Source organism: Mytilus galloprovincialis, chromosome 8, assembly GCF_965363235.1.
Source record: "Mytilus galloprovincialis chromosome 8, xbMytGall1.hap1.1, whole genome shotgun sequence".
NCBI lineage: Eukaryota > Metazoa > Mollusca > Bivalvia > Mytilida > Mytilidae > Mytilus > Mytilus galloprovincialis.
In genome coordinates this window covers 64,107,478-64,179,566 of record NC_134845.1, presented here as the reverse complement: position 1 = coordinate 64,179,566, position 72,089 = coordinate 64,107,478, and the positions used below count along the sequence as shown (strand labels likewise).

Sequence of the window (72,089 nt, the reverse complement as noted above, 5' to 3'; positions counted from 1 at the left end):
ATGCAATGTGATAGTAGTAGGACAAAGTAAAACTCTAAAATCAGAGAGACACAGTCATCAAACCAAATAAACTCATCATAGATACCAGGACTAAATTTTGTATATATGCTAAATGCGTGTTTCGTCTACAAAAGAATCATCAGTGACGCTCGAATCCAAAAAAGTTAAAAAGGCCAAATAAAGTACAAAGTTGAAGAGCATTAAAGACCAAAATTCCTAAAAGTTATGCCAAATACAGCTAAGGTAATCTATGCCTGAGGTAGAAAAGCCTTAGTTTTTCAAAAATTCTAAATTTTGTAAACAGTTAATTTCAAATTTAAGTATGAACTGTAAATCAGAAATATCATTTATTGTGCAATATGTCCCACTTGTAATGAAAACTACATTGTTCAAAACAATACAGTGGTGGATCTAGATCTTAGGCCCACTGACTGCCTAAGAGGAGGCTAGCTCCAGTCATGCTTCAGTGATTCCTTAAATAATCAATGCCCCCTTTAAATCCGCCTCTGCAATAGACTATTGAGTATTGTTTAAAGTCAGAATCCATAAACAGCAAATAAAGGACCCCTCAAATAGGAATTCTCCATATTCTTAACATTTTGATGAATGTAGAAAGAAGATGCATTAAAATCTTTCTGTTTTAGGTGTGGACTAAAATTAAATTACGTTACACTGCTTGCAGCAAAGAAACAATTCTTTTTTCAACTGTTCAATCCATACTTGAAAAGGAAGTGCACTTTGGCATGCAATTTATCATTCATTATTCTAATTTATGACTACTGCAAGATATTAGACTATTAGTAATGTCACAAGTTAATACTATAAACGAAGTCAATACTGTCTGATGAACCATAGGAGATGAAGAGAAAGTGCTCACATATTAAAATGACGTTTGATTTATAACAATGTGATGTGAAGTGTTTTTTATTCTTAAATCACATTTTAAAGGACTTTTTATTGTATCAAAAATAATTGTATATATATACGTTTTAATGATTCTTATACCATAAAGCCAAAAATTGTAGTTGAACTTAAGTTCTCTGAGAGCTGCACACAAATGCAACCAACTGCAAGTTTATATATAAATTCAATATAAAACAACCTATCAATCTATTTGAAATTATAATTAATGACCTATATTTTATGTGTGCATGTCCCAATTCAAGAGCTTATAGTTCAGTGGTTTTATTGGATTTTGCGTCTGTCTGTCATACTTGTTTTTCTTAAATTGTTTTGTTATAAATTAGGCTGTTGTTTTCTAAATCAATTATTGAAGGCAATATGGTTGTCTTTAACTGCTTACATCCTGTCTTTCATGGAATTATTGTCTCATTGGAAATCATACGGCATCTCCCTTATACTGTATATATTTTAAACATTGCATCATCATGCTGTTTGCACATACATGTGTCTGAATATTTCTTGTACCAAAGTTTTAGACAGTAGAAGGCTAATCTTTTATACTTTAAAGCTTTTATTTGCATATACATGTATAGTCAGAGATTACTCTGACATCCAACATAACCTCGGACTAATTCATGTATAGTACGAATTTGTCTCAATTGGTGTACAAAGGGAGATAATTCAACTTTTGCTAAAGTTTTTTTTACTGTTTTCTGACAACTTTTCTCTCCTCTGTTTCAATTGTTTTTGTTTTTTCATCTTCTTGTTTTGTCATTCATTAATGCTTATCATGTGATTTAAAACTCAGCAAAAATAATTAAATTAGTTGCACATTTAGACTGATTAACCTGCTGTAATTCCTTTTGGGGTTCTGAATCTGGAGTGATTTTATGAAATAGCAACCTTTAAGAGGTAAAAAATCACTCCAGACTCAGAATCCAAAAAGGGATTTAAAGTAACCTTTACAGTAACCTTTATGTTAATCTGATTTAACTCCAAGCCTTTTAAGCTAGTGTATGTAGGTAAATCTTTAAATTGATGGATTGCTTTAAATGTTGTGTCTGTGTGAAACATGCTATATATATACAACTATATCATATGGAGATCCAGCTTATATTACTTAATTTAACCATATTATGTTTGATTTTGTTCTAATAAGTTTTAACACTTCCCTATGCTTAGATGTGATAAATAGGTTATCTCCCTTATGCTTGGATATAATAAGTTATCTCTCTTATGCTTGGTTGAGCTGTAATAAGTTATTTCGCTTATATGCTTGTTTGAGCTATAAGTTATCTCCCTTATGCTTGGTTGAGCTATAATAATAATCTCCCTTATATATGCTTAGATGAGCTATAATAAGTTATCTCCCTTATGCTTAGTTGAGCTATACTATTTTATCTCCCTTAAAGTAGGAAGAGACCATAGATCAGATAAAGAGAACAACAACCACACTAATAAAGCATAATCATTTTGTTCCAAGTATTTTCCTCTGTTCTACTTAGGCTACGAATAATCCATTAAGAAAACTAAAACAAGAGGATTTTATCTATGCACATTCCGGATGAGACCAATTCGACAATTAGTTCTGTAATGGGGTTCAATTTGGAAAAAGGTCAGGAATATGCAATGTCACTGAAAAAAACAGGGTAAATTGTCACAGGCAAAAGGGTGTGTGTATTTCATCCATGCTTGTAATGTACCCTAGTCCGAGATTACTCTGACGTCCAACGGCTGTTTTGCCAGACAAGCTGGGGCCGTGGGACGTCAGAGCTCGTCCCATATCAAAAAGTGGATATTTGCCCACCCAAAATAGATGCGCTGCTTCGTCGCTTCTGTTGCCGACTGACGGCCTTGGAATTATATAAATCGGGCATCAATCTGTTCATTTTTCATTTATCTTTTCATTTATGTAAGTTTCAACTACCTGCCAACTTTTATTTATTCCATATTTTAACAGTTTTCACAGAGACCCATCGATTTCTGCATTTTGACTTTCACTTTCAAATGGACGTCAAGTTACGAGAGAGTTCGTGGCCTTGAGACTCAAATATGCAAATTTTGTAGGAGATCGATGTTTAACATTTAGTAGCCAACCACGATTTTTCACCACCTTTACAGGAGATCGGTATTAAGCATTTAGTAGCCAACCACGATTTTTCACCACCTTTACAGGAGATCGGTATTAAGCATTTAGTTCCGACCACGAGAACAATCGGAAGCTCTTGGACATTTAGATAACTTGCATCGTAAATGAACGAGGTGTTACATTATGGTCATTTGCATAAATCATCACTGTTTTCTCGTGGTCACGTGATAATCTTTGAAAATGAAAGGCAAAATGCAGAAATCGATGGGTCTCTGTGAAAACTGTTGAAATATGGAAAAATAAAGGTTGGCAGGTAGGTGAAACATCCATAAATGAAAAGATAAATGAAAAATGAAAAGATTGGTGCCCGATTTATATAATTCCAAGGCCATCAGTCGGCACCAGAAGCGATGAAGCAGCGCATCTATTTTGGGTGGGCAAATATCCACTTTTTTATATGGGACAAGCTCTGACGTCCCACGGCCCAGCTTGTCTGGCAAAACAGCCGTTGGACGTCAGAGTAATCTCGGACTAAATGTACCCCTATTGACAGAAACATTAATGAGGGGGAGGACAGGGGTAAGGGAGACAGGGAGAAAGGGGGTAGGAGAAAGGAGAAAGGGGGTGGGAGAAAGGGGGTAGGAGAAAGGAGAGGAAGGCTGGGAGAAAGGAGAAAAAGTTGGAAAAAGGAGAAAAAATAAAATATCTCTCCTTTTTAAAAATTTTCTAATATTTCAAGAAAAAATATCTCAAAAGGAGATGTTTTATTCTAATGGGAGAAAGGAGAACGGGGGTAGGAGAAAGGAGAAGAGGGGTGGGAGAAGGGAGAAGGGTACCCCCCTGTCCTCCCCCTCATTAATCTGCAAATGCGTATGCAAATTTTACAGGGGCAGAATTTAGCTTAGGTATTTAGAATTGCAACAGACCATCTACAGGTTAGAGTTGTTGCAGGATCTTACACGTTACATGCAGACAATATCTAACCTATTTACGATTTGATAGAAAATCCCCAAAACTATCATAATCAGATTATGAAAAATCAGGGTTTATGATAATGATTTGCTATTAATAACATATATTGAACCTTGAGTTGTTCACGAAAGATCTCTTACATTCAGTTACATGGTTGTTATAAAACATTTACTGTTGTCTCTTGTGGACCTTCACCTTGTCACGACTTGTGCAACAGTTGTCAGTCATTTTGATTCATGAGTCATGTGATCATATACCGTCAGCAAAAGGTACACTCGACTTTGCAACACTGACCCCCTACCCCTCTTAACGTAATTTGGGAAAAATTGATTGAGTGACCAATAAGGGTATACATAAAATCGATGTCAATTAAACAAAATTTGCAGCAATCTTCCCCCTCCCCCTCAAACTATTTGAATTAAGTTTGTTATCCTTCGTTGATTTTTTGATGTCGTCCCTTGCTCCCTTATTGTAACAGTAAAAACAAAAATAAAAATTTAAAAATCATTTAAATATTTTTGTAATAAAATGGGGGTGTCCAAGCAATTGCATAATCACAATTTTTTTGCCAATAAAATCACATAATAATTAATTATTTTTTAAACAAAATAATCAATCAAAAATACAGTCTTACATTATCATATATTTTCCCGGACAAAGCGGCATAACTCGTGACGATACACACTGTCACAGGCATAAAAATTCAAACACAAAATGAAAATTATGTGATCATTTCTGTTTTAATGCAGCTATCTATGAACCCTGTATTTAAGACCATTTGGAATTATGGGAGGCACTTAAGTCATCAATTAATAGATACATTGAACAAAGCTCCATATATAATACTTAAAAATGCAATATAAATATATACAAGATATCATAATTATTAAAATTATTTTGGGATAACTTATCCCTGAGAAATACTTTATCTGGAAAATCATACTAAACTGTATAAATGGAAATGTATGGGAAAGTATCCTCCCGTTGTCTTACTTACTTTATTGATCGATTTTATTCCAATATATTTAGTTTTATGCTTTAGTTGGCATTTTAGGGAAGTACCATTCATTGTCTGGCATATCAAAATTGCAGAAAGGGGAGTAAAATTGATTATTTTATTAATTCATTTGTTTAATATTATCTGATACAAAGACTTATGTAAATATATCTATATATATTTATGATACTAGTACATGTATATGTTCGATTGCAGATCTTCATTGTTTCACCGATGCATTGTATATTCAACTTTGTTAAACTATTCTGTGTTACGACTGAAACTATTATACTAATAACTTAATGCCACCAATCATAAAATCCTTTTACCATGGAATTCAGTTCAAGAGCTTTCCACTCTTATCGTTTTTACGGTTTCAGAGTTTCAGAGTTACAATGACAATGTTTCATTTCAAAATGATAATATTCGTTAACGATGATCTATGATTTTTATAGGCTAACTTTTTGATAGTATTTTAGGATGTTTGGACGGACCTATTAACTCTTTTTCGCTTTCCTAATCTAAGATGCTATAGCTCGTCAAAAAAGTAAATGACACAAATATCGAATTCCAAAACGGAAAGTCTTTAATCAATTTTACCTCAACAGCACGTCAGGTCGTGTCTTGATTGTGTTTACTTTCTCATGTTTCTCATTTACTACTGCACCAGAGTTTTTACATGTAACGAGCTATTTTTAATAGGTATTGGAAACATTACCTAAAGATGTAAATCAACATATATAATAAGAAAAGTTTGTTTGATTACCAATGAGAAAACTCTCCTCTATAGACCAAATGACATAGAAGTTAACAACTATAGTTCTCCGTACGACCTCCAATAATGAGCAATGCCAAAACCATTACCAGAGTCAGATATAAAAGATCTCAAAATGATAAATGTAAAACAATTTAAACGATAAAACTAACGGCCTATTGTACACATTATTATTCGAAACAAACTTACACTGATCACAAGACAAGCCCTTAAAAGATAAGAATCAAGTCGTGTCAAATTATTATTCACGAGTGAAAAAGTGCACATATTGCAATGATTCTCTTGTTGATATATTTTCTCTGTGTAAGGGGAAACATTGTTTATACTGAAGATAAGAGGCTATTGCTCAATGACCCAGATGTACTAGTGAATCGATTGAACCGACTTGAAAGTGTCGTGACTGTTCTAAATAGTACGGTTGTCCAACTTAAAACAGAAAACCAACAACAGGCGTCAACTATCATACAACAGGAAAAAACTATTCAACAACTACAAAGTTCATTGAACAGTGTCCAAAGTAAGACCATTATATCATAATTATTATTGTACTTTCTTCTTTAAATATGCACGACATACCTGCGTATGTATACATTCTATACAGCTAGGTATGGAGATTTTGAGTTTGTTTTCATCCTTGTCCTTGGCCTCTAGTACATATATATTGTTGTCTTATTGGCAATCATAGCATATATGTCATCGACTTATATTTTAAAGTGAGATGTAGCTTTTCGACTAGTTAATTCATTCAATTTATTGGCAATCATACCATACGCCATCTCCATGATTTTTCTTTTGCCATGAAGCTTCTCAAATGTTTATTTATACGGAATATGTACAAGGATATTTCATTTCAGTGTATACTTGTCTGTACCTATATGGGTATTAGAAACTGGTCATAATAAAAGTCGTGTCTACTTTTTAGATTCTGGAGCAACGTACATTATATGGGGAAGAAAACAGTGCCCACATAATAATACAGAACTTGTTTATTCAGGTATACTATAGATTTGCTATGCAACTTATCTTTTAGTCAAAGGAAAGATACCTCTTGCGAGTCCCATTTAAAAAGCGCACATAAAAAGTTTATATCCAAAAGAGAGAAGTGAAATATACCAATGGAACATTCATACTCATAAGTCGAAAATAAACTGAGTACGCCATGTCTAAAAAAGAAAGAAAAAAACACCAATAGACATACAAAAGTACATGAAACACAACAAAGAAAATAACTCAAGACTGAGCAACAAGAAACCCCTTAATGACTGGGGTGATCTCCGGATCTCCAGAAGGGTAAGCATATACTTCCCCACAAGTGGCACCCATCGAGTTTCTCATCAAACCCGATGATAAGTCTTATTTGGTAGGTCACATTCTGGGACATGAGGACGGGATTTCGATGGAATAGATGCGTTCAGTCTAATCACCAATTTTTAAATTTTTTTTAGAGAGAGATAACATAAATTATATATAGCGGAAATTAATGTTAAAGGATACTGATTACTTCCTTTCTTTCTTCTCAATATGTTTCCGTATGAAGTCAGACTGATATGACTGAAGGACCAAGTTGACACAAGGGGCACAGTTGGTTCCCATGGGTATGCCGATTATTTGTTGAAAAACACGTTCTCTAAACGTATTACATATGTTGTCAATAAAAAAATCAAGCATTCTGATAATGACGGTTTCTCAGAAAAAAATTTCTTCTGATTTTTTGAAATTTAAAACATTTGCCAAAATATGTAAGTTTGATTAAACTTGTAAAATATGATGCACAAAACCAGAGTTGAGCTGAATGGTAAATGTACAATGCATATTTGAATAGCAAATATTTTGTCTGTTTCCTTTAGGTTATGCAGGTGGGGGACATTACAACGAAATAGGTGCGGCTGTCGAACACGTATGTCTACCACCAGACCCAAACTACGTTAAGACTAGTGGCGAGGATCATGGCCGAATGTACGGAGCAGAATTTTACACTAATTTCTTTGCTGATGACGCTGCAAATGAAGACGTCCCTTGTGCTCTTTGTCGTACAAATCATGCTAACACAGCTATAATGATCCCAGGGAAGAACACGTGTTACAGTGGATGGAAGGTTGAATACCATGGATATTTGGCGTCAGGAGCTATTGGTAATCAAGCTGCTTCAACGTACGCATGCGTTGATATAAAACCAGAGTATATTATAGGAGGCGTGGATCGACATTTTGGTAAACTTCTTTTTGGAGTTCTTACCAAATGCGGTTCTTTGAAGTGTCCACCATACAAGAACAACTACCCTCTGACTTGCGTAGTTTGTTCTAAGTAAACATAAAACTAAGAAAAAAATAAGATTATGTTTTTGTGTTACTTATTTATTTCAACTTTCCTCTTCACTACCGAATGCACAGAAATAAAATTTAGCAAGAAAAGACTTCATCTCAAATTTCACGAATACAAAAAAGCAAAATGTCATAAAACAACAGAAAAATGTGTCTACGGAAACGAATGCCCTCGCTCAAGCTTTCAATTTTTCTACTTAAAAGTCGAACTCTGTCTGCATGTTGCAGTTTTCAGATTTGGACGAGGAAAACTTTATTGAGAGTGGGAAAGCAAATATGTGACGGACATGCGGAAATGTGGATGTCAAATGTAACACTTTATGCTCCATTTCCTTAAGACGAGGGCATCACTCATTTTTCAATAATGACGACTTTGGAATGTACACTAAAGAGATTTATCCTGCCGAATTGACTTTAAATAAAGCATATACTAACAATGAACACTGCCCTTTCCTGGATCTTGATATCTATATCTTAAACGGGTAGCTTAATACTAAAATATATGATAAAAGAGACGACTTTTCATTTCTTATATTGTTAATTATCTATTTTTAGATGGTGACGTTCCGTTCCCATCTTATTAACGTCTCCTCCGACATCGACAGGAAATAATTAATTACAGCAGAAGTCAACTTTAAAAGTTTTAAATAAATTAAACTTGAATAAATACAGAATAATCATAGAAAAAAAGTGAAATTTGACATGTCTGTCTTTTAGACCTCAACCCCATTATCAATTTGGATCCGTGGACAGTGTTTTCGCAGTTTGCTCTCATGTTTTATTGCATGGTAGAGCACTCAAAATCAGTTTTTACTCGCAAGATCCTATATTAATATATAGTATGCAAGTGCCTGTTCCAAGTCTGGAGCTGGTTATTTTTTTTTATTGTCTTTGGTTGATGTCGGACGTCCGTCATAAATATTTTCTTTTTATGCCCCGCCTAGTGGCATTATGTTTTTCAGTCTCTGCATCCGTTCGTTCGTTGCTCTTTCCGCCCGTCCGTGTGTCCGATCATTCGTCCGTTTGTCCCGCTTTAGGTTAACGTTTTTGGTCATGGTAGTTTTTAATAAAGTCGAATCAACTTAAAGGGAAACTTCGCAAAAAAAATAAAAAAATGATATGTTGTTCTTTAAGCATAAAAAATCCCATTCTCATAAATATAAAAGTTTGTGCATTAGAAAGAACCTCTGGAGCTCGTCCTCAATGGCGCTTATACCTCGGGAAAAGTATACAAGTAAACATTGTTTCAATGTGTCGAACTGGTCTTATGTTTGGTGTCATTGTCAGCAATACATTACTCATCTAGGCTTTGAAGTACTACAATTACTATATTTGGAATTAATAACAGCTATCCTTTAGTTTAGAGTATTAAATTATATTAGAATATAGAAATTATTTCCTTTCATTTTCATGTGTTTAAACACGACAATTCAAGACCTCATACAAGAGATAAATCAAAAGAAAACTATTTATAGTGAGTAAGAAGTGATTGTGAGTTGTATTAAATTATGTAAAAGAAGATAAAATAAAAAGCAGGCATTGTGCTATTATATTTTTTCAATAAAAACTTTAAAATAAGTTTTGCGATTGTTTGCAGTTGTTAGCATTTATACATCGGCAGATTCAATACAAATAAAATAATTTCGGTAAAGTAAATTAAACACATGTGCAATGGTATCTCCTTAATAATTATAAATTTAACAATATTTTTTAAGATTAAAAGTACTATAATTATTTGACTGTTTATTTGAATCTTTACGAATATTGCCGCATAAAACGTTATCAAAAATTGTTTCAATTTAAATTCTGTAAACTTTCCGAATTTATAATACGAATCTGAATTTTATTTTCAATTAGTTCATACATTTTAATTGTCATCGCGTATTAAATCTTAATGTATTAGATATGGCACACACTCTCTGTTCATCCATCCCAAATAACAACACTCATACCTGTGTACGCTTGAATTCACACCTGCGGCTAAATTGCTACAAGGTAAACGAATTGACATGAAGCCGAGAAATATACAGTGACCGTTACAAAATAATTAACACACTCTGCTCACACATAAGTTGCATTGAAATGATTACCAAAATAATAACGGTAAATAGAACGGAAATATTTTCAGTTCAATATAAGTAGATATTTTATGAATAAAAACTCAACAATAATTAATGAAATTTATTCGAAAATATTTACTAGAGATAGTTTTATATAGGAAGTTTAATTCAATAAATACAAAACGGTATACGCATATTCATTTTCGTCCATTCTTATATTGTGGTTAATAACTACGACCATTCGTCAGATGTGCGCTTTTAATTACGTAAATTGTCGATAAGCTATAAGAATTAAAAAGATTTTATTTTTTCCCAGAATTCAACAAATCGGGCTGATACGTCACGACCCACTCGAGATTTTCAACCAAAAAAGTTACAAATACTTGATTTTCTCCGTTATTAGAAGGAATATTAATTTAAAACTTTGCAAATGTGTTTTTTATGTTGAGATGAACATAATAAGATGATAAATAAAAAATCGCGGAATTTCCCCTTAAACCTTAGTGGGGCATTTTTTGGTTGGTGTTTTCATTTGAATTATTTTTCCTCTAAGTTGGATTTACGGTATGTATTTTACTCATTGTTGATGGTCATACGGCGACTCATAGTTAACGGATTCCACGTCATTTGAACAATGCTGATCAATATAAAATCGTTCTGTCCGAGGCTCTATTATTTGTTGTTATAATTCAAAGAAGTTTTCATACAGCAACGTACAAAAAAATCGGGATTTTTTTTTAAGTGTACCGCAAAAGATTACGAGTGAACAACATCAATAGAATAATGATAATCTTTATTAAGTTGATTGAGCAAAAGGGAATCATTTGAAGGACAGTTCAAAATATTGCCAGTCATTTGGCATCTATTTGTTAACGACACACCTAGTTATCATAATAGTTAACTATTTAAAAGACTGGATAGTGTCTAATTTTCAGTACGGAAATGGAACATCTAAAACCATCATTACGGTTGATTTCTGTTCGATTCTTTGTTGATCTGTATTTAAGGCCGCTAAAAATGGATTCTAAGTCTCGGATTTGTAGCGAAAATTACCATTTCATTTTATGTTGAAAATCAAATTTCCGTTCTTAAAGCTGAGTTTTGCCAAACAAAATTCGAAATACGCTTTCTCCCTACAATCTCTCCACCACAAAAAACAGCTAATAACCGATAACGAATGCTTGAAAACATCATTCGACAAAAAAAAATGAAATTTAAATTTCACCTTATAAAACATTTTAACCCGATGCATTTGTTTGTATCTATCTAAGTCAGGAATCTGATGTTCAGTAGTTGTCGTTTGTTGATGTGGTTCATAAGTGTTAGTTGTTTCTCGTTTTTTATATATATTAAATCGTTGGTATTCCCGTTTGAATGGTTTAACACTAGTCTTTTTTAGTATCCTTTTATATCTTGCTGTTCGATGTGAACAAAGGCTCCGTTCTGCAGACCGTACTTTGACTACACAGGTAAAATTTGCTCACGTGAGTTTCACATAAATCTCACAAGAAATTCACGTGAAAAATTTCATGTGAGATTCACCTCAAACGAGCTTATACATGAAACTCACTTGAAAATTCATGTGATTTTTATGTGAAATTCACGTGAGATTAATGTGAAACTTACATAAACTGATTTCACGTGAGTTTCACGTATAAGCTCGTTTGAGGTGAAATTCACGTGAATTTCACGTGAGATTCACATGAATTTAAATTCACGTGAAATTAATGTGAATGAAATTTGCCTGTGTATTTATAATTATGGTTTACTTTTACAAATTGTGACTAGGATAGAGAGTTGTCTCATTAGCTCTCATAACACATCTATATCATGTAACTCTTTTCGATTGTGAGAATCAACATTTTCTATAAGTGTTTTACAAATACAAAGAAATATGTTTAACATTCCAACCAAACCGAATCTGACTTAATTACTCGTGAAGTTGTAGAACGAACGATTAACAGATTACAATATTGCACCTTTTGCATCTCAATATTTGCTAACATTATGGCCTAAGTAATTTATACCCAGTGGATATTGAACAGCAACGAAATTGTTATCTTTTTATCCTCTAACATAACTGTCATATATATATATTTCCAAAAACCATATAAATTGCAAATCGTCCTAGATGTTGAACAACACAACACATTAAGAACAAGTCTTTGAAGTAAATTAAAACTGAATGAAGGAAAGATTTAAACTACCATTTCATCCTCTTTTGAAATACTTGAAACAACAAGAATGTGTCCATAATACACAAATGTCCCACTCGCACTATCATTTTCTATTTCCGGCGGCCATGAAACTGGGATCAATTGGGAAATTTGCAATTCAAACTAAAAATATCATAACATGTGTACTAAGTTTCAAGTTGATTGGACTTCAACTTCATCGAAAACTACATTGTCAAAAAACAAAAACTCTAACAGGAAGTGGGACAGACGGACGAACGGAAGAACAGACCAAAAAACTTACTGCCCCTAAGTGGGACATAAATATTAACCATTTTCAATTCAGTATTCACCAGCATTAACAGTATAAAAACTGTCAAAATGTGTCTGACTCAATAATTATTTTTATTTTTGAATACTTTGTTATATTTGTATTGAAAACGTCAATAAGTAACTGTTATTCAGGGTGTTGTTTATTAAAGAGTCCTTATTTGATTGTATTGTTCCTATGTAGAAATAGTAATAATTACATTTCGACGGCGGTTACCGTTTCTTCTTGTTTATTTATTTTCATTCCCCTTTTTACACCTTTTTCATTAAATTTATGATTACAATCAGTCGTTAATACTATTCATCAACATAGATAAAAGCAAAACTACAATTTTCTTAAAAATATGTCATATGCACATGGCAATATTAACACATTCTTATATCATTAAATGTAAACCTACTGATATCCTTTATGACCTTTTCTAGCTCTAGAATGATAAGGATCAATGTGTGTCACTTTATTTCCTCAAAGCTGATAATAGACATCTTACAATGATTGCATGGTTTATATTTTTTCTTTGTTTAAAGGTCAGTTTGGTCACCACAGAAGAGAAGCGGCTACTGCTGAATGACCCAGATGTACTGATTAATCGGTTGAATCGACTAGAAAGTGTCGTGGCGGTACTCAATAGCACAGTACAACAACAGTCAATAACAATTCAGAAACAGGAAAAGACTATTAAACAGTTACAAGATTATGTTAGCACTACTCAAAGTAAGACTTTTATGTTGTTTATAATTCATTCTTTTAACTTACTATTTATTAAAAATCGCTTTATTTGACAACTAGATTATAAAAAAAAATCCCAACTCTAAAAGACAAACAGATATGGTTTTTATCTTCTCTTTTAAAGATTGCAAGGTACCGTCTTTAGCTAAAAATTCGAGATTTCAAAAGTGAAAGATATTGAAAATTGTATCAGTTAAGGAATATTGTTCATACATTGGTAATTTGAAAAGGTGTCTTCACCTGTTGCTCCATGAAAAGAAGCTTTCATTTAATAAACCCGTGTATTACGATATTAATCAATTTAAAATTAAAAAGGAGTAGGTTCAGTAAGACCCCTTTTTGGCCCCAAAATATAGCAGTTTTACAAAATTGTTAAAATGTAAACATCATTGTTACATTTGGTTGATACATTCAAAAATACCTACCGTTATCTGGATGATATTTTTTCGTTGAATAATCCAGAGTTCTCTAAATATACTTCAGAAATTTACCCAAACGAACTTACTTTAACTAAATCTAACATAAACAGCAACAGTTGTCCTTTTCTAGATTTAGACATTTCAATTTCAAACGGGAAACTTCACACTAAAATTTACGACAAAAGAGACGATTTTTCATTTCCTATTGTTAATTTTCCTTTTTTAGACGGCGATGTGCCTTTGGCTCCATCATACGGTGTTTATATATCGCAACTCGTTCGGTTTGCCCGTGTGTGTTCTGATGTCATAGATTTTAACGAACGTAATCAATGCATCACTGGTAAATTGTTGTGTCAGGGATTTCGATACCATAAATTACTTAAAACTTTTACTAAATTCTTTCATAGATACAAAGATTTGATTAGTAAATTTGGCTATACCTGTAGAAAGCTTATTAAAAATGGTATTTCACATCCTAAATTTTATGGTAATATTGTACTTAAAGCGAGGAAATCACTATGTGATCCTTGTAAACTCATCGAACCTTTAAACAAACTTATAAGTAAGGGTTATCGTACCGATATTGTAATAAGATCTCTGAATATAGTTCACATTGGCACTAATATTGATATTGTCACTAGCAAATTAAAACATAACTAAATTTCATTATCTTTTGAGGCGAGATGTATAGAGACACAGACACGTTAACTTTTATTTCTATAGAAGTCGCTCTTCACTATACTACTACCTGTCGATACATTTATTTTTGGCATTGCACAAGTCATGTCTTCTTTGACTATTAATGACGTTAAAATACTAAATCCCTGTGATGTGTTTTAGTCGATTTTAGTCTCTGATGCATGATTTTTTATTATTAATTGGTTTTGGCTTTTAACTAGCTGTCAGTAACTGCGAGTACTCTCAAATCGTATTTTCTTGTTAATTCGAACTGTTGATACTGTTTATAATGCTTTTTTGTCATGTTTTATTTATACGGATCTTGTCTGTACACCAGCTTTGATTATTTGTAATATCTTCACTTATTCTTACAACATTTGTATAAACTTCAAGATTATAAAAAAACCGGTTTTTTTCTAAAGTGAACATTGATTGGTTAAATATTTCTCAGTCATGTCCTGTTTTTGAATTTGTTTGTTAGCTTTTTGGTCATGAATGTTTGTCTCTAATATTTAATTAACTGTGCATTTGTATTCAGATATCGCAGATCAAATTTATTCGTTCATTGTTTAATCATACGTTTTTTGATTGAGTTAAGTCTGCCAATTGATATTTTATCGTATGTTTTTCTTTGTTGTGATGTTATGCTATTGTTTCAGAAAAAGGGAGAAGGTTTGGATCCATTAAAACGTTTAATCCCGCTGCAAATGTTTGCACCTGTCCTAAGTCAGGAATCTGATGTACAGTAGTTGTCGTTTGTTTATGTAATATATACGTGTTTCTCGTTTCTCGTTTTGTTTATATAGATTAGACCGTTGGTTTTCCCGTTTGAATGGTTTTACACTAGTAATTTTGGGGCCCTTTATAGCTTGTTGTTCGGTGTGAGCTAAGGCTCCGTGTTGAAGGCCGTACTTTAACCTATAATGGTTTACTTTTTAAATTGTTATTTGTATGGAGAGTTGTCTCATTGGCACTCACACCACATCTTCCTATATCTCTTTAGTTATTTATTGGACAGTAGAATGCTTCTGCTACATAAATATGGGCTGTTTTTGACAATACAATGCACATATATCCGGTACTAGCACCATGAAGTCATGCTAAATTACTGAAATCCTCATAATTCTAGCATTTTAGTTAAATTTTAGACGGTTTTCGTGTAAAACGAAAGTGGCCGCATTCGTGTTCATCCTTAATATTGCAATGTAAGTTGTATTTTATGATAATACATAACATATATAAAGGTTGAGGATGAACACGGATGCGGCCACTTTCATTTTTACCAAAAACCATCTGAAAAGTGACATTTTTCGGCATATTAGGTAGATTTTTCATATTTGAGCTTGAATCAGATCGTTTTTAATGACTAAATCTGTTAAAATCTTTCACATAAACTAATTAATTCAAATGAAATAGACACTTAAGTGTTTAAAAAGTGGTCAAAATCTTTCGTCAGATGAACCTGAAATTTGAGGCCATAATCGGTCCTTACCGGACCTAGTCCTTTACACTGCATCTAACTATTTAGATATAATGATATTATATACACTATTTCTCCGTTTTATCTTTTTAACATCAGCCCTTTGTATTGTGGTGTCATGCATATTACCACAGAAAAGGCATTTAACGTTTCTCTTCACAGTTAATATAATAGGGATTTAAACCATACACGTGTTATATTAAAACTTTGTCTGTGGTAATTCATAATTTCACTATAACAACGAGTTGTTTGGATTTTCGTTTATTCAGCGAATTTGTGTATTTTACACTTAACTCATGTTGAATTGCAGAATGCCATAATTGTTTATGTGCTTACAATGTCCGAATTAAAAAATATATTCCAGGCATTGGAACAACGTATATTAGATGGGGGAGAAAGCAATGTCCAATTAATAGCACAGAACTAGTTTACTCAGGTAAGAATGTGACTTAAATACATAATACAAAATTAATTAAAATCAGAATCAAATAACTCCAACGAGATCTCTTGTCTTATATTCAATCCGAACAGCTGCACGTGTATTCTGTCATTGAAGGTTTCTAGTGACAATTGTATATCTTTGTCTTGCTATTCCCCTTTATGCTTATGTTAGATTGAATTGTGAATTTCCGTTTCAAGACCTCAATATTCAGATATGGTTGTAACATGTGTTAGGTAAGCCTCATCGGTTTCACTATCAATACTTTAGATAATACTACCTTATGGTTGAGTGTGTTGATGGCGGTCATTATTCCTGTATTCTTTAATTTCATTTGCCCATTATTCTCTATTCTATAAATTGTAGCCCCCTTATTTTCTTTTGAATTTTACTATTTAGTTCTATATAATTTTTAAAGCGCCCGAGATCTGTATTCCGTTATCCCAATCCAGACCGTAATGTATGTCTTTGTGTGTCAATACGAGGAATGATCGTATAAATATACAATTCCTTGATTAATACAACTTAGCAGTGATGTTTCTAATCTTTGTTGTTACTTGAATGACAGCATTCAACAAAAACTGTAGCCACATTAGCTCGTTACTGTTGTAGCGCAGATATTTTATCCTTGCTTCCTAAGTAATGTGCCAGTCATAATTTCCTTGTTCATATCTTATCAGAGTATATCGGTATATTTAATGTGTAGGGTTTGTTTTCCATCCTTTTGAATTGTTAAAAATGCTCTTAAACTTTACTATTGATTTCACCTGTAAACTACTTTGAATAGAGACCCACTGATTTATTTAGTATCATGTAGACGAAATGCGAATCGGTCGTTCTAAATAATATGCTGTTTATCTTTGATCATATTTGATATGGAAAATCTTATTTTACTTGAATTTACACGTGTGAAAGTATAATCAGTCTACGATACGAAACAGCATAATATACATATAAACATATCATATTTAATTATCACAGTTTTTCTTTCTTTTAATCACAGGATTTGCAGGTGGTGGTCAATATAGCGATCCAGGTTCGCCTGCTGAATATGTATGCTTACCACCAGATCCAAATTATTTAAAGACTAGTGGGTCAGATTATGGTCGTATGTTTGGTGGAGAATTTGACTCAAACTTTTTTGCTTCCAATTCTGATAACCAGGACGTCCCATGTGCTCTTTGTAGAACTCTTCGTGCTTCATCTGTGATCATGATTCCTGGGAAGAATACATGTTACAGCGGATGGAAAGAGGAATACCATGGATATTTGGCCTCTGGACATCACGTTGAAAACGTTGCTTCTGCTTTCGTCTGCGTTGACATACAACCTGAATACATTATGGGAGGCGTTGATCAACATTACGGTAAACTGTTTTATGAAGTTCTTTCCAAATGCGGATCTTTGAAATGTCCACCGTACATTAACGATTATCCATTGACATGTGTAGTCTGTTCTAAGTAATAAAATAAAAGATATCAAAATACAGATTCACATTTTTAATATATAATGCTCAAATAAGGTAAAGGATTTGTAGGAATCGATATTCGAAAACACTTGTATTTCTATGAAAAAAAAACATTCTTAGACTTTAGTCACTGACATTTTAAATTGGTTGTTGCTACATGAAGTTATTAAATGAAAAAGTAAAAGAACTACATTTAGAGTCTAAAAAAAAAGATAACAACATTGTCAGAAAAACCCCCAAGAAAGACAAACACCTTGAGCCTCAAACTCAACTACAAAGAAAACCTAAATATGACAAAGATACGTTTCCAAAAAACAATAAAAAAAACCGATTGAGATAAATAATACGAACAAACAAATTGAAGTGTAGCCCAAGCACACTACAGTTTTAAAGATCATTTGATAATGCTAAAAGAGGGGCGGAAAATATCAGAGAAACATTCAAACTCACAAGTCAAAAATAACTTGACAAAGCCATGATTAAAAAGGAAAAAGACCAACAAACAAACAATAGCACACAAGCATAACATAGATAATTAAATTTAAGGCTGAATGAGCAACCTGAACCCAAACCAAAAACTGGGGATTATCTCAGGTGCTACGAAAGAGTAAGCAGATCCTGCTCCACATTTGACACCCGTTGCGTTGCTCATGTTAGTACAAACCTAGTAATTGGTCTAATTTGGAAGGACATATTCGGGAACATGGGACCAAAGTGTAGATACGACATAAGGAACACGTTATTAAGTGGTTGTCGTTTGTTGCTCTGTTACATATTTGTTTTTCGTTAATTTTGTACCTAAATTAGGCCGTTAATTTTCTTGTTTGAATTGTTTTACATTTCTCATTTCTGGACATTTTTTAGCTGACTTTGCGGAATGGGTTTGCTCATTGTTGAAAAAACGGGTGACCTGTGTCATTTGGTCTCTTGAAAAGAATTGTCTCGTTTGCAATCATTCAACATATTTGGTTTTTTTTTTTACATATATCTGCAATCTTCTGTAAAACAGGTATTTCATAATGGTCAACCAACTCGTGATGGCGTCCGTAAAATTTACGAAGACATGATTTCAACTTCTCCACGTGGAACTCTTGGTTTATAGCTTCCTTATTAGCCACAAATATAAACCATTCGAACAGCGGTATAGTACTGTTGCCCTTATATATTGTATACACTTGGAGACTTAACTGTATCTGTTGTATACTTATCTCTAGTTCGATGGGATAGATGTGTTCAACATAGTGAAATTGTTTTTAAATATTTAGTGATAGAAAATTTTATATAGGAAAGTTTTTAGAACGAGTCTGCTCATTTCTTGTCTTTATTCCTAAGAAATTGTTGTATGAAAGCAAACTCATATGAATAGAGGAACCAGTCGACAAAAAGAGGAGCACAGTTGGTTCAAAATGAAATACCGATTGTTTGTTGAAAAATACAAAACAATAGATACAAGAAACGATTGTTGAAACTTAAAAGTAAACAACAATTTTATATATATAAGAGTGAAGGTTCTATGTGAATAATTCAGTTAAGTTGGTCAGAGAGAAACTAGTGTCCTTTTAAATGTATGTATTGTGAACAAAATTCGTCACTGTATTTGACCGAAATAACCAAAATGGGATATATTTTGTAGGTTGCTTTATATCATGACACATCACCCTTACACTTATTGCATACAACCATAAGCAACGAATGTGCAGCTTTATAATGTTCTTTATCCATAAAACTAAAAGACAAATCGAGAGAGTTGGTTTTGCTTTGTTTTATAAAAAGGAATGGCCAACGTAGATCCAAATAACTTGTCGTAGGAAGGGATAAATACTACTTTGTAAAAAATCACTCTGATTTTAACGAATAAATTCTCTGAAACTGACATTATCAAGATGCTTGACTTCTTGATTGACAATATATTTGTTACGTTTGGAGGACGTGTTTTTCAACAAACTGTTGGCATTCCAATGGAAACCTTTTATGCCCCTCTTCTTGCCGACCTGTTCTTCTATTATTATGAGGCTGACTTCATACAGGAATTTCTAAGAAGAAAGATGAGAAGTTAGCAATACTGGGATTTCATTATTATTCGTTGGATATCAAAGAGGGACGAAAGATACCAGAGGCACAGTCAAGGTCATAAATCTAAAATAAACTGACAATGCCATGGCTAAAACTGAAAAAGACAAACAGTCAAACAATAGTACACATGACACAGCATAGAAAACCAAAGAAATAAGCAACACGACCCCCACCAAAAACTAGGGTTGATCTCAGGTGCTCCGGAAGGGTAATTGTCGTGGATTTCGTGGATACAGTTCAACCATGAATTTAAATGTTCAATGGATAATACACTTTCGACAGATTTGTATGCAGACATTAGCAAAACCACGAAATTAAAAATCTACGAACATGTTAGTTTTCCTAAGTCCACGAAAATTTGTACCCATGAACATAAATGAATCCACAGTATCCTTTAACTTAACTTTCTGCTATAATAAATGATGTTCTCTCGCTACATAATTCAAAATTTGGTGACTATGTTGAACCATCAAACTAGAAATAAAGGATATAACAGATACAGCTAGGTCTGCCTCATATCTTGACGTACATCTAGAAATTCACAATGAGGGTCGGTTGTAAACAAAACTTTACAACAAAAGAGATGATTTCGGCTTCCCAATTGTGAACTTTTATTTTCTATCTTGCAACATTCCATCACCGCCTGCATACGGAGTATCTATTTTCCAATTAAAACGATATTCCCTGGCTTGTATTTCCTTGATAGAGGGTTACTGCTCACAAGAAGCTATTGAACTAAGAGTCCAAAATAGAGAAGTTGAAATCATGCCATCGTACATTTTACGGATGCCATCACGGGTTGGTTGAACATTATGAAATAACCGTATAACAGATTATATCGGATATGTTTCTTACGTCGAAACTACAATCGCCTTCTCTTTTTAAGAATGTGACGTACCGAATAAAACTATTTACCGGATTTGTAATAACATGAGCAACTCGACGGGTGCCATATTTGAAGCAGAATCTGCTTACCCTTCCAGAGCACCATAAATCATCCCCAGTTTTTGGTGGGGTTCGTGTTGCTTTGTTTTTAGTTTTTATTTTGTGTGATGTGTACTATTATTTGTCTGTTTGACTTTTTCCTTTATAGCCATGACGTTGTCAGTTTGTTTTCGAGTTTGACTGTCCCTCTGGTATCTTTCGCCTTTTCCCTTTTAACAAATATTGAACATTTGAATTAGTCATTTGTAAATTTGTCTAGTTGTTTCACTTGAAACTTATTTTCACCTATTTGATCAGATTGATGGGGAATTTTGTAAAACCTGGATTTTTGGATTATTCATGGCACTTGTCTGAAAAATTAACAGTGGCGCTACCCTTCCACAACAAAATTCGTACAGTCAGTAAAAACCAATGATTAGAAAAGGACATTGATTTATTTTTGTATATATGACAGTTGTTTTTCATCCGTGAGATATGCTGTTATTTTTACCATTTCATAAATGATTTTCCGTTTTGAGTTTCTCTTGCAGGTTGGTGTATCTTGTTATTCTATTATTTAGTTCAGTATACGTTATAGTCATAATTCGGCCTTCAAATTAGAGCTAAAGCTAAAACATCACTACTGCAAGTTGACGTCCATCTCTTTTCTATTGTTCTTAAACCACAAATTCAATAGAATGCATAGTACGAATCTCATTTGCGGATTTATTAATTAAGAAAAATGGGTCTATATGATTCAACTAAGCAAAAATAAATGTGTCTTAGCAAAATGCGTTTCATGTTTACGGAATTTCGAAAAATGTATTCCACAAAGAAAAGAATGCCACCCCACACTCCTTTCACTATGGATCTTCAATTTGAACAGTTGCAGGTCAGAAAAGGCTACTGGTATTATGGACTAATTTTCAAATCCCATACTCTATAACTCTATATTGTGTGATGATTTTTAACGTTTCAAATTTTACAAATTTGTATACATAGTTGTATGCAAACTTCTTTTGTTTTTTTTGTAGTTTGTTCTAAGTAATAAAATAAAAATACCAACTATATATTCAAGTTTTCTAATATGTTTAGATATACATTGTTCCAGTGAATGTTGAAGGATTTGTACCAATCGATGGTTTGAAACACTTGTATTTACATGGACAACGATTTAATCATTCTTATACTTTTGTCACTTTTATTACTAAATGGTTGTTTCTACATTAAATAATAGAACAACAAAGGGATCAAAACAACATTTAAAGGATATAAAAAAGACACAAACATTACTAAAAAGAAATATCAAAAAAATACAAACATATAGCAGCCCACAACTCAATTATACACACACATATGACATACAGAAGGATATAGAATAAATGGTTGAGAAATATGCTACTATACAAAATTGTGTCTTAACACACCTCAGTATTAAAAACCATTCTCAATGAAGAATTAAGAGAGAAATCCGTCTTGTGAAATATAAAATATTGTAAAAAAATTCGCCACTGTTTTTTTTTTTTAGTAAAATAAGGGATAAAATTAGTCTGTTGTTTTATTTCGTGGCACAACTTCCTTTCGCATGCTGCGTACAACCATGTGCAACGAATGGGCAGTTTTCCAACGTTCTTAGTTTAAAATATTTCACAGAACTTAAAAGTAGAACACAAACTCACAATTGTTGTATTAATCGTTTTGTGGTTGGTCATATTAGTGAGCTCTATTATGTTTTGTTGTGTGCATGTTTTATTAAATAGTTTGTATCTCAGAGATACAATACAATGAACATCACCAATCCCCCCATAATACCGAGGTGATTGTGGGTGCTCTGGAAGGGTAAGCAGCTCAAGCTCCACCCTTAGTATCCGTAGTGATGCTCAAGGAAGCCAGCATTTTTCAATTAGTCTGATAAGTTTTTTACATAGGCGGATCCAGGGGGCACTGGGGTCCCGGTCCCCCTTTGGTGGGAACAATTTGATTGATTATATTGGAATCCCTGAATGATGACAGGAGCGGCCCCCATATATCAGTCAGCGGACTCCCCCTTACGAAAGGTTCTGGATCCGCAACAGGGTTATGTCACAAATCCATTGAAAGTATCGAAGAAAAAGGGACAGGATGTTAAATAAGGTTATAGTTCCTTACTTGGTAATCTGTGACATAGATGTTTAATAACGATCAAACAAATTATGACTGCGTCTATACAACGATGACTAAACATTTACTAACAAGAAGCTTGTAATTAGCAAACTCCACACGAAAAATGATGATAGGAAACGCACACGTTCAATACTTTATCAAATTGGAGAGATGTATTCCATATGCTATGCGAATGTTATATTATAAATGTTAAAATAACAATAAAAAAGAAAAAAATCCTCTTTTGTCGTAAAGTTATGATCTCATTCAAACCGGATTGTAAGGTTCTTAATGTACCTCAATATTATTAGTAACATTGTGTGCTAGTGACCTTATATGATATATACGGGTTCAGTCAATTCCATATGGGTTAAATAAAGGCAATAGTAGTATAACGCTGTTCAAAATTCATAAATCGATTGGGAAAATACAAATCCGGGTAACAAACTAAAAGCGAAGCTCGAATCCCTATAAGGAATTTACTGACCCCATATATATCGTATTAGGTTACTTTTACACTATGTTACGAATTTGTCTTACCGACTTTCCGAACATATTTAGGTGGGGTCATTGGACACATCTTATAATACTAAATACACAAAAACGATTGTGGCCAAGTTTGGTTAAATTCGAACAAGTAGTTTCAGAGGAGAAGATCTTTGTAGCTGTTTACGAACGCCGACGATGGACGACAACGCGACTGACGTGGTAGGCAAATGATAAGATTTGCCCGCTTAGCCCAATAGTTAATGTCAGCTTTATGAGGGTTTTTAACAAAAACAAATTTACGGGATTTGGAAAAAATATTTCTCAATGAAATTCCACCCACAGTCCCCATATTATGAATGGGACATCGGGTTAGTTGCAGGCTAAGAATACAACAGTCGAATGTTTCAATCACATTCATTAAGACTTGACAGTTAATTTGTGTCAACGGTAACATGTCAACGAATCTATCTCTTGGAAGAAAATATTCTGTGAAAATTGTTACCTTTTATGTTTTGCAAAGTAAATAAAGTTTTATGCAAACTTCTTAACTTTTTTTAATAGAACGGCTGTTTCTTTTTTTATTGTATTTGTGTTTTGAAATATAAAGGTCATACTTATTTCTTTATATATTATATACCTAAAATTCCAATTTAGTATTATGTTGAAAGGAAGATGTCCTTGTAGTAATGACCATGTCCCGATCGTGATTTTCAAATGCACCGTTTGGCATATGTGCATGTAAACTTGATGATAATCTTTGTCTATTTAACCTTTCTTAACACAAGATTGATAAGAAACAATTTGCGTCAAATCGTTCATTCAAAGCACATGAGATACGTTCAAGTATGATTTTGTGGTTGATATATTTTCTTTGTTTTAAGGTTGACCTGGTTACCACAGAAGAAAAGAGATTATTGCTCAATGACCTAGATGTTATGAATAATCGGCTCAACCGAATGGAAGGTGTCGTGGCGATACTAAATGCTACAGTTAGGCAGCTAACTTCTGAAAACCACCAACAGCTATTAACAAATCAACAACAAGATATAATCATTCAGCAACAGGAGACTTCAATCCAACAACAGGAACAGACAATAAAACTACTTCAAAGCTCGTTTAACAGCATTAAAAGTAAGACTGTATTGTATATATTTGATATTCTTAAACTGATCATTATGGGTCTTTTTAATGATCATATGACTTGATTTAGTTCACTTGACTTGACATGGTTTAAACGGTTCGCTTATTTAGGAAAAGTCTATAGACAGGTGTTTCGGGATAAAATCGTCAATGAAGTGTCAAGTTACTATATTCGGCTTATATCATACACTCAGTTTACTGTATATCCGTTCGGTTACACTGATAGGTGATTAGAAATCAATTATAATTATAATTTTAACGGCCATCATCTTTATCACACACATCTTCTTATAGATTGTCGTTATGCAAATTAAAACGTAAGCCCCGCCCGAACATTGGTAATGCGGTTTAATCCCCTTCATTGGGTTCAACATGTCTTGTCTCAGCATGTACATCCTTCAATATGTGTTAAATTTGTGTGCATTCTCTCTAAAAGATTTTGATTCACCCTATCATTTAATCAAAACTTTAACGCGGTCAAATGTCGAGCTAACACTTATCGCTACGTGATGATATTTTCATTCGATAATCAAGAATTATTTTAATATACTGCCGAAATTTATTAAAAGGAACTCACTTAAGGTGAATCAAATATAAACGGGAATAGCTGTCCTTTCATCGACTTCGACACATCAGCTTTACACGGGAAACTGTACACTATGATATTCTATAATACGTATCAAATTGGATTATTTCGTACGGTGTTTATATAATTGAACTCTTTCGCTTTGCCCGTGTCTGTTGTGACATTTTGAATTTCGATTACCGTAATGTATATGAAAATTGTATAGTATTTAGTCAAGGAGTTCGATACCACAAACTACTTAAAACATTTACCAAATTCTGCATTAGATCTAAAGATTTCGTTTGGAAGTTGGTTGTATTTATAGAGGGATATCGTATCGTAATTGATAGGTGATTAGAAATCAATTATAATTATAATTATAACGGCCATCATCTTTATCACACACATCTCTTTATAGATTGTCCTTATGCAAATTAAAACGTAAGCTCCGCCAGAACATTGGTAATGCGGTTTAATCCCCTTCATTGGGTTCAACATGTCTTGTCTCAGCATGTACATCCTTTAATATGTGTTAAATTTGTGTGCATTCTCTCTAAAAGATTTTGATTCACCCTATCATTTAATCAAAACTTTAACGCGGTCAAATGTCGAGCTAACACTTATCGTTACGTGATGATATTTGCAATCGATAATCAAGAATTTTTTTAATATACTGCCGAAATTTATTGAAAGGAACCCACTTAAGGTGAATCAAATATAAACGGGAATAGCTGTCCTTTCCTCGACTTCGACACATCAGCTTTACACGGGAAACTGTACACTATGATATTCTATAATACGTATCAAATTGGATTATTTCGTACGGTGTTTATATAATTGAACTCTTTCGCTTTGCCCGTGTCTGTTGTGACATTTTGAATTTCGATTACCGTAATGTATATGAAAATTGTATAGTATTTAGCCAAGGAGTTCGATACCACAAATTACTTAAAACCTTTACCAAATTCTGCATTAGATCTAAAGATTTCTTTTGGAAGTTGGTTGTACTTATAAAGGGATATCGTATCGTAATTTTAATGGAGATGTTGTTTACAGAGCTTTGAAATTTAGATACAATCTGGGTAAATTTATCGATCCTTTAATGAAACTTATTCTGAAAGGTTACAAATTCAACACTTTAATTAGGTCTTTAAATATTGTTTTATTGGTATTGATATTGATTAGATAATAAGTAAATTAGAAATTAAACTAAAAATTACCGTTATACATGTACATATGAACATTCATGTCTCTAAAATCTGTCGATACCACTATATTTCTCATACTGGTAATACACTAAATCCATTGGATGTTGGATGTGAACTGATCGATATTTCAGTTTAGATATACGATTTTTTTATTAGTTGTTGTTGGCTTTGAACTAGGTGTAAGTAACTGCGAGTACTCTCAGATATGTACTTAGTGTATTTTTGCTGAGAGGGGGTAGAGGTATCTTGTCACGTCCACTCTGGCTTTTTTTTGTTAGATGTGCTTCTGCTCTGTATCAATCTTACCAGTTAAGCACATTTCATCTGATTTTTATAGTCTGTTCTTATGTACTACTATTACACAACTGTCCATGATGTTTGACTAATTTTACTCCGCCACATTCTGAATATACATGTCCCAAGTCAGAAGCCTGTTATTCAATGGTTGTCGTTTGATTACACGCGTGCGCAAAGTTGAAACATGGATTTACACAAACGCCCCTTTTGAAGTTCATGATATTCTTTCAAAGTTTGTTTGTTAGCTTACTTTATTTCTCCTATGCAGTATATAATAATTGAACATTAATTAAGTATAATGTAGACGTAATCTATCAATATTTCCGTAAGTCGTGTATTTGACATTGCACGAGTAATATATAATATATATATATTGTTTTTCAGGTATTGGAACGACATAATAAGATGGGGAAGAAAGCAGTGTCCAAATAATAATACAGAATTGGTTTATGCAGGTAAATATTTAAAAAAAATAATAATGATATCGCTGTTAAAAATTGTAAGAATATGATTTTATAAAGTTTTTCTCCTGCTGTGCAATATTCAAAATACTAAGGTGCTTCTTTTTTTGGCATCGATGATTAAAGTTCTATCCAAACATGGAAGTCTGTCTTTAATTTCTACATGATATATTTGAAGGTTGATTTTTGTCATATTGTTGTTATTTTTTAAATTGGTATATAAAAGGTAAATAACAAATATACTACGCACTGGGAAAAACTCAAAAAAGAAAGTCCCTAATCAAATGGCAAAATCAAAAGCTCAAACACATCGCATGAATGGAGATCAACTGTCATGTTTTGACTTAAATCTTGTTTTATAGTTAGCTAAATCTCTCATTTGTATGACAGTCGCATAAAATCGCATTATATTGACAACAAAGTGTATCAAAAGAAACAAACATGATAGGTACAAATTAAAAAAAAAATGGTACAGTAGGCAACATTGTGTTATATTCTTTTAACTACTATAAAACAAACAGATTTATTTAATCCGATTGTTTTAGTGTATCCTTTGCATTTTAAGTTTTCTCTCCTAGTTTAACACAGGAGTACTGGCATTACATTTCTGTCAAATGGCAGTTCATGAAACATTAAAATCAATCTAAATTAAAAACCATTTTTCCTACCCTAAACAAAGATAGCCTTACAAAGATTTTCAATCTTAATCAAGAGTTTGATTTACACACTCTTCGATTATTTATTGATTTTGTTTTGCAACTGTCTTCATTCGAATGCATATGATAATGTCGACTCTTGTGAGTGAAAATTATAAAAAAAAATTGCATCAGAATGATGCAACATTCCGGAGAAAACTGACCATAAAGTCATAGATATGTCAAACCCTCTTGGAATTTAAGAATGAATATTGAACTTTTTTAAACGACTCAATTTTTTTTTTATTAAATTATACTTTTCCTGAGTCATTCATTCGTGTTATGATTTGGTGTATATGTTTGTTTTCACAGGGTATGCCGCTGGTGGTAACTATGGTGAAACAGGCTCGGCTGCTGAATATGTATGTTTACCACCAGATCCAAATTATGTAAAGACAAGCGGATCCGACTATGGGCATATGTATGGGGCTGAATTTTACGGCAACTTTTTTGCTTCGAATGCACATGCCCAGGACGTCCCTTGCGCTTCTTGCAGAACTACTTTTTCGACATCTGTTATAATGATTCCTGGTAAGAATACATGTTACAATGGCTGGAGGGAAGAATATCATGGATACTTGTCTTCAGGAGCAAATTATCATGCAGCTGCTTCTGCTTACGTATGCGTTGACATCAATCCAGAGTATATTATCGGAGGTGTGAATAAGCATCTGGGTAAAATGTTTTTTGATGTTCTTACCAAATGTGGATCTTTAAAATGTCCACCCTACATCAACAATTATCCATTGACGTGTGTAGTTTGTTCTAAATAATACAATAAAAGGAATCAATTATTGGTTCAGATGTTTTGATATATCTATATATATTTTGTGTTGCTCCAGTGAATGGTGAAGGGTTCGTTTGTATCGAAAATCGCCAAAACTTCTGTTCCTCTAGTCGAGTAAAGTGCCGATCATTTTTAGTTTCATTTCCTTCCATTTTCAATTCAATGGTGTTACCTGAAATGATAAAAGTTGACAAACTGTGAGAAGATAACAAAAGGGAAATTAGAATAATATTTAAATTTTAATGAAATACCCTCCATTGCTTGAAAAGACAAAAATACATGCAGTCCACAACACAACAAACTGTAATTCTTATATGACCACTTATTCTCGCCATCCAGTATAATCACAATATATATACCTTTAGCGCAAACGCAGTAATACACAAAAACGGCTGTTCCGCGTTACGACCAACTTATTTATACTGCCGCATATTCTCAATTTTCGACATCAAAATCCACAGTTTACGTTAGCCTAGATTCAGATACAGTAAACGTATCTCTATTCTACAGCAAAATAATCAAATCAGTTTTTATTTCAATCTATTTTTATGGTAAATTTTCATAAAACGAAAATCCTCGAAATGATGTTATTGTCTTGGCATGGCAACGAAACAAGGTGACGTCATAAGTATGTTTCCGTAAACAAAAAATCAAATGTAAATACCGGGCGTTTTAAAGTTACTTGTACGCCTCAGGACGAATAAAATGTCATTGGAAGAAAATATATTAGTGAAAAATGCGATGAAAAAAAATCATCATTGAATTATATAATGTTACTAATATTATCAAAATTGGGTAAAACGGAACAGCCAAAAACAGTATCGTATGTATAGGGCTTTCACGGTTATCAAGTTTAACAAAATTGTCCTATTAGAAACGAAATAATTCACTTACGCTCAGGGTAAAATAATCGAATATAAATACCCAACCTAAGGTTAAATGAAAACAAATCTACGGCTGCCATGATTTATTTCTTAAATAACACATGGTACACATAAGTATATCGAATAAATTATTGATGTATATTATAGGAACAACGTAAAAATGGAATTATTAAACTCACCTCAGTACGAGAGAGGATTGTAAAATGCTAAAAAGACTTTTGAAATTTAAATAAAAACAAAAATAATGTATAATAGTGGAGGTCTTCATCTTCAATTCAGTTATGCATAGTGTAACCATTATCATGAAATGTTTGTATTGTTAAGAAAAATTTCCTGCTCTCCTGTTGTAAGTTATTGAAAGAATTGATACGCTGTACTAATACATCATGTTTATGACAAAAACTCTTAACATATTCTTCTTTAAACACTAAACATGTAAAGATTAGTTTTATCCCAAAATGTTGACTGAGAAATAATATAAATCCCATGCTCACCGCAAGTGAGGAGCTTTTGTAACAACACATTTAGAGGTCCACGGGTGGCCTGTTACAAGGCAAAATCTCTCTAATTATCTCATTTTTCAATGGCAGTCGATCGCCAACGGCCTCTATTACTTTACCCACATATTGGTATATTGTTCATTGGCTTTAATACTTTACACGCATAAAATATATGACACTTGGCACCAAGCTAATACAAAACAATGATTCAAATCGTACTTCAAAATATGTATGAGGCCTTCTACAAGTAACGATAACTCACAATTTAGTTTTGAATCCTTTTTGTTGTTTTCATTTTAGTGTGCTTGTTTTGTTGGATCTAGTTTATCTTGTGAATGTGACAGACTAATGATTATGATTTTTCTTATGATTTTGTACGAAAAGAGTAAACAACAATCTAAATAACACAAATAAAAAACTAAAATATGAGAAAACAAACCTCAATAAATACAGAGTTATCAATAGTAATCTTATGTGCTCTGGAACGGTAATCAAATCCAGAAACTAGTATTGTAAGTAATCATTATGAAATGTCACAATCGTCGGTGATAAAATAGCGTACTAACATTATTAACATTTATTTGTATTGAATAATCATTCAAATTTAGACTTACATTTGATTTGATTTTTTTTTATTGTTATATCTTTTAAAATTCATCTGTGATTGGATTTCTGTCTTATTTCCACATCCTCAATTCTTCTATGATTCGTTTAACCCACCCCATAAAGATAATCGACTGCGAACGTTCCTGATGAGGATGAATCCCGAAAATTTTCTCCGTTTTGTAAAATAAACTCCGCCTTTATGATCGAAGATGACAGTTTCGAAGTCAGTATACGATATATGGGAAGGTTGACACGTCTTCACGCAGGCTTTCACCTTTTGAACAACCAACTATAAAAGAGGGTATGGATGGTGTTTACAAAATAGAAAATTATTGGGTAAATATACAATAAAAAGCAACCCCAACAACGATGAAGAAGAGTGATAATGGGGTACTAGTACTAGAATATGAAAAATAGAGTATTGAAAATATAAAGAATAGAAAAAATTAACCATAATAATTCAAAATACGGAGAGACCTTCCAGACCCTCATATAAACTGCGTTTGTTGGTTTTGAAGCTTCTTTCGATTTGTTATTCCAACAATGAAGTTAAAATTAAAATAGTTCATTGAAATAACACAAAATCACCAGCAGGCCCTTTAAACGTTAACCTGAAGGTTATCTTTTTATACAGCCCGTAAACGTGAAGAAATGATTTAAAAGTTTAATTTCGTGGATAAATAAGTTGGCAGTACGGTTTCTAATAGAAATGCAAAGAAGTGGAAGACATGGAATTCACGAGTTCACCGTCTATTGAAGAATCTCTGTTGCAAACTGGTTTCAATTTTCATTTTGACTTCGATACTGAACACATACATTTTTCGGTATAGCTATTTTGGTAGTTAAACATTAAAATGAACCTTGTAAACAAAATCGAAATGAAGATCATGAAACAACTATTGACCGATGACCGCGTTGGACAAGTGACCGCTGGTTTGAGTTAAACAAAACAATGATACAAAACAGAAAAGGTTATATCTGAACAGCAAAAATTGCATTATGCAAATTGTGCCTGAGACAGTTCATATGGTTCAATAAGCCTGCAAATTTGAGGTTAAGCTTAAATATCACTACTTCAAATGTTATGTGAATCTCTTTTTGTTGTGTAGGGTGTTATTGGTAAGATTTTATTTTTATTTTCTTGTGTGAGGGTTTGAGATTTTTTTCCAGAAATTATTGACCTTTTTTGTTATACACATCGTTGTCTCTTCTCTGATGTACACAATGGTTATCTTGTCCGCCGCATACAGCGTTTATCTCGTTACTACTGTACAACCTTGATAATATAATTAATCAACATTCATTGTCTCTTTACCATATTAAATGGAAAATTATAATGTATAGATTAAATGAGTTTGGTTGAAAACATATTTCAAACGGGATAGCACATCTTCATTTTTACGGAAATGATGTTAACCATGCCCTGAAATTTAGAAATGATCCGGGTAAACTTATCTCTCCTTCAAATAAACTTATTCTAAAAGGTTACCAATTCAACACTTTTATACGACCATTGAATATTGTTTTTATTGGTATAAATATTGATTCTATTATCAGTAACTGAAAAGCAAATTAAATATAACTAGTATGTTATATACATATACACATTCATGGACCTACAATCTGTCGAAACCTGTATCTTGGCAATGCACAAGGTTTATGATGTCTTTGCACTAAATCCATTGGATGTTGTATGTGTACGGATTAATAATTTAGTCTTAGATATATGTGTTTTTGTTTATTAGTGGTTAGTGGCTTTGAACAAGCTGTAAGTTCACTGCGAGTACTCTCAGATCTGTACCTCATGTCTTTTTGTTGTTGTGATGTATAAGTACCCGGCCACGTCCACTTGTATTTTTGTCCATCTGATGAGTTAAGCCTTTTTCAACTGATTTTATGTTGTACTGTTATACCACTGTTCCAGGTTAGGGAGAGGGTTGGGATCCCGCTAACATGTTTAGCCCCGCCAGATTATGTATTTATGTGCCTGTTCAAAGTCAGGAGCCTGTAAAAATGTAATTCAGTGGTTGCCGTTTGTTTTTGTCTTACATATTTGTTTTTTGTTCATTTTTTTGTACATAAATAAGGCCGTTAATTTTCTCGTTTGAATTGTTTTAAATTTGTCATTTCGGGACTTTTTATAGCTGATTATGCGGTATGGGCTTTGCTCATTGTTGAAGTCCGTATGGTGACTTATAGTTGTTAATTAATGTATCATTTTGGTTTCTTGTGGAGAGTTGTCTCATTGGCATTCATACCTCATCATCTTTTTTATATTCTTGTGCAGAAATTAAATTTAAAAAAATCCTTATCATTCCAAAAAAGATAAACCAGCTATTTTAAGCTAAACAGTCATTTATTTTACAAAAACATGACCACTGACGCTCGAATCAAACAAGCTAACATACCAAATTAAGAACGAAGTTTCAGAGCATTGAGGGCAAAAACTTCGGAAAAGGCTTAGCCAAATACAGATTAGTAAATCTTCTCCTGGGGTATCAATTCTTAGTATTACGATCATTTTTTTTTTGCAATGAGTAAATTTTGAATGATAATTTATTTTTGAATCGAATTTTTGCCTGCTGTTGTTTGGAACCAAATATCCAGTCCTTCTGTAGCATATGTTGTTTACTAGGTTTCAGTTGAAAGTCGTTTTTGGTTTTTTATAGTATATAATATTTTCTTTTCTTCTGTTGTATAAAACCTTCAATATTACACGCACTTGCTTTCAATTGTTTTATCAAGATCTATTCAGAGTTTAACACTGTTTACCTATAAACACATTAAAATTTCAGAACTTTTGGTTTTGGTCTTCGTAGGTATAATGTATGTAGGTAATTTTGAGCAGCCTGGATCGATTACACTAAAATTTTAATCCTGCGTTTATATTTTGCGTTTTTATATTTGACTGGCAGTTTAAGGCTATGTGTGTTGATTAACTAGGTATTGTGTAGATACACCTTTGACCTTACCTTAGCATATCTTATATTATTCCTTAATATTTCCTACTAAATCTTTTTACGGCTATGTTCAATGGTTTTGCTGTTCTGAAACCATGCAGTTCATTACATACCTAAATCGAAACTCATTAGAAGTTTTAGAAATGATAGAAAAGCTGCTGTAGGATATCATTAGGAAATGAGTGGTTTTGGCCAATTTTAGTTTCATTTTTACGGTATTTGAATAATATTTCACAAAAAAAAAATGGCACCCATAGTCCCAGTATTTTTGATCGGCCATTTGAATAGTTGCAGTTCATCAAAGACTAAGGGTACTACTAACGTTCGAATACTAAATTCAAAGAAGGAACATTTGATCTGATTCAATGGTACATATCAGCGAATTTACTTCGAAGAACAAAAACGTTCTATAATAAATTGTCACATTTTAAGTTTTGTAAAGTAAGGTTTATATTGTTTCGAGTGGAATTATAATGGTCACGATAACATTCTTATATTATATATTTACGCTTCCGATGATTTCGTTTGTTGATTTGTTTTATAAATTAGTCGATATGCACAATAAAAAAACTGCTTGCCTTCAAAAATTTCTAGTCGGTTACACAATTATTGAAAATGTAGAAGTATGCCGAATCATAGATGTTCTTTTAAAAATGGTACAAACCAGATCGTTGGGTTCACATGCACCAGTTGGCATATGCATGTAAACTTGTTTATATCTTTGTCTATGTCACCTTCCATAACATTAGATTGATAAGAAATAATTTATATCCAATCGTTTCTTCAAAGCACACGAACGAAGTTCAAGTATGATCATTTGGTTAATATATTTCTTTTGTTTTAGTGTTAATTTGGTCACCACCGAAGAAAAGAGGTTATTGCTTAATGATCCAGATGTACTCGTTAATCGTCTAAACCGAGTAGAAAATATCGTTGCAATACTGAATGCCACAGTGAAACAGCTATCCACTGAAAATCAACAGCAGACGTTAACTATTCAACAGCAAGAGAAAACCATTCAGCAACATCAGATATCAACCCTTCAACAACAGGCATGGATTACACAACAAAACATATCCAACCAGCAGCAACAGGCAACAATTCAACAACAACAGGCATTAATCCAACAACAGCAGACAACAATCCAACAACAGCAGACAATAAATCAACAGCAGGAACAGACAATTAAACAGTTGCAAAGCTCATTTAACAGCATTCCAAGTAAGATTTTTTTTCGTAAAGAAGAGATTCTACAAAAGATGCCAACAAAATTTTTAAGTCAAAGAATAGCTCACAGTGTCATTTCCCAACATCCGTGTTGTTACTAGTTACAGTATGTTGATGATGCATATGCGGTGAATATGCAAACCCCAAAATTCTGATTGATAGATATCTTTGTCTTCGTCTGAGCACGGCTGAGATTCATATTAAAATATATTTCGGAAGCTATATGAACATTTGCAAATATATGGAAAACCTTTGCATATATCTAACACACTATGCGAATAGAACGCAAATACAAATGTCTTCTTTGCTTATGTTTGACGATGTTGTAAATTCAACGTAAAAAGCGGCCTTTCGTTTATTTATATCGGACGACAAAACAACCAATTAAGGTTAACATTTAAATACGTTTCAGTACTTTATAAATGTAAGTTTATAAGACCGTTGTCTTTACTTACATTCAACTTTGTTTAAAAGTTAAGGAAAGATTAGCATAATTTTGCAATTTCTTTGCATTTATAGTGTACGAATGCAAATTTATCATGTATTGATTCACCAAATAATGGGTATTGAGATATATAGTGTAACAAAGTGCCTATCTTTGTCTTTACATGAGTAAAGTAATCCAAATCAACCTTTTCATGCAGTGAATCTCCTTTTTTTAGATTTTATTAGAATCTGAAGCACACTAAAAGTCTTAATTTTCTGATGTTAAAGTTTGACACCTGACAATGACATATGCAATCAAACAGGATGTGGTATAGACTAGATCAACGATAATTGGAATTTTTTATTTAACATAATTAGAGTTGTAACCATTAGAGAAATAGGTTTTTACAACTTGTAAGAATAGGATATCGCTTGTTATCTTACCTATACATTTCTAGGAATATGATTGGTTAACAGCATTCTCGTGGAAGCCGAGTATATTCAATATTAGGTTAGTTGGGAGGCAGGGCTTATTTCATACACAGTTAGTAGTGGAGTTACGTCCCTTTATATTCCATCTAAGGTTATAAGGAGGCGGGGTTTATTTCATTCACGGTTAGTAGTGGTGTAACGTCCCTTTAGAAAAACAAAACAGTACTGAGAAAAAACCTTAAAGGTTTCAACAGACGAAGAAAGTGATGATAAAGTGTAATAAATTCATAAAACACATTTAAATCTAACAAATTGTCATTGTTGGCATCTGTTTTTGTAGGATCAAAGGAAGTAGTTTCTTAATCATGTTAATGTTAACTGTATTGAAGACTTGCTCATTTTGATAGGTCACTAGTCTAAATTTTACACGTTAAGATAGTCGGTAAGATAAATTCGTTACATAGTGTGCTAGTTACGTAAGACGGTATATATGGGGTCAGTAAATTCCATATGGGGATTCGAGCTTCGCTTTAACCCCTTATGGAACTTACTAACCCCATATATACCGTATTATGTCACTAGCACACTATGTAACTAATAATATCAACTCGAGTTATTAGAGATCAATATAATGATAAACGAGCCTCCGTTTCATGTTTTAACAATCTATCTTTCAACATATTTGCCATTGGTCTATCTGCAATACGTCGAATATAAGTTTCTTCATTTCAGGTCTTGGAACAACCTATATACGATGGGGAAGAAAGCAGTGCCCAAATAATAATACAGAATTGGTATATTCCGGTAAATATTATTATGAAGTTAATTTGATGGATTGCACGGTTAAGGTTCTTGTAGTTGCCAGTCTTATTCCTGTGGTGCCTTGTTAACATTGTGTTTTCAACTGGAAGTAGTTTGATAAAATTAGTTTATGATCCTATATATGAAGTTTGTATATGACGAACATTTGCTAAGAACTCAGTATCTGGTTGAGTCAGCATGTTAATGAAATCAGTATCATGTTATTCTAAAAAATATATAATATGTTACGATTATAAGTGTCAGTGTTACAATTTAAAATCAAATATTAATTTTGTTTTACCCCAATGATAAGACAACCGGTTTGCTGGTCCGAACTAAAAAAGTGTCGATGGTCTTTTTCCGACCGTAATCACGAATCAAGCGCCACTGCAAACTAATATGTAGTCCAGACTGTCATATCGTCGACTTAGGAGGGTTAATGTTTTATTTGTTATCATCCGCCTCTTTTTTCCTATCGTTGAATTTTTCTATTGAATATGCAAACTTTGAGTGAAAATGTGTATTCTAAATAACTCTATTAGAACATTCCATCGGACGTTTTATATCAAAAGTATATCTTAGTGACGGTTATTTCAAGAAAGAATACATAGTTGTCTTCACTTGACAAAGAAAGAATTTTTATTTTAAAATATTGTATTTCACCAATATTGCAAATAAATTTTAACAAATTTAAGACTATAACGTACATTTTTTGAAGAATATAAATGCAATATGTCTCAATATTAATATTACATTCTTATAACAGGCTTTGCAGGTGGAAGTCACTATACTGATACAGGTGCAGCTGCTGAATATGTATGCTTACCACCAGATCCAGATTATGTAAAGACTAGTGGGTCAGATTTTGGACGTATGTACGGTGCAGAATTTGACAACGCTTTCTTTGCATCCAATGCTAACGATGAAGACGTACCTTGTGCTCTATGTAGAACAGAACGTGCCACATCTGTTGTTATGATTCCGGGAAAAAATACATGTTACAAGGGCTGGACGATGGAGTATCATGGATATTTGGCGTCAGGGAATCATGGTCATGCAGCCGCTTCGGCTTACGTATGTGTTGAGCTCAACCCAGAATATATTATTGGAGGCGTTGATCAGCATCTTGGTAAATTGTTTTATGAAGTTCTTTCCAAATGTGGATCATTGAAATGTCCTCCGTATATAAACAATTATCCCCTTACATGTGTAGTCTGTTCTAAGTGATAGATGACAAGAAAAGAATTAATTAAAATCTATTTTCTCGTTAGTTTTATGAATGCTTTGAATCACAGCTTGACAATTAGAGCCCCGAGAAAACAAGTCTCATTACGGTATAAGATCCTTCCATATTTATTTTTCGTATACCGGAACAAAAAGGTTATTTTTGAAACAATTGTTGAGGCATTTAACTAATGATTACGACGTGTCATTTCAAAGCACCATCCTTTAAAAGTAGAGTCACAAAAATATTGAACTCCAATGAAAATTCAAAACGCATAGTCCCTTGTCATATTCCTGACTTTGTACAGACATTTTCGTAAGTAAAAATGGTGACTTGAACCTGGTTTATAACTAGCTAAACCTCTCACTTGTGTGACAGTTTAATAAAATTCCATTATATTGACAATGATGTGTGAACAAAACAATACAAAACAGGTAAAAATGTCACAATATGGGTACAGCAGTCAACATTGTGCTATAATCTCAATAACTATAAAAACAAACAAATATGTGACAAAGAGACACCAACTGGCATATAGAGAAAGCTCGTAAGCAAAAATGAAAGACAAGAATCCACAAAAATATCATAGCAAAATAACACAATGACGGAATGAAGTACAGAGCCACGTCAAATGAATATCACAAAAATTGACTAAACAGTTAAAGTAACATCCAAAGAGAATATTTTAACACGTTATTATGATGACATCAGTACACAGAATCTATACTTTAAGACCATCGGATGTCATTTGTGAAGTTGATACGGAATATTTATCAACAAGGTCTTGGTACCTTTCGATGATTTTTTTTAGAAAAAGAACGATAAGTTCTTTGGCATACCCCTGGCTTATTACCTTTTGCTCAGACATTGGTGACGTTTTACAAATTATGAGTAGTATCTGAATAACAAAAAAGTTAGGAAATGTATATCCCATATGCACGCAAAGTTTATATTGTGTTAATAAGTTTGGGGAAATTGAATAGTTTCAAAATTAAAATAGTCTCAGAACCCAATAAGAAAAGTTAAGATTATTAATGGAAAGAACATTATCAATATAATCATCTAAATGTGAAATTAAATTACCTGACATTTTTAATCATCTTGTTTTTTTGTGTCTGATGGAACTCCAACTCATATGGAAATAAGAAGAGGTCGCAAGGAAATGTGCACAGTTCGTTCCAATAGTAATGCCGACAATTTGTTGAAAAATTCTACCTGCAAATTCAACAAATATGTTGTCAATAAGAAACTCACGCATACGGATCACTTGTTCCTGTGTGTAACATCTTTTACCTTTTTGTTCACTATTAACAAAATATGCTATATGGTATTCCAAAGTAATAAATGTATAGCGCATGCTACAATTTTTATATTGAAAAGTATGGTGGATTATTTCTTTTAGACGATTTTTTTTATTTCAGTGAAATGTTGGTAGACATTGTTGGAACCCTGTTCCTCACGTCGTGTTTTTAGTTATTTATATTCAAATATCATTTTCGATAGTACAGGATTTGTTTATCATGATTTCATTGGAAGAGGATTGTTGCTCACAATAAAGCAATTTTAATAACGAGTTCCTAGTACTAACGTTGAAAATTATCCCTTCAAAAATTTTACGGAAACGACGCCATCACAAGTTAAAATGTGGTTGATTGTTTTGGAATTTTCTGTTTCAAAGATGACGACGTAACAATGACGTAAACAAAATTCCGTTCTCCTTTTCCACAAATGTGACATATAGAATTAGACTTATCACTTGGTTTGTACGTACATGAGTAATACGACGGATGCCACATGTCGAGCAGGATCTGAATGTTTTAATTACTAAATTCAAAACTAATGATATCAAATATATGTTATTTTGTCTAGTCTTTGGCTTATGAAATTTAGACGTTTCATCCCATCTAAAATATATTTGTTCTGCTGGGATAGTTAAACTTTGAAATAAACTCGTTATATATACATGATATATATGGAAGAATTTAGATTATATTTTAAAAAAGTTTGTGGAAACGAAATCACTGATTAATTAACCATTAATACTATTAGTTACATAGTGTGCTAGTGACCTAATACGGTATATATGGGGTCAGTAAATTCCATATGGGGTGAGAGCGAAGCTCGAATCCCCATATGGAATTTACTGACCCCATATATACCGTATTACGTCACTAGCACAACATGAAACGAATTTATCTTACCGACTATCTTAACGTGTGAAAGTAAGACTAGTGATTCTCAAAATGAGCAAGTCTTCAATACTGTTAGCACTAAGAAAATACTTCCATTGATCCTACAAAAACAGATGCCAACAATAACGACTTGTAAGGTTTAAATGTGTTTTATGAATTTGTTTCAATCTTAATCATCAATTGCTTCGTCTGTTCGAATTTTTAAGATTTTTTCTCAGTACCGTTTTGTTTTTTATAAAGGGACATTACACAATTACTAACTGTGTATGAAATAAGCCCCGCCCCCTTCTTACCTAATAAGGAATATAAAGGGACGTAACTCCACTACTAACCGTGTATGAGATAAGCCCCGCCTCCCTACTAACCTAATATCAAATATACACGGTTTGCACGCGGACGCTTTTAACCAATCATATTCCTGGAAATGTATAGGAGGTAAGATAAATAAATTTCCTTCATTAAATCACAAATACGTCACTTCAGACACGGGTACAGCGAACGCGTTATGATTAATAGTATACAAATACAGTGAAATTGTGCAAAAGAAACATCACAATTACAAAAAAAGGGAACGAGCTCGAGAATTCAATTATGTTTTATAATTTCGAGGTAACATGTCATGACTATTTATGAATTAGCTGCCTGTATCATTGACAAGACCTCTCACACATCTTTTCATATACCTCCATATTTCCGAATTATAACTTCTTCAGGGGTTAAGACAGTCTGATTTAAATTATAAATACAACATGTAGTACCCATGATAGAACTCAGCAGCGTATTTAGACATTTTTAAATGTAAAAGGGTTTTTAGTACATCAACCAGGAAATGAGAGGATTTATTTTTATTTGTATTTGAAAGATACTGTTAAAAACGGGGGAAGGCATATTCCGAATTCGCTTTTGGAACCGTGACACGTTGTTAAAATCTAGAAAATTACGGTCGTTGTTTGCAACTCCAACCTAACTAACAATGCATCTTATTTATCCAGAACTAAATATTAAGCATTATCATATATTATTTAAAAAATATTTTAATGACTTTTGTTTAATCCACCATTTTCTACATTTGAAAATGCCTGTACCAAGTCAGGAATATGACAGTTTTTGTCCATTCGTTTTTGATGCGTTTTGTTATTTGATTTTGCCATGTGATAATGGACTTTCCCAATTGATCTTCCTCTAAGTTCAGTATTTTTGTGATTTTACTTTTTGGTTATATGTTTAAATCTAAGCAAATCAAATACTGTGAATTCATTCATTTTCGTTGGTATCAATTTTCGTTGATTGCTGAAAACTTGCACATTTGTGGATATTTGATTTCGTGGTTTTGTCAATCTCTGTATTCAAAGCCAATTGCAAATATGTGTTATTCGTTGAACATTTGATTTCGTGGTTCACTTGTATCCACGAAGCTCACGAAAACTGGTTTCCAACGAATAATAATGAATCCACAGTACTTTGTTTTTAAATGTCGTAACATTCTTAACAAAACTGCTTGAACATTCATGAAAAATTAATGAGCTGGTAAAAATAAGTCATTTAATCAGAGTATGGTAACGGGAAATGTGTTAAAGAAACAGCAACCTGCCAAAAGAAAAGAAACAGCTACCTGCCAAAAGAATAGAAGACAACTCAAGACCACCATATACTCATCGGGATTTCAAACGTATATGTTGCCATACGCATGATAACATTTTGAGACACCTTGTGACCTTTTCTGACTTTTGAATGATAAGAATCAATTTGTGTTGAATTATGTGATAGCTAACATGGAACAGATTAGTAGAATTGTCTGCTTATATTTTTTTCTCTGTTTTAAGGTAAATATGGTCAAATTGGAAGAAAAGAGGTTATTGCTTGATGACCAAGACATACTAATTAATAGGTTGAACCGAGTAGAAAATATTGTTGCAATATTAAATGCTACGGTAAAACAGTTATCTATTGAAAATCAACAACAGACGTTAACTATTCAACAGCAAGAGAAAACAATTCAGCAACATCAGACATCAATCCAACAACAGAAGACGTTAACGCAACAACAACAGTCATTAATTAATCAACAACAAATATCAATCTATCAACAACAGACATCAAACCAGCATCAACAAACATTGATCCAACAACACGAGCAGACAATTAAACAATTACAAGGGTCATTTAGCAGTTCTCAAGGTAAGAGTTTTGTGTAATTTTTCTTCGAAGAAAAAATTAAAATCAATCGTAAGATTAATTATGTGAAACGTTTTAGAAAGATAGCAATGCATTCTTTTTTTTGTTGTTGCTGACTTTTATAACATGTTAACGTTATATTACCACAACAAAACTATATGATATGATATGATAGATAATAAGCAAAAAGGCAAATATTTTCGTAATACACATTCTCCAATGCATATTTTTAAAGGCTTAGGATATGACAAGCGTGTTTTAATTGACATAATTCGCGATAATTTGCCACATCGAGTATTTTTAATATTTTGTATGTATTTTTATGCAAACTTGAGTGACATTTAAAACTTTATATATCTAATGTTTACTATGTACTCAAACGTATTCTTAACATTTATTTTTAAAATATGTCTTCACTAGATTCCCGAAAGTTTTTGGTTAGCTCTAATGTAAATTTCGTAAACGATGACCGAAATAGAATTTTTTTAAATGTTGTTAATCAAATTCGAACTTTAAGTTTTTCTTCGAAAATATTTCAAAAAGAGGTTATATTTTAATTAAAAATTTACCATAATCAGCAAGCAAACATTGCATTGATTTCAGATTTTGGAACAACTTATGTTAGATGGGGAAGAAAGCAGTGTCCAAAAAATAATACAGAATTAGTTTACTCAGGTGAAGAAATTAATTTTATTTAGCATATTATTTATTTCAAGTTTCTTAAAATTTAATTTCCTTTATCGTATAACTAACCAGTTGACAGAAGATGTGGTATGAGTGCCAATGAGACAACTGTTCATCCAAGTCACAATTTGTAAAAGAAATCCAATAGGTCAAAGAACCGCCTTCAACACGGAGCCTTGACTCACACCGATCAGCAAGCTATGACGGACCCCCAAAATGACTAGTGTAAAACCATTTAAACAGGAAAACCAAAGGTATAATATATATATAAAAGAAAGAGAAACGAGAAAACACTTATGAACCAAATCAATAAACAACAACCCCATATTTGAAAATGATTTTCAAATATAATACTGCCTGTTGGTACCTTTATTTTGATAGCCATGACTCAAAACTACTACAGGCTACTCTATTTATTTGCTCTGTCAATCATTTTTTTGTGTTTAATAACAAAATTACCCTTGATATAAAAAACAATATCAAATTGTCAAATGTGAATTTAATAACACTTATACACAATGCATAGAAATTGACAACAGCACACATATTGAGTTCATATTGTGGGTCATTTTCCGTACTAGAGTAATGCCCCTTTTTAACTGTTTTTCACTGTATACAATTAGATATAATTATATATCAGCAGTTTGGTACAAATTGAAAATCTAATCTCGTTTGTTGCACTAACAGGAAACATTATTTTTTTTGTGACTTACATCTATGACTGATTTGTTACGATATGTATATGTTAATACATGTCATATGCATCAACTGGAATATATATCGAGATACTTTTTTAAAGGATATGCTGGTGGGGGTTACTATGGTGTATCGGGCTCGGCAGCTGAGAGTGTGTGTTTACCACCAGATCCAAACTATTTAAAAACAAGAGGTTCAAATTTTGCTCAAATATACGGTGGAGAATTCAATAATAACTTTTTTGCCTCTTATGCTGATGGTCAAGATGTTCCATGTGCACTATGTAGAACGACTCGAGCTACTTCTGTGATAATGATTCCGGGAAAGAATAGATGTTACAGCGGATGGACGAGAGAGTATTATGGATATTTATCGTCAGGAGGGTATAGAAATGCTGCTGCTTCGACTTACGAATGCGTTGATATAAACCCGGAATACATTATTGGAGGTGCGGCTCAACATTATGGTAAACTGTTTTATGACGTTGTTACCGTATGCGGATCTTTGAAATGTCCGCCGTACATAAACAATTATCCGCTGACATGTGTAGTCTGTTCTAAGTAATATAATAAATGATAATACATAAGGTATCGGATTTGTTTATTATTATAGTTTCCATGACTATGAATGCATAGCAAGATAAACCTAACCTGTCGTTACAACTTTGCGCATTTCGATTAAAGGTAAATCTATAATTTCATACCCCATTCTACCTTATCGCTTGAGAAAATATAAAAGCAACTATAAAGGTACATGATAAATCGTGACACTAGCTAACCAATTTCAAATTTCTAGATATATCCCGGCATCTTAAGATACAGATTTTTTCAGTAGAAAATCCTTAGAACTATTGAGTGCTAGTCTATTAATCAACATGTAATAAAAATAATAATTCGATCTTAAATATCTTTATTTTCCAAAAAAAATTGCCCTAAGTAAACCTTAACTTGCTTTTAAAAAACAACGGTCGCCACATGCTGAGTAGGAATCGCTTACCCTTCCGTATAAGTAGGGTTTCAAAGTTTTCAATGTTGTGTTGTGTATACTTGTTGGTCTCTAATTCGTTGTATTTCGTTCTTTGCTGTTGAGTTTTGAAATAATATAGACAACTTATCAAGTAAATAAATAATTTGGGAACTTGTTATCTTTGGAGAAAGAACCATAATATTTTAAGGCCACAAAAAGATAACTGAAAAAAAAAATACAATTTAATTTTTTCATAACACCAACATTCTTACTATTTGTAACGTCTGAATATCAAATTGACTGCTAACTTATGGAATGTCGAATAACGAACTGGGCAAATATATAACATTCATTCGTCATGATAATAAACAGAAAGACACACACACACACACATATGCAATCATTTTCAAGTCAACATATGTTCTTTGATAGACAAGCCCGAATTCAATATGACTATATCTAAGAATATATTGGATGAATGATTGAATATTGAATGCGTAATGACCAGTGTTTTATGCATAGTCAGGACGATTAGAGAACAGATGTCTGCAATGAATATGACAACATATTCAGTAATGTATCACAAATGAGAGACGATATTATCGAAGCGATACTAGAAAAGCTGAATTTTCTACTAAATCGTGTATTACTTCGTATACATCAATTTACAACATATGAGTGATTAGATAGAAGAACATTGAAAAATCATGACTTTACGGACTCTTCGTTTTGAATTTTTGTCGGAATTTGGTATTTTTGTTATTTTACTTTTTACATACAGACAAATCTAATAGCTATGATATATACATAGACAATAACTGTTTAGTGTCGTAAAATATCAGCAGATTAAAAAAGCAGGTGTAAAGCTAGCCAATCCTCGCACTTTTATGGAAATGTGAATGTAACACTAAAATTAAACAATTACATGACCATTGAATACAGTACAAATAAATGTAAGGACATTCAGGACAGAGAAATACATAAATTAACAATACAATAGTACATTTCGACATGCTAACCAGAAAATAAATAACATCAAAACTAAATACATGAATGTTGGATAAAAAAAATTTCGTGACACGTCTTATAGCAATGTGAATCCACTCTCAGTAAAACAGTCATTTTCGGGAATAGGGCATATATGTCAACAAAGATGAAGCTACGTTCTGTTCAATAAAATGCTAAGTTAAGATTTTTTTCGAATCTTCAAATAATCTGCTGTGAAATAATTATGAACATGTTATGTTCACCTGATTGGATTCCTGAATTGCTCTTAAAATTAAGACATTGTTTTAGATTGTTGAGTCTTTACCATTTAAGTGATATTTGACCAAAGTGCATTCTAAAAATACATTTCAACTCTCATAAACCAGTTAATGGTAGCCTATGTCTTGCTTTTTGTGACGGCCTTATTTATATTTTAATGCATTATTTAGACTATTATATTTTCTTGATTAATGTAACCCAAGAAGCAATAGTCGAGTGCACAGACACCAGTAACGTGCATAAGTATGTATTGAATTTGATTGGTAGTTTTAAGTTTAATATGTGTGTCTCCTTATTAAATACACTATTGAATTCATGACAAAATTTCCCCCTAAAATGAATTTCAAAAATGATATGAACACTGAAACTAAAACACTGGATTGCAATAAGGCGATATGATAGGACACAGGAGAGAATCTAGAAATTTTCCAAGGAAAAGGAGGTTAGAAGTCTTATAAGGATAAGTATAACTTGAAAAGTTAATTTTTTGGGGTTCGTATCTGTGATTGAACGCGGTACACCCTGAATGGCATGAAAGACATCTTTTGCCGTCTTAGTTTGACGGGGAATTACTCTGCTATATCAATATCATGTCTCTTAGTGAAACATAACTTCATGACAACACGCGAGGGATGATGAATTTTTCAAATTGAATTTAAATTTGTTATTTGTACAATACGATCAATAGAATGAGGCAACCTGAAAATAAGGGTCAGTTGAGAAAAAATGAGATGTTACCAGCATCCCAATTGTGAACGTTTTATTCCTATAAAGCAGCAATATATGTAATTTCAGCAGCACCTGCTTATGAAGTATAAATATATATATGTATCCCAATTGATACGATATTTCAGAGCCTACATTTCCTATATCATGATTTCCTTGATAGAGTGTTGCTGGTGACAAAGTAGCTATTAAACCAAGAGCTCCAAGGGATGACGTTGAACACATTCTTAAACGGATCTATCATAAGTTGGTTGACCGTTATTGAATATCTGTTTCACATTTGTCCACGGATGTGGTCCAACCCCCGTAATCATAACACATTCCTTATATCCTCGAATATAACCTACCGAATGTGACCTATAACCAGGCTTGTACCTGTATATGACAAAACACGACGTGTGTAGGGATTATGTTAAGCTTATTCTTCCGAAACACCAGATATAATCCTAAGATTTTGGTAAGGTTTGTGTTTTGTATACTGCCGTTTGTTTTTTAATAGATTTTTAGTTTTTTCTTGTAATAGTATGAATATAGATGGAAACAAACAATTTCTCTGAAATAGACACAAAGGACTATATTGTTTTAACTGTTAACAAAACTTTAAATTTTTGAAATAGTAAGGCTTTTCTATCTCAGGAATAGATTTCGTTAGCTGTATTTGGCAAAACTTTTAGGAATTTTCAATCCTCAATGCTCTTCAACTTCGTACTTTATTTGGCCTTTTGAATTTTTTTTTATTCGAGCTTCATTGATGATTCTTTTATAGACGAAACACGCGTTTGGCGTAAATATAAAATGTCAATCCTGGTATATATGATGAGTTTATTGGACTGTGTTTTAAGAGACGGTTGCATATACGTTTTAAAAGAAAGTGGTCCTTTGATTCGACAAACAATTTAACCATTATCAGTATTTAGCATAATTCAACTCAAACTTTTATGCAGGTTAAACAGAGTAAATCTTGGACCAATGAATAATATGTTATTACCTTGGAAAATGTGCTTTTTATCATATTCATGTGGACTCTCTTTGACAGGCATTTTCTTGTGTAGAACATAGTGGATTAAACCTTGTTTGTAACTGATACCCACAACCCTTCGATTCTAAATGCAAGGGTTTCAGATGTATTCTAATTGTTTTTGTATAAAAAAATCTCTTTGCAATTTTGAGCATCAAATGTGCTATTCGCAAAAACATAACTACTTTTTTGAAAGAAGATGGTGCTCATCAATTTGCTGTATTATTCCTTATAATTTTTATAATTCCTCTGTATACAATTTATTTTATTAAACAAAGTGCTTTGTTTTTCTTTCGGTCATTTTGTTTTAGTATTATATAAGACAGTATTTTGTTGACCAAAGTTTCCAAAATAAGCCAAACAATTTTACCATTTAAAATATGTCGTATATACAAATCTCGATTTTAAAACGTGACATCTATAATATCAACCTGAGACCCTTTGTGACCTTTTCTAAATCTGTAATGATAAGATACAAATTGTGTCACTTGATGTCTTCATAGGTAATAACAGCCTTCTAACTATGATTTTGTTGTTAATATATTTGCTTTATTTTAAGGATAATCTGGTTACTACAGAAGACAAGAAGTTATAATTTATTCGTTCATAGTGTGTTAATCTACGTTTTTTGATTGATTTAAGCCTTCCAATGAACATTTTATAGTGTGTTTTTCTATGTTGTTATGTTATATTTTTGTCGCAGTAAAAGGAAGAGGGTTTGGTACCATTAAAACGTGTAATCCCACTGTAAATGTTTGCATCTGTCTTAAGTAAGGAATCTGATGTACAGTAGTTGTCGTTCGTTTATGTAGTTTATACATGTTTCTCGTTTCCCGTTTTTTTTTATATAGATTAAACCGTTGGTTTTCCCGTTTGAATGGTTTAACACTTGTAATTTTGGGGCCCTTTATAACTTTTTGTTTGGTGTGAGCCAAGGCTCCGTGTTGAAGGCCGTACCTTGATCTTTAATTGTTTACTTTTTTAAAATGTTATTTGGATGGTGAGTTGTCTTATTGGCACTCAAACCACATCTTACTCTACCTATATAAGCTGCAATTGGCTCATTTGTTCCCTTATCGCATCATTTTTGTCATTCAAATGTCGACTGTGTGGTCAAACATTATCCTCATATTGCGTGTGCTAATTGGTTCTATTTAAATGAATTAACGTCAGCTCATAATGTATAACCAAATAAGTATGCCAAAACGTTAATATAGCATGTATTGCTTATAGTTTAAAATCGAACTTGACCTTAAACTTTAAAAATTATCCATGAAATGTAAAGATTATTAAGTACCACCAATCTTTATATGTGGTTATATCTATAGATATAAGAAGATGTGGTACGAGTGCCAAAGAGACAACACTCTTCATCCATGTCAAAATTTGTAACAGTAAACCATTATAGGTCAAAGTACGGCCTTTAAAACGGCGAGTCAGCTATTCACATTATCTCCTTATAAATAAAAACACAGACATATTTATAAGATATAACTAAACATCCACAAGTCATGAATAATTGTTGACAAATGCAAGGATATGAATTGATTTACTGACATAGTGCAAAAGAATAAGACGGCACCTTTCAAAATTCTAAAATAATTTGATCTAATATAACCTGCTTAAGGTTAAACTAATAAAATGATAACTTGTAGTCAAATATTAAGCAGTTATACCACAAAAGGTTAAATTTATAATGTATATGTAAATAGATACAATGTATATTTTTATAACAGGGTTTGCCGGATGTGGGTTTTATGATGGTAAAGGGTCGGCGGCTGAATATGTATGTTTACCACCAGATCCAAACTTTGTAAGGACAAGTGGAACTGATTTTAGTCGTATGTATGGTAGGGAATTCAAAAATAACTTTTTTGCCTCCAAATATTCTTTTGATGAAGATGTTCCGTGTGCTCTATGTAGAACGACTCGGATTACTTCTGTTATAATGATTCCTGGTTAGAATACATGCTACAACGGATGGAAGATTGAATACCATCATTTAGGTTCCTCCCTAGTAGTGAGCCAGGACCACAGCCTTGACCATTTACATCATTTAGGTTCCTCCCGAGAAGTGAGCCAGGACCACAGTCTTGACAAGTTACATCATTTAGGATCCTCCCGAGTAGTGAGCCAGGACCACAGTCTTGACCAGTTACATCATTACAATCATTGTTTCACGAAAACACGAAAAACGCATCAAATATGAAACTAAAAATATGTATTAACGGTTTAAATTGATTTTATTATTTTTATAAAAAATAATTAGTTGATTGTCAACGAAACAATACTCCGTTACAGACAAAACAGAGGCGAATTAAGGGATGCACTCCTGAGATAAAATGGGGCACCCTTTGGAGTATGATTTGAATTGTCATTACTATTTTACGAATTAGTCTGTCATTAATGGTCAAGTTTTCATTCTATGTCTAATTCAAAAGACATTAGGTAATAGTTATACAATGCAGATGCAATTAATTACCAATTGTTAATTTTGAATAATTAAATGTTAAAAAGAAAAATCATTTTAGAAAAAAGAAACATTTGTTTTATGAGGTGACACTGTATAGTTGATATCATTTAGAAAAGTAAAATTTTCCATTGATGTGGTGTTGTGAAAACAAATTAAAATTATAAAAATTAACCGTTTCTTGGTCTTCAATTAAATGTTAAAAAATATTCAAGGAATAAATGTTACGTTGAATTTTCCCCGGACATTTGTAAAATTGAGAAAGGAAATGGGGAATGTGTCAAAGCGACAACAACCCGACCATAGAACAGACAACAGCCGAAGGCCAACAACGGATCTTCAATGTAGCGAGAAACTCCCGCACCCGGAGGCGGTCTTCAGCTGGCCCCTTAAAAATATGTATACTAGTACAGTGATAATGGACGTCATACTAAACCCCGAATTATACACAAGAAACTAAAATTAAAAATCATACAAAACTAACAAAGACCAGAGGCTCCTGATTTGGTACAGGCGCAATATTTCGGCGGGTTAAACATGTTTATGAGATTTCAACCCTCCCCCAATACCTCTAGGCAATGCAGAAAAGTAAACGCATAACAATACGCAAATTAAAATTCAGTATAAAAGAAGTCCGAGTCCGATGTCAGAAAATGTCACAAAAGAAAGTAAATAAAACGACAATCATACATAAATAACAACAAAATACTAGCAGTTAACTGACATGCCAGCTCAAGCCCTCAATTAAACTGATTGAAAGATTATGTCTTCATCATATGAGGGGTTTAGTATCATACTATCATAAAATATATGAGAAGAACATAACCCGTGTCATGCCAACAACTGTTGTTTAAAAAAAAGTGTTTAGTTCCGATGCAAAATCCCTATTAGTGTTTTGCTACTGTGATGCCCACATCCAAATGATTTTGTTATGATTATTAGGTCTTTCCACTTTTCTGTGGAAAGCCTATTGTATTTGTTCTGATTATTTTTTTTTTTTTTTTTTTTCTTCCGCCTAATTTTGTTCTTGCGATAAACATTTGTTTCGAAATATGTCGCTTAGATATTTGGTATATGATATCGAACAGTTTATGCGCTTTTGAAATTTACCCTGCGTAAACGAATACTTTTCTTTGTAGGAGTTATCTCCCCAAACACTGTTTTCCTTGTTAGCGCAACTCCTTCGCAACCGTAAAATATTATGACAAATTTATTTTACAAAATTACTCGTTATATCCTTCGCATGATTTGTCCTATTTTGACCGAAGCGATATGAACGCTCCATATGAGTTATTTCCCCTTATGCATTTGTTATAAGTGATATGCATTTCGATCTTGTAAACCATAAGTGCTAGAGACCTAGGATCTTTTGATTTGAGGTCCTTGGTCCAAAAAAATGAAAATTAGGTCAAGGTCAAAGGTCAAGGTCATATTTGAGATTTTCATATGTCTTTGATTTCCCTATAATTCTTAAATGGTTATAGATACAGAAAATTTAAGCAGGGAAAAATGTTAAGGACTTCAAGGGGCAACTTTGTTACATTATGACTATATTGGGTTTACCATTGTGTAAGGAACATAATCCCCATTGATGGTTTATATAAAGCCATTATTAGACAAAACTCTTAAACAAAATGACCTTGACCCATAGGGTCTTCTGCAATGACATTGTGAAGAAATGACCTTGACAAAGGTCACAAGGTCAAAGGTCAAGGTCATGTACATATGTGATTTGGGGCACTACTTGAAGAGTTTTATGTGTGTTTGCCTGCCAACCAACCAACCAACCAACCAACCAACCAACCAATCAATCAATCAATCAATCATGATCATGATCAATCAACCAATAATTATCATGATCAATCAATCAATCACGTTTCCGTCTCGTGTGTTTATCATAGGGTTCAAGATCTTCTTTGTTTCTTTTTCGCTGTTTCAACTGACCCTATCCAACGTGTTTGACCAAACAAACAACCAACCAACCAACCAACCAATCAATCAATCAATCAATCAATCAATCATGATCATAATCAATCAATCAATCATGTATCCGTCCCATGTGTTTATTATACGGTCCAAGATCTTCTTTGTTTCTTTTTCGCTGTTTCAACTGACCCTATCCAACGTGTTTAACCAACCAACCAACCAACCAACCATGCAACCAACCAACCAACCAACTAATCAATCAATCAATCAATCAATCAATCAATCAATCATGATCATGATCAATCAATCATGTATCCGTCTCATGTGTTTAATATACGGTCCAAGATCTTCTTTGTTTCCTTTTCGCTGTTTCAATTGACCCTATCCAACGTGTTTAATCAACCAACCAACCAACCAACCAACCAACCAACCAACCAACCAACCAACCAACCAACCAACTAATCAATCAATCAATCAATAAATCAAGTAATCAATCAATCATGATCATGATCAATCAATCATGTTTCATGAAAAATTGAAATTTAATATTGTTCTTGCGTCACTTCTGAAAAAAAATCAACATGTACTCTGAAACTACAAGTACAATCGACCTCAAAATTTGCAGGCAGCAGGGCATACATGTACTTAAAGTTTATAAAAAAATTTGGTGCAGATATCTCTCAAAGCTTTTCCTTTGGCAATGCCGTAAAAATCACTTGCAAGGTCCGTAAATCTCAGTAAAAACCTACAATAAAATGTCCGCTCCGAGATTGAAATACTAATCTGTGTTACAAACAGGTGCTGAAAAATGTACAATATCAGAAAATAATCAATAAATGTGTTTTAAAGTTACACCGGATCAATTAAATCCAAAACATGCACTGCCCGTGAACTGTGATCCAAATGTCAATTTCCTACAATGACAAAAGAAATTACATTGTGTTTATTCCGTCTCTATACATGTTGTCTGTTCAAAGTCCCCACCTAAAAAGAAATAAAAAGACCAACTTTTCGTTATTATAAACCCGTGTCACGTGATGTGGCGCGCGCGCTGTACCTAAAATAAAAGAAAAACTTTCCAAACTAAACATGAAACTTCTCCGGTAACAATAATATAGACCCCATACAGAAACAAACAAACAAACAAACAAACAAACAAACAAACACCCCCCCCCCCAAGTTCAATTAATTTTAAAGGGGGAAAGAAAAAAAAGCAATTGATTTATATTTGTTATAGGTTGCATTTCTGTAAATATTGACAAGGCAATTTCCCATAAGAACTCCTTTTACGGCTAAAACTGTACCACTTTTACTATGAAGTTTTGAAAAAAATCTAATCCTCGAATTGAAAGTGCATATGCACCCCATTTTTTTTTCAAAGGTAAAAATATAGGGCTGTGAGGCATATTTTCAACGTTTATATGCCCTGAACTTCTCAGAGTTTAAACTAAACTAATTTGACATTCCCCAATTCTATTCTCAATTGTATTGAAGGAACTTAAATGAAATTAAGGGAACGTGTACTTTTTTGCAAAATACAAATCCATTGAATATTTGGAAGAATAGATTCACTGTAGCATTTTCATACATTTAACAATGGAACTTTTTGTCTTTCTAAACTATGACAACTAATCAAATTTTCCAAATATGGCTTCTCGAAATATTTGTTATAAAATTATTAAAAAAGCATCAGTTAGTCGGCAAAATTTGTAATGGCATTTCATAGATAAAGCCATGTTTTCTCAGTGTTAAAGGACAAACAATTGTCTCCAGTTACTTTCATTCCATTAATTTGAACTGGGGTGGATAGTTATCACGATGGCAATCATATTTAGAGTGAGGCTGCTTGTCTTTCATAAACCCTGTATTTATGTCATTCGCTAAAGCCTCGGTCACACCTTGCCGGATAGCTCGAACGACACCTAACAGATAACTTCTTTTCAATCCGTTCATGTCTGTTAGACGTCCGTTCTTATCCGTTAGACGTCAGTCCATATCCGTTGTATGTCCGTTAAGCGTACGTTTTATCCGTTGACGTCCGTTCTGTTCGGTGAAAAAATTTGAGCATGTTCAAAACTTTTAACGGACGTCCAACGGATAAAATGTCCGTTGAACGTCCGTTATGCGTCCGTTTTGTACGGTACTCGTCCGTTTTGTTTCCGTTTTGTATCCGTTACGTGTTCGTTATTTTAAAGAACAAACCAAAACCAGTTACACAGAACATTTTGAATATTAATGCGATCTACACTTATAATTATTGTCGCCTTTAATTTTTTCGTATATCTTGTTTTATCCGGTACGCTTCTGTTAGGTGTCTGTTTTATGCGGTACTCGTCCGTTGGATGTACGTTCGACATCCGTTATGTCCGGTACGTTTTCGTTTCTCGGACGTTGCATATCCGTTGCATGTCCGTTATGCATTCGTTAGGCGTCCGTTTTATTTGGTCAGTACTTCAACGGACTTCCAACGGATAACAATTTTATCAACGGACAACTTTTATTTTCATCCGTTAGGCGTCCGTTCGTCTTATCCGGTAAGGTGTGACCGAGGCTTAAACTACAATCTAAAATTTATTCTAGATAATAAATATCCGCGAGTAGGTTGATTGAAGAACGCAAGTCTTGGTGTTAAATAAATTCAGAGGGAAATTTACCCTACCACCTTCCTCCAAAATGAATATCTATAAGATTTCTTTTCTGGATTTATTGTTTCAAGTTTCAAAAACTTACACACACACCTTATTAGAAAAAAGCATTGATAAACAGTAGTTTGACAACACCAATTTTGATCACTGCAAAGCTTCATATTTCCTAAAGAATAGAACGTCTTTCAGCTATTTTTACAGACATCGAATAGTGTTATGTACCACCTTACACTAGTAATGACCTCAAACAAGACACATTGACAAAATGCATGTATTAAGCATATTTTGATGAATACTTACATAATCTGCAATTATTTACCACGAATTCAATTCTAGCTGACACATTTCGCAGGTGCTTCTAATCTCATAAAGAAATGGACTATCATCAATGGTTTTAAACAGAGTTTACAAAACGGACTGCTTTTGCAATGCAATATACAAAATGTCAAGAGTCAAACAGTTTTTTTTAATATACCTTTGATCCAATTTGATAGAAGTCAACTGTCTCATTGAATACACCATGGCGCTAGAAGTCAACAGTTTTATTGACCACGCTAAATCACATTTTCGCTTGGCTTTATGGCTTTTAAGTAGCTGTCAACAACTGCGAGTTCTTTCAGATCTGTACTTAGTGTCTTTTTTGTATTCGAGATCTATAAGTGCATGAAATACCCGGCTACGTCTACTTTGTGTTTTGTTAGATGTATCACTATTTGTTTCCATCTGATGAGTTTTCAACTGATTTTAATAGTTAGTTTTTATGTTGTAATGTTACACCACTGTACAAGGTAAATTAGGGTTTCGTGCTCACAAACATGTTTGACCACGCCACATTATGTATGCACCTGTCCCAAGTCAGGAGCCTGTAGTTCAGTGGTTACCGTAGTTACATGCTTGTCATATTTGTTTTTCGGAAACTGTTTTGTTTTTTAGTTAGACCGTTAGTTGTCACAATTGAAATATTTCTTATTTCCATGTCGGAGCCTTTTATTGTTGATCATACGGTATGGGTTTTGATCATTGCTAAAGGCCATACGTTCGCCTATAATTCACTTACATTCACTTCGTTTGGACTTTGGTGGACAGTGATCACATTTGAAGTCATACCACATCTCCTTCTTCTTATTATGTTTGTATATATACAATGCATCCACACACAATATGCATGCTTGTATTCTGTCTTTATAAGATTTTAGCAGAAAAATAAAATAAAAAATCATATTGCCCAATTTGAATAATTTCTACCAGGAATCAGGTCGACCCCCTAGATATATTTAACTAGTTCTGTTATCTATGCATTGTACATTATTGTACAAAAAAAGTGCTAGAGAAAACAAATATCACTAAACGAATTACTAATCTGGAATAAGACCATCCTGTAAATACCAGTCGTTAAACTGAATGTATAAAAATCACAATGAGCTCATTAACGAAAGTCTCTTATAAGAAGTATTGAACTTGTGATCAGGGTATAATTCAAGTGACTGCAAGAATGATCGACGGGCGGCTTCATAGTCTCCTGACATCTGTAAAGCAATACCAAGAATTTTGTAGTCTTCAGAAGGTAATTGTCCATTTTGTTCGATACAATAATTTTCTACTAGAATAAGTTGTAAAGTGTGGAGACAATTCTGACATTGTCTGACATTATTGAGATGATAATGACACAGAAATTTTAGAAAATAAGCATACACTATAGAAGAAATAAAACATACTTCATTTTCCACTTCCATGTGTAGTTCATTTGGTATTAAACATGACTTTTTTCCAAATTTCATGAAATCTATAAGCATTGTTTTCCATAGTCGAACGATAGTTTTCTTCTGAAATAATTTCAGTTCTAGCAATTGGTATTGAATATCCGATATCTCCATGAAGCTGTATAGTTTTTCGGCAGTACATTTCGATAAAGAATACATGATGATGCATAACGCTTTCTTGTATTGTTTTGATGTATAGAAAAACGAAGCTAGCATCAACCATCCGGAAACAGCGTCATGATAAATATTTTGGAGCAGAGTACACAGACAGGAATTATACTGTTTATATTGTTGTTTGTTACTATTTGTAGTACTATTCAGCGAAATAGTCTGCGCAGATTGTGCACACCTCAATGACAGGTAGTATGTATATAAGTATTTTAGGTAGGATTTATCACAGGACATTATCAGGCGGATTCCTTTTTTGTATACATAAGTTTGAATCTCAAACTCAACATCCATCCAATTATTTGAAAAATATAACAATTTGGAATTCAGTATTTTTGCAATATCGATAGTATGCAATGAATGTGGTTCGACGTGATTAATCAACATTGAAACATGAAAGTTAGATAGTTGATCAGAAAATAAGACGCACCGCCAACTATAACTATGTAGGGTATATAGTCTATCTAAGAGAAGTTCACGAGCCCGGCCCTCTATTTTATTCTCAAACAGGTTGTTTTCTGGAATAAAGTAATGCAAGCAAGCTGAATACTTAATACAATAAATAAGTCTACTAAAGCAACGCGAAAAACAATATATAAGATTATTTGGTTTCCAGATGGATTGTGGTAATTCTTCTGATATCCAGAAAATAATTGTTTTCACAAAATATGAACAGAGTAAATCTGAACATTCGGTGTTTGTTTCTAGAACGTCTTTCACAAGAATTTTTAAAAGGGCATAGCATAATAATTGTGTGTGTGTAAATGTGTTTATGAGCATTTTTTCACCAACAGAAAAAGATATTCGCCATTCTATATCTTCTTTTGGTGATCCCTTAACTCCAATAGGTACAAAAAGTACTCCATGTTTTATGATACTTTGTTTGACATTATAGCTGGGCCATGAGTTGTTTGATCTTGTTATCCACTGGAATGCTTGTGATATCCATGTCTTACAATGTAAGCAAAAGGCTTGGTCTATCTGTCCTCTTTGGTGCGACAAACACGGTCCATGAATTTTGTGTATATCTGAATAAGATGTACCTAATACGGATTGTTTCAACAATGTGCTTGATAAATAATATATTCCATTAAATTCATCCCACACTTTTAATTTGATACCATTGTTTTCTGGAAGCAAATGCGTGTAACCAGGTTTTACATCGTCTGTTACCATTCTATAATAATACTGTATATTTGGCCGTTGTCGTTTTTTTTCATCTGAATAAACCTCGATTGGTTTTACTACATGCATTATATCCAAATCGCTACCTCTCATATCAAGCCCTTCTCCAAAACTTCCACTTGTTATAGTTACATGATATTTGTTGCTTATCACATTATCCCTCACAGAATTCAGTAGTCTGATTGTTTTAACATGATTCTCAGTTCCAACTATGTTTTGACACAAGAATTGATAAAGTGCTAATGATTCGGTATGTGTGTCAGTGTCTAAAATAAAAACGAACTTACTAAAGCGATTTATTAAAAGAAATACAATACAATGTTCACTATGCTAACCGTTGTCATTGAACTGCAATTACAGTGTATCTTCAAATTGTGAGTCGTTGCGCTTTCAATTTAGCTCAAAAATGTGTAAAAAAAAAATAAAACAGAAACATTTTCCAAAATACTTGAAGTAAAAATGAAGTGTTGGGATGTTTTACTATTACGATTTAATGGAAAGTCCAAACATTGATAACTGGTTAAAGAAAGAAACTATTTTATTATGATCAATTGTGAGACTGAATAATCGTTACCATTTTGGTTTGATGATAAGTGACTAGCTGATCATTCTGTCATTTTATGGAGTATGGGGTCTTTTTTTTCTTTCTAAAAAGCAGCTAATTTATCGCACGACGGTACGTTCATGCTAAAGTCGAAGTTTAATTTACAAACTTATAGGTCGGAAGTTCAAGTCTTTTTATGCTAATTATACAAAGTTTTAGAAAAGAATAGTTTGTGACCACTTTACCGAACAAAAAAGGCCAAAACCCCCGAAAACATAACATAAACCTCGTAAAAACAATCTCAACCTGCCTTTTAGTGTTTTGAACCTAAAGGTAATTTTATAGAAATCCAAACACTTATACACCATGGAACAAGTCAAATGCTTGTTTTTAAACTGTTTCAGGCACCTGATTCCTTCAAACTACGACAATAAAACAACAATCAATCCTAGCCTTCCTATTGTTGTAACACCTTCTGCTACAATTTCATAGAGATCCATACACTTATACAAAAGTTACTATTTGTAAACAAAATGTTTTCGGTCAAAAAATGGGTTTGGTAAATGACAAAGACATCGTCATTACAAAATACGAAAGCAGAAATTTTGCAGTCGTTTAAAACGTTCCCACGTGACATAATGTGTATAGCCAGTCAAATTCATTACACACTTTTATTTGTAATGTGGAGAGAGTCAAAAGAGAAAATGAAAAGATAATATGACAGAGAGTGGTCAACGAATATTCCTTCATTAGATACTCCTGGTTGTTTGAAGGCATGTTAAGCATGTAAAGGACGTTGCGGAGTTAGACTTAACTGTAAGCACCGAAACTTTTCCCAAATCACGTGACTAGGACCAGTGAATCATTTGTGTATATCGACTAGTCTGTGACAGTGGCTCATCAACATGACATACAGGCAAGATATTCAATCATAAATGTCTCTCTCATGACAATTTTCGTATTTCTTAGAAGAAATTTTTTAGTGTCGAACCATAACCCATTCTAAATGCTCAATACACATACTCTATAACGAATACTTTTTAAAACGTTTTTCATAAATGCCATTTTGTTTGGTATTTCAGATAAACTATAACTACTTTCGTTTTTATTTTCATCAAACTTTGTTTTAAAATTAAAATCAAACGTGCAAATGTTTGTAACAAAATACGTTTGATGTAGCTAAAATAGAAACACAATAGCAAATGATTACAAATTTACGTGAAACATGTTAAAACAACATGTTTCATCCTCTTCAATTACTTCGAGAAAATTACGTACCTGCCATTTTGTTTTAGCTTTTCAAATGTGTATTTCCGTTAAAAATATTTAATCAACTTTCGTTTCTATTTTTAATCTTTCGTTATCAATTGAATATGTGTTTTTTAAAAACGAAAGAGGTCTTCAGGGAATATTATACATCACGACATAATTATGTGTAGACCAATAAATTCACAATTTAATGATCAAAATGTTTCTTATCTACATTATCGAAGTTGAATTATAAATAAGAAAAATTTAAAAGTTCAAACGTATACATCATGTACATATTCATTGACTTTACATGTGTAGAAAACAAAAGAGAGGAGAACTAGCTTGGTGAAAGTAATATAACTTCACTAGAAATAGAGTAATTTTTGTAAAGGACGGCAGGGTCACTTATATTTGAGGCATTTATTTTGCGTGTCAAAATTATTTTTTTCTTCATCAACTGTGAGAAGAATACAAAGGAACAATAGGAACGTTGAGGTGCAAAAACAAACGCCAACATAAATAGAAACGAACTATTTGATAACACATAAATAGACTATTAAGTTTTATATGGTCTTATGTTCCTTTGTTTTCCTCTTAATGTAAAATGGCAAATAATTACTTCTTTATTTTTTGGGGAGGAGGGGCAATTTGAGACATTTGATTGTAATAAGTCATTTACATGTCCTGGCTTTGTTTCATTCAGGTACAACCTCCGTTTTGAAAGCAAAGTTTAACGTACACACTCTTGTCAAGATTGATTTATTATAACTTTCAATGAATGTGAAATAAAAAAGCGATAGCAAATGATGACAAGTATATGTTCAACATATTCCATCTTCTAATACTTACTTTTAAAAATTAAATTCCTGCCATTTTTGTTTGAGCTGTTCAGATAAGTATTTCCGTTGACAATGTTAAATCTACCATCGTTTCTATTTTTAAACCCATATCAAATAAAACATTGGTATTTCATAACAAAAGAGGACTTAAGGGGTGTTAATTATTCAGGCCTCAGAACACAATTATTCTTCCCCTTGGCTACAATGCATTTTTTAGTTAAAGTCAAAGTGAATTAAAAAATTTGCACCGCCACAAACATGAAATAAATTTAACTGCTTATAGACCATTATTAATCTAATAAAATATGCTTGTCCCAGGACAATCCATCAGTGCTTTTATCTTTTGAGGGCCCTATTAGCATGCCAATGGTAAGATTTGAATCTTGAATAAATGACGAAGGCTAATTTCTACCCTACTTTCAGTTCTGCCTAATCACTACTTTCACTTTCAACAATATTTTTTTTCCACATGTTTTACTTATTTCAATATATATGCAACTGATAGGACCACTTAAATAGTAAACATTTCAAAGAAAATAGTAGACAGATTCCTTGGGAAGAAATACCCTATATAATAATTGGGAACTATATTCCTAGACCACGAACAAAGGGAATTAATTGTGATCTGAGGCCTATTAGACCTCAAAAAATTAAAGTATCCATATGAAACTTCACAGTTACTTAGCATTATATCTTAGTAGTATAAATGTCAAATTTTATTACATTCTGACAAATAACAAAAAAGTTTGGAATGTTTTTATATTAGTATATATGTCTGCGGAACATGCTATTTGCAAAGTTTTAAGAATTCAGTCAAACTTTTATTCAGAAAATATTTTTTTGATATTGTTTTCCCAAAATCAGCCTTGATCCAGTTAACATAACTTGTATTTAGTTGAAATGAGACAACTGCTAAAGCAAACTGCCACTTTTGTGCCATTATTTTTCATATCAATATCTCTATGTTTATTAAATCAGAATTGGTCAATATGATAAAGGTACAGACATAAAAAGCATGATTGTGGATGAATAGACACTGAAAAATTGATTTTTTTCCCTTCATTCTATCCCAACTATTGGTTATTTACTTCTAAACAACTTAAACAACTAAAAGTAATTTAGACTTGACACTTTTAAATTTTTTAAAACATTTTATTTTCATTATTTTTAAATGTCTTTGTGTGTCATGTTATGTCCCAGGATCAACTCAGTTTTGTAAAACCTTACTAAATTGCATTTATAAGGTAATGTCATTGATTTAATGAAGTAATGTGGTACATTCTCACAATTGTATTCCTTTAATTTTCATTAGAAATCATGTCAACTGTAAAAAATGCCAATATCTGCCTCATATGCCCAAATTTGGTGAAAATGTCTTATTTTGATAGACTTTGTGTAATTTCTGTTTTCTTTCTTGAAAAGTAATCAGACAAAGATCATGTTGTTACCTGTTAGACCCTTTATTTACAATAATTGTGTTTTGTCCATACTCATCTCCTAGGCCTCAGAACACAAATATTCTTCCCCTTGGCTACAATGCATTTTTTAGTTAAAGTCAAAGTGAATTAAAAAATTTGCACCGCCACAAACATGAAATAAATTTAACTGCTTATAGACCATTATTAATCTAATAAAATATGCTTGTCCCAGGACAATCCATCAGTGCTTTTATCTTTTGGGGGCCCTATTAGCATGCCAATGGTAGGATTTGAATCTTGAATAAATGACGAAGGCTAATTTCTACCCTACTTTCAGTTCTGCCTAATCACTACTTTCACTTTCAACAATATTTTTTTCCACATGTTTTACTTATTTCAATATATATGCAACTGATAGGACCACTTAAATAGTAAACATTTCAAAGAAAATAGTAGACAGATTCCTTGGGAAGAAATACCCTATATAATAATTGGGAACTATATTCCTAGACCACGAACAAAGGGAATTAATTGTGATCTGAGGCCTTCATGATGGTAGAATATAGTATGGTCCAATAAATTCACCAATAGATGATATTATATTCATCTCAACTGGATAATTCGGTTGAATTATAAACAAAATAATTTTAAAAGGACGAACGTTAACACTTCCATCGACATTAAATATGAAGATAAAAACGATGTGAGAGGAGAGCATGCTATGTCATTTATCAATAGTGTCATATTTGTAAAGAACGACAGGGTCAGTTATATGTTAGGCGTGTTTATGTCAAAATATCTTTTCTTCGTTTGTGTAACCCTTTATTTCGGCGGCATTTTGCTTTGCAATATATCTCTTTTAACTTTAAGTTATTAATAACCTGATTTCGTAATTTTCAAATGTTCATTTTATCATGTGCTTATAAACAATGTAAGACCCTTTATGACCTTTTCTATCTTATAAATGATAAGAAACAAATTGTATCAGCTTATGTGATTTCTTCATGGCTCGCATTAGACATTTAAGTATGATTGTATGGTTAATATATTTTCTTTCTTTTAAGATTTATCTGGTCACATAAGAGGAAAATAGATTAATAATAATAATTCAGATATATTTTTTAATCTTCTGAACAGAGTTGCAAATTTCGTTGCAATACTGAATGCAACGGTGAGACAGCCAATCACCAAAAATCAACAACAAGCGGTAACGATTCAACAAGAATAAAACTATCTGCAACATCAGACATAAAACCAGCAATATCTGAAATTAATCGAAATGCAGACCACATCATTTCAGCGACAACAGACGCTAATCCAAAACCAGCAGGTGTCATCCAACAACTAAACATAACAATCCAACAACAACAAATATTAATCCAAAACCATCAAATGTCAATTTAGCAACTAAATATAACAATCCAAAAACAACACACGATTATCTAAAATAAACAGACATTAATCCAGGAACAGAATATGTCAATTCAACAACAGCAGACATAAATCCATCGCCATAAACAGACGATAAAAGAGCTGTAACACTCATTGAGCATAACACATTGTCATTATTTGTGGTGTAAAGATCACATTGTTTTAAAGATGACCAAAACATATAATGGTAAAAAAAGAACGACTACTAATTTCGGAGGGGAAAGATGGCAGCTGATATTTGGTTAAACATATACAAATAAAGTTGTGTGTTATGATTACATATGAGACAACTATCCAAAAAAGTTCAAATGAATGTATTTTTGTAAATTTCGAATCTGATTTTTTTAAGTTCTTGTAAAGATGCATTAATAAAGGAATACCAAGTTTTACTGCATGCAGTGCAAGAACATGAAATGGACAATTTGGCCTAATTTCTATTTTATTGTTAATTTTATTTTTGTTATTTGTTTTCAATACTTACCCTTTTACATTAACTTTGAACAAAAAATGCTAAAAATGCAATGTGCTTGGCCTAATCTTTGTGATGTCACAATGTTTTATATCCGGTGGACGAACTAGAAGGGCGAAAGTAGAGCAGGCCTGGATTTCATGTAAGTTTGCACTTTGTATTTTCGTTATAACACAGTCTTTTGTTGAATCTTTTGCATGTCAAAGCTTAGAATTTTATTGAATCTATAGACTGCAAATTATTGGGAACATACGGGAAACGTAACTGAAAATGCACCGCGATATTCGTTAAATGGACGAACTTTGGGGAGTGAAGAGTATGTTAAAATTGTGTTTAGATTTTAGACACCATTCATACAATTAACATACAGTTTAGATATCGGAAACTGGTTTGTTACATGCTCATATAGAAAGTAAATCAGTGTTATGTCAATCCTGTTAATGTTAAACAAAAAATATTGTCTTAATAAGAGAAACTTGTATTGTATACATTGATAAGCCTTTGAGTGTTAAAGCGAAATTTAAAAAAAAAAGCATAATTAAAAATACCACCAATAAAATAGTTTACTCCAAACGCTCAGTTCGTTTACATAACACTCATCAGCGACACTCGAATCACACAGCTTACAAAACTTAATACAGTATGAAGTTTGGCCTTTCTCTTGTAAATCTTATTCTTATATATTTCTCTCAAATTTTGTTTTGTTTTAGGGATATGTTCTTTTTGTTCTAAAACCAGGAATTTATTAAAGTGCCTTGGGCGAAACTCAGTTGCGATTTTAGAAATTAAAAAAGTGTTATATGATTCTACTTAGAAAATAATGGATCTTAGAAAATTTAGCCTTATGATAGGATTTTATAAAAAAATATTTCCCAAAGAATGGGGTTCGGTGCAATCCTTATTTTCCTCATTATGGATTGGTATTGGAATAGTCGCAGTTAATACAAGGTTTATCTCTAAATGGAAAACATGTTATGATAAACTGAAATGTTTACGCTTAACATTAGTGTTTCCATCAAAACGTTTTTTCTTATACTGAATTATTCATGTGATTATATTCTTACATATTATAGGCCTGATATGTATTTACGCTTTAAATGTTTGGTTTGTTTTGGCTTGGTTTCCACATATGAATCATATGAAAACCAGTTTGCCAATGAAAATGACAGTAGTTTCTTCCATTATAGAAAATTTAGAGTTTTTCGAAAGATAGATACCCTTTTAATTAAGTAAGTCATATACGCATCTTTATTTTTAAGCGTGCCATTTTTCTATATGCATGTTACACTGTTGATACCCTTCGTGACCTTACCTAACACTTGATTGATAAGATTTGTGTTAAATCGTTTCTTCATAGCAAACGACATGCATTTAATTATGATTGTGTGGTTAATATGTTTTCTTTGTTTTAAGGTTGATCTGGTTTCTACAGAAGAGAAGAGGTTACTACTGAATGACCCTGATGTGTTGGTGAATAGGTTGAACCGAGTGGAAAGTGTCCTGGCGATATTAAATGCTACAATAAAACAGCTAACTACTGACAACCAACAACAGACAGTTACTATTCAGCAGCAAGAGAATATGATTCAACAACAGCAGACTTCAATCCAACAACAACAAACATTAACCCAACAACAGGAACAGACAATTAAACTTATGCAGAGCTCAGTTAACAACATTAAAAGTAAGACTTTTATATTATAATTTATTTTTTTACATTACTTAGGAATTTATTTGTCCTTATCGACCAACATGACCCATTCAAACAGTTTGTTTATCTTAGACGAAATCACATTATGATGTAACATTCATGAACATGCTGAAGCACGCCTCGGGATACAGGAATTTCTCGCTGCGTTGCAGACCCATTGGTGGCCTTCTGCTGCTGACAAATAGAAAACAGCAAACTTTTACTTCAAGAAAGCTATTTTTCTATGACATGATTATATAAAGAGCCAATATAATGAGAAAAAAAACACAAATCATTTACTGTTTATACTGTTTGTTTGAGTGTGTACTTTCGATAGTACATGAACGTATATTCTATATTGAACGCAATCTTTAAGAATAGGAAAAGTATATGTGACACTAGCTACGAGATAAAGAATTTAAAGTACAACTTTTTTTTGTTCAATCATTAATGAAAGTGATTTAGTGAAATAATAATTCGCTTTTAGCAGGCAAGAATGGTTAAAGTTGGTTAAAATAGGCGCAGAATCATCGATGACGAATTATTCACTTCATTGATTCCGTTTTCATGTGACTTTCAACTTAAATCCTTAGCAAGAGATAGATTACGCATGAATTATGTGTGTACAGTTAATAAAAAGAAAATAATGTCAACATTGAAAATAAATTAAGGGAAAGATCATTGGATTGACTAATTCGTTCCCTAAAACTCATTCTTAAACCGTTGAAAACGGCGATTAACCTATATGTTTAATCTATTATAAGAAATAAAACAGACCTAGAAAAATCGTTTTTCACGAGTTTGCCATATATAAAATATTTGATGTGAGACACATAAATACACCACTATAAATCATCGTATGTACGTTCTTCAACAATGAACAAAGTCCATATCGCATAATGAGCTACTAAAGGCCCTAATTTCACAAATTTAAAACAATACAAATTAGAAAACTAACTGATTAATTAATTCACAAAAATAAAAATTGATCGAAAAACAAGTATGTAATATAGTAACATACTACAACCACTGAATTAAGGACAGGCATACACATACAGAATGTGTGTGTGTGTGTGTGAGTGTGTGTGTGTGTGGGGGGTAAACATGTTAAAACATTTTAGCTGGACCCCAACCCTAACCTACAGAGTGGTTTACTAGTGCTTCATAAGAACGAACTATAAAAATCTTTTGCAAGAAGGCTTAACTCATCAGATTGACAAACATAAAAATACATAAAGAAAAAGCACAGAGTGCACGTGACCGGCATCCCAACAACAAACAGACCCATAGCACAAATCTGAGAATTCTCGCAGTTACTGACAGCTAGTTTAAAGCCAATAACAACTAATAAAAAGAAATCATGCATCTAAGACTTTAGAATGTTGTCATTGTTGCAACCAACTTGTCATAAAGACATTGTATGATGATCTTTATTTGTATTTATCAGGTCTTGGAACAACATATATTAGATGGGCAAGAAAGCAGTGTCCAAATAATAATACAGAATTGGTATATTCCGGTAAATATTGACGGAAGTTTATTCGAAATTTTATACGTTTTTAATGATGTCCAAAATTAGAATAAAACACCACAGTCTTTCTCTACATTTTTTTGTTTTCTTACTAATTTGTTTTGTCATTCGTACGTTTAATTCTGTCATAAACCTTACTATCCTCTCGGTTGACTACATTCGTTTATAACATATATATAAATTATACCGTTGCTTATCCCGTTTTAATGGTTTTACTCTAGTAATTTTGGGGCCCTGTAAAGCTTGCTGTTCGGTGTGAGCCAAGGTAGGTTCCGTGTTGAAGGCCATACCTTGACCTATAATGTTTTACTTTTATAAAGTGTTACTTGGATAGAGAGATGTCTCATTGGCTCTCATACCACATATCTATATAGTGAATTATTCTCACATAACATTTGATTTTCCGCACTAATCTTATATTATGTTTTGAATATCAAAATTGCTTTAATCGGGAATATGACTACTGTCTTATAATCTCATTAATTTTATCGTATCTTTGAAACAAATAAGTGTAAGCTATAACTAAACTCCTTAACTTGTTGCGTGAATTTGGATGTGGTTTGATTAAATTCGTGGATTAAAGCCCTTAACCTCGTCGTTGACTTTGTTATGCAATATTCATCGTGGACTCGCTCAAATTTTTATTGATTTCTTTTCTGCAAGTTTGTCAAAGTTGTCAGTCTAATTGAATTGCATGATGTTTTATAAACATTTCCTACATCTACTGACAAATTGGAAGTCAACATAACAAATTTAAGTACATGATAGCAAATGCAGGTAAGCCTAAAAAGGGACGCATTTATTTCTAATCGTATTTTTGACAGAACAGTCATTCCCAAAAAATGGGTACAATTACAAAATTTCAGTGTCGCCGGCAAATAACCACAAAATGCAAGCTGAACATATGTCACAGATAATCTTTTTCGTGTTCTAAGTGATTAATATGTATACTAAAATGAAATTATATTCTTCTGTGATGTATATCGTAAATATATTTGTGTGATTTTCTATTCAATATACGGAAATCACACGAATTCCGAATGTCGCCAGAAAAACTCCAAATATCGGTGTGAATTAAAATACTTTATTTCATCTAAATCATGATTAGATTTGCTTTTTTTATTTGACACTATATTGATTTTTATCCACAAAAATATTTTAGAATCAAAAGTTATAATATACACTTTGATTTACCCATTAAACCAATGTCGCCGATAAACGTATAACCTACCGTAACGTATCTTTAGGTACAGTCAAAACATATTTATATGATTGGAAATCATGCCCAAAGTGACTTTAAGCAAAGTTGATACATCAAATTTTAAAATCCTGCCTTTAACTTTTATTGCAATGAAACGAAAAATAGAAAAAAATATTCTCTTTCTCTTTTTTTCGATTGTCGCATATAAGAATCCAACCTACGTAACGCGTATTTTGGAACGCACTAACCAAGAACAAATCAAAATGATGATTATTTCATTGAAAGCACCCATAAAGCTTCTCAATAATCAGTTTTGAGAAAGCAACTCAACAATATTGTTACATATTTCCATGTATAATGTAAATAAAACTAACCTCCGTTTAAATAACCTCCGTGACGCAGTTATTTACAGTTAAGTTGTCAGACTATTTTTATCATTATCAGCGGCTGCCGACACTGCCGAAAGTCATTTTTGTAGCAGATATCATTTATTATAAAGAAAACAGACAAACAAAATACAGATTTTGAGAAAAAAAATATTGTTTTGAGAAAGGTAGGTTAACTTGTTTTTTCCCTATTATGTGAGCAACATTATAACGTTTAATAAACGTTATATCAGCCATTTTCTTAGATTTAAAATAGTCTACAACACAACTTGTGTAATTACGACGACAATCATAACTTTAACAGCGGTTTATGGAAAACATTTTCAAGATTATTTAGGACTCATCAATGTAACGGAGGTTATGCAAATAAAAAAAATCTAAAGATGCATGTAAACACGATCATACCAATTGAAGTTCTTGTACATTGTTATAGATACCAAATCAGTTCATCAATTATCACTAATAAAAATCAAAAGGTGATGTCAATCATAGACGACATCATTGATTTACGTTACGGAGGATAGAAATTTAAGGAAAAAAAGTTTTTTTTCTCTAACAGGACTTTACTCTTTTTAGATAACGATTTACTAAGAAAAATGTTTAATTCTGTTGTCTTGTTTGTCATTTAATTCCAATTTTTACATTCATTTATATGTTTGCTGTTGGTAAGAACTGGAATTGTCCGTTATGGAGGTTTTAAATGTCGTTACGGAGAATAGAAATTTTCGAAATGAAACTATTTTGACTCCAAAACTTCATAGTTGAGTATAATACATACATTATGGTGTGAAGGAAGATGACATTATCTGTATAGAGCTAATAAAATTAAGTTGAAAAGTATTCGGTTTAGGTAAAACATATTTTATATATTTATTTTTTAACATTCGAATTGTACCCATTTTTTGGGAATGACTGAGAAGTGTATTTTGTCAAATGCGAATCAAAACGACTCGGTGTCCTCTGAAGAATGGTTTTAAAATATTATTAAGCCTGAAGTAAACGTCAGTTAACTGCTAGTAGTATGTTGTTATTTATTGTCATTTTATTTATTTCCTTTTGTTACATCTTCTGACATCGGACTCGAACTTCTCTCGAACTGAATTTTAATGTGCGTATTGTTATGCGTTTACTTGTCTACATTGTCTAGAGGTATAGGGGAGGGTTGAGATCTCATAAACATGTTTAACCCCGCCGTAATTTTGTGCCTGTCCCAAGTCAGGAGCCTCTGGCCCTTGTTAGTCTTGTTTGATTTTTAATTTTAGTTTCTTGTGTATACAGTGGAGATCACTTCTAACCTCTCATTAAGTCTGTCAGAATCTGTCAGGAGAACTGTTATAGGACAGTACGTAGAACTGTCAGCCTGACACCTTTTAGTCAGCTCTAGCTAGAACAGTTCTAACCTAGAACTGATTTGATCCTGACAATTCTACCCTAGAACAGTTTTAGACAGTTCTAGCTAGAACAGTTCTAACCTAGAATTGATTTGATCCCGACAATTCTACCCTAGAACAGTTTTAGACAGTTCTAGCTAGAACTGACCAAATCTTTGGTCAGTTCTACGGTTAGCATTGATTTCAAATTCTACGGCTAGAATTGATTTATAAATTCTACGGCTAGAATTGATTTATAAATTCTACGGCTAGAATTGATTTATAAATTCTACGGCTAGAATTGATTTATAAATTCTACGGCTAAAATTGATTTATAAATTCTACGGCTAGAATTGATTTATAAGTTTTAATTACTCTTTGTCTAAATATAAAGGCTTCGGCAAAATAGCGATTAATATTATATAGAGTTTTGCTATCATAGTTTGCCGGTTTTATTTCAGATTTATAATCGTCAAGAGAACATGTTTAACCCCGGCATATTCTGCATGTATGTGCCTGTTCAAAGTCAGGAGCCTGTAATTCAGTGATATTCTTTTGTTGATGTGTTACATAAATAATTTGTTTTTCTTTCATTTTTTACATAAATTAGGCCGTTAGTATTAGGGGGGGGCATTATTATTTGAATTGTTTTACATTTGTCATTCCGGGAGTCAGGATTACTCGTTATCACATAACAAAATTAGCTGACCTCATTAACCAAACGTAATAACTTGTTTCCCAATCCACAAATGTGATATCTGTTTACGAGGAGTTTTCATACCTCGGATGGACCTGTTTAACAAAAATCGTTTGACCGCATCAATCTAAACTGACATTTTTTGTCAAAACAGAATCTTAAATCATGAATGTAAATCCAAGGCAAACAAGGTAAATTACGATTAAAATTCCATGAATTAAATGCAGAGTTATATTTTAAAAAGGGAGAGACTGTTAAAAACGAGGAACGAAGAAACGTAAACAATGATGTTCCATATATATGCAATCTTATAAAAATATTTCTCCGATGAGTAGGATAACATTCTATCCACTTCGATATTTGTACATGTAACCTTTGATCAGTAAAAAGTATAGAAAATCTGCTATTATATAGCAAAGTAATTGGAAGTGATTTTTTTTCTTCTAAAGTGCCCTTACTGCAGTGACGTCATTTAGAACTGTTCTACAGTCCCGTGACTGATTTAGTCAGTTCTGCTGACAGTTAGAACTGCTTTGGACAGTTTATTCTACCTAGAACAGTTTTAGACAGTTCTACCCTAGAAGTGATCCTGACACTTCTACATAGAACTGATTTAGTCAGTTCTACCTAGAACTGATTCTGACAGTTCTACTTAAAACAGTTCTAGGGTAGAACTGTTCTAAGTAGAACTATTCTAGGACAGGTTAGAACAGTTCTATGACAGATTATTCTGACAGTTCTAATGAGAGATTAGAAGTGATCTCCACTGTAATTCGGAATTAAGTATGACGTCCATTATCACTATACTAGTATACATATTTTTAAGGGGTCAGCTGAAGGACACCTACGGGTGTGGGAGTTTCTCGCTACATTGAAGACCCATTGGTGGCCTTCGGCTGTTGTTTGCTCTATGGTCGGGTTGTTGTCGCTTTGACACATTCCCCATTTCCTTTCTAAATTTTATGTATATGCTGACGTGACATTTCATACCGTTACTCTGCTGCCAGACTATGAAAATTATTCGAAACGCAAAGGGTTTTCTATCATAATGCAAAGCCGGGGCCGACGGTGCGTGCTACTCAGTCTTCATTTTTTTGTGTCCTGTTTTGAAGATCGCATTTCAATTTTCTTTTTATCACAGCTAGACGACTGTTTATATGAGACTCCCGAATCCCCCGTTTTTATTATTCGTTGATTACAATTGAATAAGAAGTAAAATCCACAAATACGATACTGGTAATAACCTTATTCTTAAACGAAGTGTCCGCAAGCAGTTTCAGCGATGAGATATTTAAAATACTCTTATATGCATAGTTTTATTATTTATATAATGTATTCTTTTCACAGGATATGCAGGAGGTGGTTACTATGCTAATACAGGTTCGGCGGCGGAATATGTATGTTTACCACCAGATCCAAATTATGTAAAAACCAGCGGGACAGACTATGGTCGTATGTACGGTGGTGAATTTGACACTAACTTCTTTGCTTCTGATGCTGATAACGAGGACGTTCCCTGTGCTCTCTGCAGAACTGATCGTGCTACGTCTGTTATAATGATTCCTGGCAAGAATACATGTTACAGTGGTTGGAGGCTAGAATACCATGGATATCTGGCTTCAGGACTTCATAGTCATGTCGCTGCTTCGGCTTTCGTCTGCGTTGATATAAATCCAGAATATATTATTGGAGGTGTGAATCGAAATCT

At 32.7% G+C, this 72,089-nt stretch overlaps 5 protein-coding genes and 1 long non-coding RNA gene across 6 annotated transcripts in view; all 6 read left to right on the top strand.

The window, feature by feature from the left end:
• Positions 1-5,972: 5,972 nt before the first annotated feature.
• Positions 5,973-8,044, top strand: LOC143042372 (uncharacterized). The gene is made up of 3 exons (XM_076214656.1): positions 5,973-6,253; positions 6,659-6,730; positions 7,584-8,044. The coding sequence occupies exons 1-3, from the start codon at positions 6,010-6,012 to the stop codon at positions 8,042-8,044; spliced, it is 777 nt and encodes a 258-aa protein (XP_076070771.1). The 5' UTR covers positions 5,973-6,009.
• A 5,018-nt stretch (positions 8,045-13,062) lies between these two features.
• Positions 13,063-17,855, top strand: LOC143042373 (uncharacterized). Its single transcript, XM_076214657.1, has 3 exons — positions 13,063-13,336; positions 16,293-16,364; positions 17,371-17,855. The coding sequence occupies exons 1-3, from the start codon at positions 13,114-13,116 to the stop codon at positions 17,829-17,831; spliced, it is 756 nt and encodes a 251-aa protein (XP_076070772.1). The 5' UTR covers positions 13,063-13,113; the 3' UTR covers positions 17,832-17,855.
• Positions 17,856-24,259: 6,404 nt separating this feature from the next.
• Positions 24,260-28,628, top strand: LOC143042377 (uncharacterized). The gene is made up of 3 exons (XR_012967956.1): positions 24,260-24,594; positions 27,058-27,128; positions 28,142-28,628. It is a non-coding gene; the product is annotated as an uncharacterized LOC143042377 (long non-coding RNA).
• A 5,700-nt stretch (positions 28,629-34,328) lies between these two features.
• LOC143042368 (uncharacterized) lies at positions 34,329-37,839 on the top strand. The gene is made up of 3 exons (XM_076214652.1): positions 34,329-34,787; positions 36,384-36,455; positions 37,219-37,839. The coding sequence occupies exons 1-3, from the start codon at positions 34,376-34,378 to the stop codon at positions 37,677-37,679; spliced, it is 945 nt and encodes a 314-aa protein (XP_076070767.1). The 5' UTR covers positions 34,329-34,375; the 3' UTR covers positions 37,680-37,839.
• Positions 37,840-41,636: 3,797 nt separating this feature from the next.
• LOC143042369 (uncharacterized) lies at positions 41,637-44,012 on the top strand. Its single transcript, XM_076214653.1, has 3 exons — positions 41,637-42,047; positions 42,648-42,719; positions 43,528-44,012. The coding sequence occupies exons 1-3, from the start codon at positions 41,642-41,644 to the stop codon at positions 43,986-43,988; spliced, it is 939 nt and encodes a 312-aa protein (XP_076070768.1). The 5' UTR covers positions 41,637-41,641; the 3' UTR covers positions 43,989-44,012.
• Positions 44,013-64,836: 20,824 nt separating this feature from the next.
• LOC143042371 (uncharacterized) overlaps positions 64,837-72,089 on the top strand; it is a 7,371-nt gene continuing 118 nt past the window's right edge. Inside the window, exons 1-3 of the mRNA XM_076214655.1 lie at positions 64,837-65,190; positions 66,644-66,715; positions 71,729-72,089. The exon at positions 71,729-72,089 is cut by the window's right edge and continues 118 nt beyond it. Of these exons, the coding sequence (XP_076070770.1) occupies positions 64,872-65,190; positions 66,644-66,715; positions 71,729-72,089 (752 nt within the window). The 5' untranslated portion in view covers positions 64,837-64,871. The remainder of the gene's footprint in view (positions 65,191-66,643; positions 66,716-71,728) is intronic.

Excerpts from the sequence above, each read along its gene's own strand:
- LOC143042372 (XM_076214656.1), top strand. The coding sequence starts at position 6,010 with ATGATTCTCTTGTTGATATATTTTCTCTGTGTAAGGGGAAACATTGTT. Across the intron at positions 6,254-6,658 it reads TTCATTGAACAGTGTCCAAA|ATTCTGGAGCAACGTACATT; the intron begins GTAAGACCATTA and ends TCTACTTTTTAG. Across the intron at positions 6,731-7,583 it reads TACAGAACTTGTTTATTCAG|GTTATGCAGGTGGGGGACAT; the intron begins GTATACTATAGA and ends TGTTTCCTTTAG.
- LOC143042373 (XM_076214657.1), top strand. The coding sequence starts at position 13,114 with ATGATTGCATGGTTTATATTTTTTCTTTGTTTAAAGGTCAGTTTGGTC. Across the intron at positions 13,337-16,292 it reads TTATGTTAGCACTACTCAAA|GCATTGGAACAACGTATATT; the intron begins GTAAGACTTTTA and ends AATATATTCCAG. Across the intron at positions 16,365-17,370 it reads CACAGAACTAGTTTACTCAG|GATTTGCAGGTGGTGGTCAA; the intron begins GTAAGAATGTGA and ends TTTTAATCACAG.
- LOC143042368 (XM_076214652.1), top strand. The coding sequence starts at position 34,376 with ATGATCATTTGGTTAATATATTTCTTTTGTTTTAGTGTTAATTTGGTC. Across the intron at positions 34,788-36,383 it reads CTCATTTAACAGCATTCCAA|GTCTTGGAACAACCTATATA; the intron begins GTAAGATTTTTT and ends TCTTCATTTCAG. Across the intron at positions 36,456-37,218 it reads TACAGAATTGGTATATTCCG|GCTTTGCAGGTGGAAGTCAC; the intron begins GTAAATATTATT and ends TTCTTATAACAG.
- LOC143042369 (XM_076214653.1), top strand. The coding sequence starts at position 41,642 with ATGGAACAGATTAGTAGAATTGTCTGCTTATATTTTTTTCTCTGTTTT. Across the intron at positions 42,048-42,647 it reads GTCATTTAGCAGTTCTCAAG|ATTTTGGAACAACTTATGTT; the intron begins GTAAGAGTTTTG and ends CATTGATTTCAG. Across the intron at positions 42,720-43,527 it reads TACAGAATTAGTTTACTCAG|GATATGCTGGTGGGGGTTAC; the intron begins GTGAAGAAATTA and ends ACTTTTTTAAAG.